Source organism: Anolis carolinensis, chromosome 1, assembly GCF_035594765.1.
Source record: "Anolis carolinensis isolate JA03-04 chromosome 1, rAnoCar3.1.pri, whole genome shotgun sequence".
Taxonomy (NCBI): Eukaryota; Metazoa; Chordata; class Lepidosauria; order Squamata; family Dactyloidae; genus Anolis; species Anolis carolinensis.
In genome coordinates this window covers 343,977,175-344,041,228 of record NC_085841.1, presented here as the reverse complement: position 1 = coordinate 344,041,228, position 64,054 = coordinate 343,977,175, and the positions used below count along the sequence as shown (strand labels likewise).

The following is a 64,054-nucleotide window of genomic DNA, read 5'->3' as shown; positions in this document are numbered from 1 at the left end:
CAGAGTGTGGGTTTTCAAATGCTATTTGCTACAGAACCTTGTAGGTTGTTTGTTGTCCTAGCTGAGGTTTATCATCTGATGCTACTTGCGTTGAAGTCTAAAATGTAAAAGCCTGGGAACAGTTGTAGAAACACTTTTAGGTCGACAGCATAAAGATAATTCAAATGATGTAACATCCCATTTTTTTTCCTTCAGATATAGAGCTGAAAACCATGTTAGCCTCTAAAACAATGTTGGAAGAAAAACGATTGGATAGTAGGAGGAAGGATTCTTAAGTCCCAGTGCTTGATTAAATGAAAGGAAGCATTTCTAAGCATATTCATGGGAAATGGAAATGACAAGATAATGCTGCAGTAGTCACAGATACACAGCGTTAATTTTTTCATACTATCGTTGGCAGAGGCAGACACCCCAGCCTTTTTCACTTTCCCACTGTGTGCAAACTAATCAACTCCATCAGAGGCTGGAGTCCCTAGAAGCTTGTGCTAAAATAAATTAGTTTGTTTTTAAAGTGCCGCAAGAGTCTTTCCTTTAAAAATAATATCCTGAAACATATTGCTATTTCTGTGGGGACAATGGTTGTGCCAGTAGAGGGTGCTCAGGAACCATCTATGTGGCCCAGTTTTTCCTATGTTCAAAAAGCATTTCAAAATGTGTATATTCAAAACAGATACAAACAATACGCAGTTGGGTGCTTGCTTAAACTTAGGGTTTTCATTTCAGCCACATTGGAGAAGAAGAATGGATACAAATTTTCCAGCATCAACATTGGCAACTTACAAACACTGCCAGGGTGGTGTAGTTTTGCAAGGTCTTTTGCCATCTCTGCCAAAGACTACTGATGCCTCATCAAACTGCAACTCCCAGTATTTCATAACATTGAGCCATGGCAGTTGAAGTGGTGTTACATTGCATTAATTCTACAGGGTAGACGCAGCCTGAGTCTGCACACCTCCATCCCTACCAACTTCCCATGAGGCCTGAAAGTAATTTTATAACTGGTGGTCTGGCAAATTGTTGGGAATTAAAACTGCCCACTGTTGTATGTTCCCACCACTGTTGCCAAGTAAGCTCCTGGGATCTATGAACGGGTATTTTGCCCAGGTTCACCTCAATCCAGAGGCTAGCCCTGATTTGACTCTTACAAAACATGAAATGGCCCTGACTCTGAAAGGAATAATCAAACAAGCCCAGGAAGACTCCTAAGTCTGGGCTCAGACAAAGATGATTTTCAGTTTTCCCCCTAGGAACCCATAGTTAGAGCACAGGGTATTTCTGACTTGCTGAGATTTTAGTTCCAGGGAACAAAATGAATAGTTGTTCTGTGTTAAAAGTACATGCTTTGAATGCAGTTCAGTCACTGGCATCTCCAGGGAAAGTTGGGAAAGAGTTCTGCCTGAATCTCCAGAGACCTGATGCCTGTGAATGGAAAAAAATATTGAGGTAGATAGAATCATAGAATCATAGAATAGTAGAGTTGGAAGAGACCTCATGGGCCATCCAGTCCAACCCCCTGCTAAGAAGCAGGAAATCGCATTCAAAGCACCCCCGACAGATGGCCATCCAGCCTCTGCTTAAAAGTCTCCAAAGAAGGAGCCTCCACCACGGCCCGGGGGAGAGAGTTCCACTGTCGAACAGCTCTCACAGTGAGGAAGTTCTTCCTGATGTTCAGGTGGAATCTCCTTTCCTGTAGTTTGAAGCCATTGTTCTGTGTCCTAGTCTGCAGGGCAGCAGAAAACAAGCTTGCTCCCTCCTCCCTATGACTTCCCTTCACGTATTTGTACATGGCTATCATGTCTCCTCTCAGCCTTCTCTTCTGCAGGCTAAACATGCCCAGCTCTTTAAGCTGCTCCTCATAGGGCTTGTTCTCCAGACCCTTAATCATTTTAGTCGCCCTCCTCTGGATGCTTTCCAGCTTGTCAACATCTCCCTTCAACTGTGGTGCCCAAAATTGGACACAGTATTCCAGGTGTGGTCTGACCAAGGCAGAATAGAGCATGACTTCCCTGGATCTAGACGCTATTCCCCTATTGATGCAGGCCAGAATCCCATTGGCTTTTTTAGCAGCCGAATCACATTGTTGGCTCATGTTTAACTTGTTGTCCACAAGGACTCCAAGGTCTTTTTCGCACACACTGCTGTCAAGCCAGGCGTCCCCCATTCTGTATCTTTGATTTCCATTTTTTCTGCCGAAGTGAAGTATCTTGCATTTGTCCCTGCTGAACTTCATTTTGTTAGTTTCGGCCCATCTCTCTAGTCCAGGGGTCCCCAAACTAAGGCCCGGGGGCCGGATGTGGCCCTCCAAGGTCATTTACCTGGCCCCCGCCCTCAGTTTTATAATATAATATTTTATATCATTTTAATAATATAATATATTGTATCTACATATAATATTGATAATAATATTATAATGTTCTACAATATAATACTAATAATAATACCATATAATAATATTAATTATATGTTATATATTACATATAATATTACAGTATAGTGGTATAGTTCAATATAGTAATATATAATGCTAATATTGTGAAATATTAATAATATAATATATTGTATGTATATACAGCTGCTCTGAGTCCTCTTCGGGGTGAGAAGGGCGGGATATAAATATAATGAATAAATGTAGTAAATGAATAAATAAATAATTTTAGACTTAGGCTCGCCCAAAGTCTAAAATGACTTGAAGGCACACAGCAACAATCCTTGACTACTTCATTGGCCAGAAGCAGGCCCACACTTCTGATAGGTTTATGTTGGTTACAATTGTTTTCATTTTTAAATATTGTATTGTTCTTTCATTGTTGTTGTTCTTTTGCACTACAAATAAGACATGTGCAGTGTGCATTGGAATTTGTTTTTTCAAATAATAATTCGGCCCCTCCACAGTCTGAAGGATTGTGGACCGGCCCTCTGCTTTGAAAGTTTGAGGACCCCTGCTCTAGTCTGTCAAGATTGTTTTGAATTCTGCTCCTGTCTTCTGGAGTGTTAGCTATCCCTCCCAGTTTTGTGTTGTCTGTAAACTTGATGATCGTGCCTTCTAACCCTTCATCTAAGTCGTTAATAAAGATGTTGAACAGAACCGGGCCCAGGACGGTACCCTGTGGCACTCCACTTGTCACTTCTTTCCATGATGAAGACGATGCATTGGTGAGCACCCTTTGGGTTCGTTCGCTTAGCCAATTACAGATCCTCCTAACCGTAGTTTTGTCTAGCCCACATTTTACTAGTTTGTTTGCCAGAAGGTCGTGGGGGACTTTGTCGAAGGCCTTACTGAAATCCAGGTACACTACATCCACAGCATTCCCTGTATCGACCCAACTCGTAACTCTATCGAAAAAAAGAGATCAGATTAGTGTGGCATGACTTGTTTTTGGTAAATCCGTGTTGACTATTAGCAATGACCGCATTTGTTTCTAAGTGTTCGCAGACCACTTCCTTAATGATCTTTTCCAGAATCTTGCCTGGTATCGATGTGAGGCTGACCGGACGGTAATTGTTTGAGTCGTTCTTTTTTCCCTTCTTGAAGATAGGGACCACATTCGCCCTCCTCCAATCTACTGGGACTTCTCCCGTTCTCCAAGAACTCTCGAAGATAATTGCCAGTGGTTCTGAAATAACTTCCGCTAGTTCCTTCAGTACTCTTGGATGTAGCTGATCTGGCCCTGGCAACTTGAATTCGTTTAGAATGGCCAGGTGTTCCCGGACAACTTGTTTCCCTATTTGGGGTTGGATTTCCCCCAATCTTTCGTCCATTCCATGTTGCTGAAGTTGAAGATGGCTTTCTTTTTGTGAGAAGACCGAGGCAAAGAAGGCATTAAGCAGTTCTGCCTTTTCCCTATCCCCTGTCGCCATCACCCCATCTTCTCCTTGCAGTGGCCCTATCGCCTCCTGTTTCTTCCTTTTTCTACCAACGTAAGCAAAAAAGCCTTTTTTGTTGTTTATTATGTCCCTGGCAAGCCTGAGCTCATTTTGCGCTTTAGCCTTGCGAACCTTTTCCCTACAGGTGTTGGCTATACGTTTGAATTCTTCTTTGGTGATTTCTCCCCTTTTCCACTTCTTGTGCATGTCACTTTTGAGCTTTAGCTCAGTTAGAAGTTCTTTGGACATCCATTCTGGCTTCTTTGCATTTGTCTTATTTTTCTTCTTTGTTGGCACTGTTTGCATTTGCGCCTTGAGTATTTCACTTTTGAAAAACTCCCATCCATCCTTAACTCCCTTGTTTTTTAATATCGGCCATGGAATGCCGCTCAGTAATTCCTTCATTTTTTGGAAGTCAGCTCTCTTAAAGTCCAGAATGCGTGTTTGACTTGTCTTAGTTTCAGCATTCCTTTGTATTGCAAACTGCAGGAGCACATGGTCACTTGCCCCTAAGGATCCAACCACTTCAACTGTATTGATCAGGTCTTCCACATTTGTTAAGATTAGATCAAGAGTTGCTGATCCCCTTGTTGCCTCTTCTACCTTCTGGACCATAAAATTGTCTGCAAAGCAAGTGAGGAATTTGTTGGACTTTGTACTCTTGGCTGAGTTTGTTTTCCAGCAGATATCGGGATAATTGAAATCGCCCATGACTACTATATCTCTTCTTTGTGCCTGTTTGGTCAGCTGTTGACAGAAGGCTTCATCAAGTCCTTCATCCTGACTTGGAGGTCTGTAGTAGACACCCACTACAAGATCTTTTTGAGTCCTGGTTCCCTTGATTCTTATCCAGATGCTTTCAAGCTGGTTTCCCGGATTACAGTCTTGCATTTCTTCTGCAACGTAACTGTTTTTGACATATAAAGCTACTCCCCCTCCTCTCACCTTTGTTCTATTCCTGTGAAAGAGGTTTTCGCCCTCAATGGTTAAATTCCAGTGATGTGAGTCATCCCACCAGGTTTCAGTGATGCCTTTGACATCGTATGTGTGGTGCTGTGCTAGGAGTTGGAGTTCGTCTTGCTTATTTCCCATGCTCTGAGCATTAGTGTAAAGACATGTAAGCCCCTGTGACCTCCCCTCGAGCTGTTTATTTGGGATTATTGTGCTCTCTGTACTTGGTCCTTGCTGTGTTTGTGCAGCCCTCCGTTTAGCCTTTTGGCGGTTCCCTGTGGCCGTGGGTAATATAGTGTTCGCCAGGCTGTTGTTCCCCTCCCCCAGTGGATCTAGTTTAAAGTGCGCCTGATGAGGTTTGTGAGTCTGTGTGCAAAAAGATGTTTTCCTACTTGTGTGAGATGCACCCCATCACTTGCCAGTAGTCCATCCTCTTGGAAGAGTAGACCATGGTCAAGGAAGCCAAAATGCTCCTCTTGACACCATTTTCTGAGCCAGTTATTGACCTGTAATAGGTGATAGCATGCCAATTTTCAGCCTTCTCAAATCTTTGTGAGCTTTGCCCCTACAATAAAATGAATCCAGAATGATGTGATGTTACTTCTGATTTTGTTTGCAGCCATTCAGGGGCTTAGGAAAGTTGGGGAAAGCACAATTGCTGTATTCTTAGTTTCCACCCAATTTCCCTCCAATTTGGGGGTTGGAAAGCATCCTGAAATGTCAGGTTACCATGTGGGGGTGGGGGTGGAGCTGAAAAACAGTGGTTTGACTTTGAGATGGGCTCACCAATCCCTCCGAGGCACTGACAGCAGAAGGTGGTCACAGGACATGCAGTCTAGTACTGCTACTTACCTAGTAACTACATAACAGTATTTGCCACAAGTTTACCAAGCTTCAGAAGGGGCTAACTTGCACATTGAAGTAAACATGTGCTTCTCTGGGTATGTGTGAATGAGTGAGTGGGTGGGTAGGAGAGGAGCCAGACTTCCCCTATTCTGTCCTGCCTTAACCTTTTAGGTCAGTGGTTCTCAACCTGTGGGTCTCCAGGTGTTTTGGCCTTCATCTCTCAGAAATCCAGCCAGTTTACTAGCTGTTAGGATTTCCGGGAGTTGGAGGCTAAAACATCTGGAGACCCACAGTTGAGAAACACTGCTTTAGGTACTACACATACATATACAGTAGAGTCTCACTTATCCAACACTCGCTTATCCAACGTTCTGGATTATCCAACACATTTTTGTAGTTAATGTTTTCAATATATCGTGATATTTTGGTGCTAAATTCATAAATACAGTAATTACTACATAGCATTACTGCGTATTGAACTACTTTTTCTGCCAAATTTGTTGTCTAACATGATGTTTTGGTGCTTCATTTGTAAAATCATAACCTAATTTGATGTTTAATAGGCTTTTCCTTAATGCCTCCTTATTATCCAACATATTCGCTTATCCAACATTCTACCGGCCCGTTTATGTTGGATAAGTGAGACTCTACTGTACATGCACGAAGCAATTTTAATTGTTCATCAAACATACTGCTGTTGGATGGGTAAAGTCAACAGGCACATTGAGATTATGGAACAAGAATTAGTTGAAATATGTAGGCCACCACTCGTACATTCTTTCAGTGTACACATGGCAATCATCTTAACTTTCCTCAATGCAATACAACTTTTGAATTCTGGGAAAAGACGATGAAGATATGTTCTGTAGCCAGAGTGGCATAGTAATTTGAGCATTAGACTATGAACCTGGAGATCATAGCTTGATCCCGAAAACCCTCAGTAAATCCAGAAGTGATAGAGTCACATTAGGGTAGACATAAGTAGAAACAACTGACAAGATCAAATCCCAAGTGAGGGCCAGTGGGGCACAATGTGGTAAAAATTCTTTACGGCCAGGGCCCATTGTACCTTAGGGACCGTCTCTCCTTCTCCCATCATCAGAAGTCGCAACGACCATCCCAACGTGACTTACTTTATATTCCGGGTCCTTGAGAAGTGCGCTTGGAAAGGACCAGACGCAGAGCTTTTTCTATTTCTGCCCCTGCCTTATGGAATGCCTTGCTGCCCTATATGAGAGCCATGCGTGAGTTAGGGCCTTTTACCCTAGCACTCAAGACCTGGCTCTTTACTAGAGCTTTTGACCTATGTTAATTTTATCAATATTTGTATATATGTATTTTTATCCTTTACAATTTTATCTTGTAAATCGCCTAGAGCATCTTGGATGGAGGGTGATTAATAAGTAATTAAATGATGATGATGATGATGATGATGATGATGATGATGATGATGATGATGATGATGATGATGATAAATGTTGGGATAGGAATTTGAAGACAGGGCTCAGATCCCTTGACACAGAAACCAACTGGATGACTCTGGGCAAATCATATTTTCTCAGCCTCAGAGGAAGGCAAACATAAAGCTCCATGACTAAATTGTCCCAAGAAAACCCTGTAATAGGGTCTCCTTAGGGTCACAATAAGTCAGAAATAACTTGAAAACATTGCAACAGTAACATATAATAAACAGATTGTGTTGCTGCCATCCTTTAGTAATGCTGGAAAGAGAGAAAGAGAGACTATAGCCTAAGATCATAGTCTTTTGAGTAGCATAAGTCAGTGGGGATCTCCCAAGTCCAGGCTAAGACAAGTAAGAGTGCCACTCTAGGGTCTGGAGAACAAGCCCTATAAGGAGCGGCTTAAAGAGCTGGGCATGTTTAGCCTGTAAATGAGATGGCTGAGAGGAGACAATGTACAAATATGTGAAGGGAAGTCATGGGGAGGAGGGAGCAAGCTTGTTTTCTGCTGCCCTGCAGGCTAGGACGCGGAACAATGGCTTCAAACTACAGGAAAAGAGATTCCACCGGAACATTAGGAAGAACTTCCGCACTGTGAGAACTGTTAAGCAGTGAAACTCTCTGCTCTGGAGTGTGGTGGAGGCGTCTTTGGAGGCTTTTAAGCAGAGGCTGAATGGCCATATGTTGGGGTGCTTTGAATGTGACTTTTCTGCTTCTTGGCAGGGTGGTTAGACTGGATGGCCCACGAGGTCTCTTCCAACTCTATGATTCTATGATTATATGCTGCTCAGAACGTATTCGGTTCTGGACATCATAGTTCAACAAAGATATTGATGAGCTGAAGCATGTCCATAGGAGGGTCAAAAATAGGGAAACCAAGCCCTATAAAGAATAGTTGAGGGGGCTGGGTATGTTTAGCTTGGAGAACAGAAAAGTGAGAGATGAAATGATAGTTACAAGTATATCCACATTACACAATTATAGCAGTTTGATAGCCAGTTTAACTGTCATGGTTCCATTCTATGTTATCCTGAGATTTGTAGATACTGAGGAAGTGCAGAGAACATTAAGCTGAAAAGACTAATGGTCTGATTTCTTATGGGACATATTCTTATGTTACTAAGGTCAGATTGAATGTGAAGCCTGCATTTTACAAAGTTCCTGTTTCAAGAGATGATAAACCTTGTATTCTCAGCAGACCTTGCAATTGTAAAACACGCTCATTTGACTGTTCTTTGATGTCTTTCAAGCCAGGTTTAGAAAAACCACAGTAGAGATTTGTGACATTGGAAGTCCCCTCCCCCAATGCTACTGGTTAATGGTTTCTCCATTTTTGAGAGGGCTTCTGTGACCTTTTGTTTTCAGTGGCTTCACCTCTGACTTTTGAAGTTATTCATCATTGATACCAGTACTCTGTAACTGCTGGCAGAGAACTGAAAGTCATACAAGTCATACAATGAAAGGACTCTTGCATTTCTATGGAAAGGTCACTACTTTGCTATTTCAGCACAGATTTTGCCCCAAGGAAAATGGACTCATGATTCTTCCTTCTTGTAATAGTAGTAATTGGTGGCTGCGGTGCCAGTGAAATGGGGAATTTATTCCAGACATCATGTTAACCTTTTAGGAAACTATCCAAAGTCCTGAATCTGTTGGTAATACCAGAATTCAGCACTTTGGATAGTTATTTCAAAGTTTAAATTAAGAGCTTGTCTACACTGTCAAAAAACCCCAAAAAACCCCAAGCTCTTTTCACATAGAAGACGGACTACCTTCATGACATAGTTACTTACAGTGAGTATCTTGGTTTTTTTTTTGGGGGGGGGGTTGGGGGGGGTTTGCAGGGGTTGGAAATTAAAATGACTTTGTCCTGCTTCGAACCTCCGGTGGCTCAGTGTGTGAAAGCACTGAGCTGCTGAACTTGCAGACCGAAAGGTCCCAGGTTCAAACCCGGGGAGCAGAGTGAGGGCCCGCTGTTAGCTCCAGCTTCTGCCAACCTAGCAATTCGAAAACATGCCAGTGTGAGTAGATCAATAGGTACTGCTCCGGCGGGAAGGTAACAGCGCTTCATGCAGTCATGCCAGCCACATGACCTTGGAGGTGTCTACGGACAACGCCGGCTCTTTGGCTTAGAAATGGAGATGAGCACCAACCCCCAGAGTCAGACGTGACTGGACTTAACGTCAAGGGAAACCTTTACCTTTTTTACCTTTTTTGTCCTGCTTCAGGCAGTTGGGAGATACTCGAGAGTTGGCTGGAAACTCCAGATTATCCCAAAGCTTCATGGCAGTCTGGATAGTTAGTTTAGGTTAGCCTAATCCACTGTCCAAACTGGACATTGGCATTATCATCCTTTTCCTGCACTTCCTGCACTGTTTTGACATCAGCAGAGGGGCCCACACAATTAAATGACCTCCCTTCCTGCATTCTGTGTGATCAGGCACTTCTGCTGATGTCAGAAAAAAGGGGGATTGCCTCCCCTTTCATACTGGTCATGCAGGCATCTCATTCTGATACCAGCAGAAGCATTGGCAAAAGCAAGGAGCTCACATGGATCTCCATGTCTGCCTGGGGAAGATGGGGAGATGGGAGAAGCAAGCAGAGTGGATGCACACCCTGGCTGTGTTAATAATGGCCCTGGATCCAGTATGAGCATGCCGGATCCAGGACTACTCCATGGCATATTTACATCAGCATAAACTGCCTGGTGTAAATGAGTCCTCAGACTTGTAGTGGGATGTACAACTTCACTGATTGGAGCTGTAGCCTCCACTTTGTAACAGCCAATGCACAGTGGTAGTTAGAGTGTTGGATTGGATCCTAGTTCCCACAATACCATGACACTCACTAGCTCGTTTTTGGGCTCCCTTCCTCATATTACATTTGTGAGAATAAACTAGGCACGAAGAATATAATGGAATATAATGTACTTTATAAATAACACGAATAACCATTATGCGTCACTGTCTTTAAAATGAATGTTTTGATTCACTGCTCTTTCCTTACAGGAAACAAACTAAGCATCAACAAAAATGTATGCTGACATTCTGTATTGCAGTTATAAATTCATAGCCTTCAGTTGCAGATCCATAACTGCTCCATATTCAGTAAGGCGATATAGTCTTAATGTTTGTTTTGCAAAATTGTTTACTGAGTTTGTATTGTTTTAAACTTATATTGCTTTAATAATGTGCCTTAGCTGCATTGAGTCTTATTATCAGGAGAATAAAATGATGATGATGATGTTATGTGCTTATCATGGTGTTTTCTAATGCTAAGATGGGCAACTTGCCTAAGATCATTGCTGAGAGGGGATTCAGATCTTGTTCTGGAATCATCTTTCTTGTGCCCTGATCAGCAACTGAGCTGACCCCCTTGACCAATGCTGCAGCCGGCTGTTCAGAAAGGTTGAGTGGGGTATTAGGCCATGAGAAGTTACTCAGTTATGGATACACAACTAAGTAACCAATGTAGAATATTGGCTAGGATGAGATAATGGAGATGGAGTGGGAGCATTTCATGCTTTTCTTACCTTTAACATATTGATTTCATCTTTGCTGTTATTTAGGGATGGAAATCACATGAACCTGTAGATCAGTGGTTTTCAACCTGTGGGTCCCCAGATGTTTTTGGCTTACAACTCCCAGAAGTCCCTGACAGTTTACCAGTTGTTAGGATTTCTGGGAGTTGAAGGCCAAAACATCTGGGGACCCACAGGTTGAGAACCATTGCTCTAGATGTTGGCTTGGCTACAGGAAGCTGCAGTTCAATCATATCTGGAGAGCTAATTTGCATTCCTGGTCTACAGGAAGCTTATATATGTAGCACTTGGACTACATTCTGGAGTACAAATGACTTAAATAAATAAATGTACTCTCAGCAGTAAAGCAACTGCATTCAGTGGAATTTATGTACAGGTAAGATCACAAAGGAGTCTACTCCTTGGAACACTCTAAGACTGTTGAACACCATCCATTCCAGTCTGTAGAGCAGCATGTTTCTCAGCCCTGATGGATTTAACTGTTGTCAAATCCTTTGTGTTCACTTTAAGAGAGAAGCTACAATGAAGGAAAGTATGAACGTGCTGCGCCTTGTTCTCTGTGGGAGACTACACTAGTCTGCAACCTCTACTGACTCGATTTGTGTGGAGCTATAATTACTATATACGAGTTCAACAACTTTTGCTAGCAAGTACATCTTTTACCAGCAAGAACATCCCTTCTAAAAATAATGAAACTAAAATGACACAGAAGTAATGACAAAAAGGAAAGAAATAATAAAAGAATGAAACGATGATTATATTTGATTTTTAGCGATGTAACTATTGAGGGGACAAAATGAGAACATTTGCTCTGCAAAATAAAAATTATCTCCGACCCCAATGAAATTTCCAGTCCTCAAAGTTCTAACATTAGAATAACTTGAAATTTCAGTTGCACATTTAAAAACACAGCTTAGGCATCAAAAGAAAAGGGGCAGGCAACGTTATGAAGATAAAAAGAGCACATATAAGAGTTTAAGGGCCCATCCAGACAGAGCCCATAAGCAGTAGCTCTCATGATTTTACCAGAGGTGTCCAAATGACATCTCTGTTAAAACCAAATTGATTTGAGACAAAGCAGAAAAACCCTGCTTTGTCCCAAATGAATTTGATACTCAATTAGACCCAGATCTTTCTGAAAGGCTCGGGTCTAATGGAGTATGGGCCTTGTGGGGATTGACCCTGTGGGGTCAATCCCTACAGGCCAATTCACTTCTTTTGGGCCTGGTGGGCCCAGAGAAGCAAAGAAGAAACCTACCCCTCCCCAAATCCCCCTCTAAAACTTTTAAAATAAAAGAAAAAAATACCCAGGTACCATTATGTCTTTCGGCATGCTTTTTGGAACATACCAATGTAGCGCTAAGAGATGGAGCAAATCGCTCCTCCCCTTGTCTATTAGTGCCACATTGGTACATTCCAAAAAGCATGGCAATAGGCATAATGATGGCCAGGTAAATTCTTTTAATTTTTATGGGCTTATTTTGGTTTGTTTTTGGTGTCTGGGTGCTGCCCCAAATGGTACCAGGAAGGCATTTAGACACTCCTCCAAGAAAGTCCGGGGTTTTTTTTGGGGGGGGGGTATGTGGACTTAAATGTGCACCAAAGCAGGTTTCTTTAACCTGCTTTGGTGCATGTTTAAGTGCTGTCTGGAAGCGGTCTTAGGCCCCTTCTACACTGTCCTTATATCCCAGGATCTGTTCCCAGGTTATTTGCTTTGAACTGGATTATATGAATCCTCACTGCCAGATAATCTGGGATAAACAGATAATCTTGAATCAAATCTTGGGATATAGGGCAGTGTAGAAGAGACCTAAGTGTGAATGATTTTCAACATCTAACTCTCTGTGATTATACCAATTTGGGGGCTGAATAACATTTCACTGAGGGGGCAGAATTATTATCTGGGGAACTGCCCTCATTTTGCCCTCCATGGGCACACACCACCCCTGCCTGGGATAACTGAGACGTTATCTTCTTCCCCACATCCCGTAGAATAATGTTTCACTAACTAAATGCTTGAAATTTGAAATTTGAATTTCACTGGATAAGCAGATGTTTTATTTGGTAGTCTTTGATTGGTTTCCCCCTTTACACAGCAGGCAAAAAGGTGAAATGAAATCTATTGACAATATGGAGATTTTCTACATAGCATCCTAAAATTGCTCTCATGTTTCCATAATCTGAAAAAGGGGCTTTGATCAATATTGTTGCATATGCTCCTGATTTGTCTAGAAAACCAATATCATGATGTGCTAAGTATGGATATTTTAGCTTCAGCTTTAGCTGATTGGACTTTTCATTTATCCGGCCATGGCTATTTGTCAAAGGATCCAAATTCAATGTTAGAGGTCCTGCGACTTTTTAACTATAAGCTGTTCTCCAGAGAGCTGCCATCAGTGCACATTCCACTAATACATTTGATGTTACTCTAACAGTTTGTTCCTTTCCAAAATTATCCAATGCTAGTGTGACATGTATTGATTAATGTAATGGTGTAGTTGTAACTAGTTAATTTATGGTTTACTTCCTGTTGATAAAATACCTTTTCTAGACCTAAAGCAGCCCAGGGACTGGTGAAATTTTTCCACCCAACCCTTAAGGGATGTAAAGAATTATTTTTTAAAAATTTTTTGTGTGAGATACTCCACAGCTCCAGCAAACTCCCAAGCATCCCCAGACTTTGTCCAAAGCAGGGCAAAGCCCACTTAATTTTTTTAAACCCATGATACATGCAGTTTGTGAATGTCTGGGGGACAGCCAGAAGTGATTTCTTACCTGTGCTTTCTTGCCTATGTAGACTCACCTGTAGTGGTAGGTAGTCCAAACTGAAGCAGGCTCATTGAATCACTCGTTGAATGGTGATGCAATACTTACACAAAACTCATTGACACAATAGCATCAATGTTGCTGTCAACAGCATCAGATTATAATGCTAATAATTGTTATAGATATCATAATTCAAAGCTAGGTCAACAAGACATAGTCATGACATATGAAGAACAGGAATGCCTCTTCATCATTATCATCATTAACATCATCACTACAACCACTACTACTAGGAGCTTGAATGAGAAAAATAATATTTTAAGTTTTGGAATTCAAAATCCTCTCTTTCTCCTCCCTCATTCCCTTTTTTATTCTCCCTGCCTGACTACCTCCCTCATGCCAAATGAGTATGTCACTCCGTTTCTCATTTTCACTGTCAGAAGCATTTTTGTTGAACAGGAACAGGTTGTTGCTCCCAGATGACTCAGAGCCACTGCTGCATCAAAAGGGTTTTCTGTTCCCATTCCTCACATTCTTCCAAAAGACATTGCCTGCCTAAATTGTCAAGACAGGATTATGGCTTTGCATGCTGTGCTTCACTACTTCCAAGGCTCAGTAATCCTGTTCTTATGGCCAAACTAGCCATTCAGTTGGGAAATACATAATTAGACTTCCTGCTTTATTTAAAAGCTATGGCCAAAAGAGGTTCTGTTTGTGTGCTGAATCACACTGGAGCTACAGTGCTTGTTGGTAATTAGCTCACATCCCTCTCCCCCAGTCTTGCAACTGCTGCCTTCCTCTATTGCTATTTACCCTATGAAAAAGAAAAAAATATACAGACCTTGTTTTGGGGTTTTTTTTTGGTACAACAACCAGAATCTCTCCAAATTCTAATACTTTAGTTTGAAAAGCAGGGTACTTTTAGGGGAGGACAAACAGCAAGCAGAACTTTAACAGACTATAGAAGTTAACTTCAGTCATGACTAGCCTGATTTTTTTCTTTCAATTTCCTCCAAGGAATTCATTTTCACTGCTGTTTCCTGACTGGCACTTCTTTCCCCAGTATTGATTAATGGTGCCAGCCTATGATTCTGTAGTCAGCTAGAAAAGAGTGAAAGAAGGAAGGAACTTTGCAGGCACAAGGAAACATTTATCTCATACTTTAGATGCCAGAGTGTGCAACAGACAGCAAAAAGTCTGAGCTTTGTGTGCCACTTGACCTGCCTTGGGCTCCCCCAAAATCTATACAGAGACCGGATATTCTTGGATAATGATAGCACTTTCATTAGCTTTTCAAAGGTGATAAACCAGAGGTGTGATTACAGATTTATAGTGCAAACCTGGTCTTTCTTGTGTGTTTTTTTACATCTGGCTCGCTCACAGATAAGAGATTTCATTGAGCAAAATGATTTTCCCCTCCAGGCAATGTGAAATTTAGGGAAAAAAATATAATTCATTATATCAGACAGGTATCTATTATACATCATGCACACATTCTTAATAGTCTATGGAGGGGGATATTTCAAGATGGAAACTCTCAACTCCTTGTTATGCTCCATACTATACATTTGTGCTCTGGCTCTTTTTTGCTCCCCAAGTTGGCTTGTTGCACTCAGAAGTGGTGGAGAACTTTATGTTGTCAAATTTAGTTTAATATTCAAATGCAAGCCTGAATGGCCTTTGAATATTAAAATTGGATGGAAGCTGCAGGTGACAAAAGGCCTTGGGACAGTCATGAAAGGACAGTAGACAGGATGATAGTGGATGCTGGCAGCAGCGTGTAAAATGTCTGAAGGTGCAAAAGCAGGCCAGATGAATCAAGGTGAATCATTTATAGTTCCTTAAAGGATTGTTATTCAATGTGAAAATCTTGATGTATACAGGAATTCACCCCTTTTGATCCCAGTGGCTACTTACCAGTAAGTGAAGATGAGGCAGAGGGGTCATGTTACACACTTATTCACTTGCGGTTCCTGTACAAGCTTTACCAGGCATGGGCAAACTTCGACTTTCCAGGTTTTTTGGACTTCCAACTCCCACAATTCCTAACAGCCATAGACTGGAGGGCCAAAGTTTGCCCATGCCTGAGCTATACCCTGTTCTCAGTATCTCAATCATTTGTCGAATTGAAAATAAAAGGGTTCATTGTCTGCAGTTTCACTTAGCCTCTCAAAGTCCGGGAACATATTCCCCAGAGGTATAAGGGTTGTATTATAATACATTACTCCACCATAATCAACTCCACAAATGTTAAATCCGCAACTGTGGAGGGCCAGATGTATTTTCCTCCAGTTTTAATCTCATTCACAGGCTACCCTTTCACAGATTTCTGTACAACAATCAAACACACCAAACACAAGATACTGAGGGGAAGGAAACTGCATGCAATGCTAAGAATATATCCTTCTCAACTTGAAAGAGCACATCTAAAGTGAAACTAAAAATACTGTCTGATATTCCGCATTCACTTGTTCAGGAAGAAGAGCTGCCAATATCATAATGCATTCGAAGTTGATGAAAATTGGGTTCACAAGATGGGCACCAGTCTCCCTTGCCCTGAAACTTTGGACAACTTTGCTAATAAAGAAGGAAGAAACAAGACACATGGAACAGAGCTCAACTTAATCAGAAAGTAATCTCTATGACAGAGACCCATTTATGTTGTTTTGTGTCTCTGCTTATGTGACTTCAGTGTTTTCAACTTTACTTGAACTCTGAAAGACTGAGCTGAGCAGCCCTTAAAGTTGAATATTCCCTCAGAAGGTAATATAAGACAAAGGACACAGATGCCACGGGCTTTCTGCCAGATTTGCTCAGAGTAGTCTAGCACATAAGTAGAGATATTTAAATCTGGCAGGTATAGCACAGATTGAAAAGAAAGGGCTAAGTATGTATAAGACAGAGATTGCCCAATACATTTTTCTGTCTGAGGTTGAATAGCAAGGGATGCATAGCCGTCTATTGTGAGCTGTGCTCAGCCAATGAAAAAATGGGTTTTAGAGTCCTTGTTAGCATCATGGCTAAAAGTTAACAGCTATCCAGTGCCATAAGAAATATAACTTGCATTTGTATCATTGTTGAATACATTTTGAATAAGGTTTGCTGTTTGAGGTGGGGGAAAAACTTGAAATCTGAGAACCCACTGGAGAAGTGTTTTTTTTTCTTTGTTGCTAACATGCTTGTACAATTTTTATAACTCTTGCAGGGAGGTGCATCTTGCTTGTATGGTTTAATTTTCTATGTTTGTTTTTGCACTACATGACACTGTGGTATTCATCTTCCTTGCCTTGTGGGGCAGAATTCACCCCAGTTCAACCGCTCTTCATATGTCCAGCAATGATAATTTAAACCTGATCACTGGACGAGTAATAAGTCTGGGTAGAATTTGTTTGGGCACCCTGTTCTAACATTGGCTGTCAGAGATTTTTGACACTATCAGCCAAAGGGATGGAAGCATTCTTTATTCTGTACCATATGCAACATCATTTACCATCCATAAAGCTTGTGCTGTAGTAGTAGCAGTGGCTTTCCAGTCCAGAGAATCATAGAATCATAGAATAGTAGAGTTGGAAGAGACCTCATGGGCCATCTAGTCCAACCCCCTGCCAAGAAGCAGGAAATCGCATTCAAAGCACCCCCGACAGATGGCCATCCAGCCTCTGTTTAAAAGCCTCCAAAGAAGGAGCCTCCACCACAGTCTGGGGGAGAGAGTTCCACTGCCAAACAGCTCTCACAGTGAGGAAGTTCTTCCTGATGTTCAGGTGGAATCTCCTTTCCTGTAGTTTGAAGCCATTATTCCATGTCCTAGTCTGCAGGGCGGCAGAAAACAAGCTTGCTCCCTCCTCCCTATGGCTTCCCCTCACATATTTGTACATGGCTATCATGTCTCTTCTCAGCCTTCTCTTCTGCAGGCTAAACATGCCCAGTTCTTTGAGCCTCTCCTCATAGGGCTTGTTCTCCAGACCTTTGATCATTTTAGTTGCCCTCCTCTGGACGCTCTCCAGCTTGTCAACATCTCCCTTCAACTGTGGTGCCCAAAATTGGACACAGTATTCCAGGTGTGGTCTGACCAAGGCAGAGTAGAGGGGGAGCATGACTTCCCTGGATCTAGACGCTATTCCCCTATTGATGCAGGCCAAAATCCCATTGGCTTTCTTAGCAGCCGCATCACATTGCTGGCTCATGTTTAACTTGTTGTCCACAAGGACTCCAAGATCTTTTTCACATGTACTGCTGTCTAGCCAGGTGTCCCCCATTCTGTATCTTTGATTTCCATTTTTTCTGCCGAAGTGAAGTATCTTGCATTTGTCCCTGCTGAACTTCATTTTGTTAGTTTCGGCCCATCTCTCTAGTCTGTCAAGATCGTTTTGAATTCTGCTCCTTTCTTCTGGAGTGTTGGCTATCGCTCCCAGTTTGGTGTCATCTGCAAACTTGATGATCGTGCCTTCTAACCCTTCGTCTAAGTCATTAATAAAGATGTTGAACAGAACCAGGCCCAGGACAGACCCCTGCGGCACTCCACTCGTGACTTCTTTCCAAGATGAAGACGACGCATTGGTGAGCACCCTTTGGGTTCGTTCGCTTAGCCAATTACAGATCCACCTAACCGTAGTTTTGTCTAGCCCACATTTTACTAGTTTGTTTGCCAGAAGGTTGTGAGGGACTTTGTCGAAGGCCTTACTGAAATCCAGGTACGCTACATCTACGGCATTCCCTGTATCGACCCAACTCGTAACTCTGTCGAAAAAAGAGATCAAATTAGTCTGGCATGACTTGTTTTTGGTAAATCCGTGTTGACTATTAGCAATGACTGCATCTGTTTCTAAGTGTTTGCAGACCACTTCCTTAATGATCTTTTCCAGAATCTTGCCTGGTATCGACGTGAGGCTGACCGGACAGTAATTGTTTGGGTCGTTCTTTTTTCCCTTCTTGAAGATAGGGACCACATTCGCCCTCCTCCAATCTGCTGGGACTTTTCCTGTTCTCCAAGAACTCTCAAATATGATCGCCAGTGGTTCTGAAATAACTTCCGCTAGTTCCTTCAGTACTCTTGGATGTAGTTGATCTGGCCCTGGCGACTTGAATTCGTTTAGAGTGGCCAGGTGTTCCTGGACAACTTGTTTCCCTATTTGGGGTTGGATTTCCCCAAATCCTTCGTCCATTTCATGTTGCTGAGGTTGAAGATGGCTTTCTTTTTGTGAGAAGACCGAGGCTAAGAAGGTATTAAGCAGTTCTGCCTTTTCCCTGTCCCCTGTCGCCATCACCCCATCTTCTCCTCGCAGAGGCCATATCGCCTCCTTTTTCTTCCTTTTTCTACCAACGTAAGCAAAAAAGCCTTTTTTGTTGTTTTTAATGTCCCTGGCAAGCCTGAGCTCATTTTGTGCTTTAGCCTTGCGAACCTTTTCCCTACAGGAGTTGGTTATACGTTTGAATTCTTCTTTGGTGATTTCTCCCCTTTTCCACTTCTTGTGCATGTCACTTTTGAGTTTTAGCTCAGTTAGAAGTTCTTTGGACATCCATTCTGGCTTCTTCGCATGTGCCATATTTTTTTTCTTTGTTGGCACTGTTTGCATTTGCGCCTTGAGTATTTTACTTTTATAAAATTCCCATCCATCGTTAACTCCCTTGTCTTTTAATATTGGCATCCATGGAATGCTGCTCAGTATTTCCTTCATTTTTTGGAAGTCAGCTCTCTTAAAGTCCAGAATGCGTGTTTGACTTGTCTTAGTTTCAGCCTTCCATTGTATCACAAACTGCAGGAGCACATGGTCACTTGCCCCTAAGGATCCGACGACTTCTACTGTATTGATCAGGTCTTCCACATTTGTTAAGATTAGATCAAGAGTTGCTGATCCCCTTGTTGTCCAACCTTCTGCTAGGATAAAACATTCAATCTGAGGCAGCATACTCCACTGCCGAACAGCTTTTACCATCAGGAAGTTCTTCCTAATATTTAGGAATCTCTTTTCCTGAAATTTGAATCCATTGCTCCATATCCTAGTCTCCAGAGCAACAGAAAACAGCCTTGCTCCCTCCTCAATGTGACATACTTTCAAATATTTCAACCTGGCTATCTTGTCCCCTCTTAATATTCCCTTCTCTAAGTTAAACATATCCAACTCCCTAAGCTACTCCTCATAGGGCTTGGATTCCAGACGTTTGACCATTTTTGTCACCTTTCTCTGGACACGTTCCAGCTTGTCAATATCCTTCTTGAATTGTGGGGCCCTTACAGAGGCTTCGAAGGACGCTTAATTTTGGAACAGGACACCAGCCAAATTATGTTAGTATGTATGGGAAGTCCAGAGCCCCTCTGGACATTCCTGGCAGAAAAGCTTACCATTAGCCCTATAGCAAATAAGTAGTTGGGTTGCTGTGGATTTTCTGGGCTGTATGGCCACGTTCCTAGGAGAGATGCTTCTGGAACATGGCCATACAGCCCAGAAAATTCACAGCAACCCAGTGATTCCAGCCATGAAAGCCTTTGACAACACAAATAAGTAGCTATTTCTGTCCTTTCAGGATATTCACAGATCTGCTGGAGGCAACTGCCTCATTGTCCAATGTTAGCGCTACCCTACTGTCAATAAAGAGAATCAGACAAGAAAAATCAGAAGCCAGTGTCAGAATATGCAGACCCACCCACTATTGTGACTGAAGTGCAAAAGGCCAGTGTCGTTTTGGGGATCATTAAAAGAGGAACAGAAAGTAAAACTGCCAGTATCACAATGCCTTTATTGAAATCTGTGGGACACTCTCACTTGAAATATCACACTTGGCAGAACGTCATCATTCAATATAAATACTGTAAATTCCATTTCAAGAAACATTGTGGAAATGATGCAGAAAAGTGTAATCCCTTGGCTTTCAATGCGTCAGCAGCTCTTCTGTGAGGAAAGATTACAAGAGCTTTTTAGCTTGGAAAAATTGTTAGTTGGGAAACACATGGTAGGTTTGCATATTATTTACTGTGTGGTGAAAATGTATGGAAAAACACACACACACACACACAAATGATAGCTGAGGCCATCCAATCAAAGTGAATGGTACAAAAGACACCCATAACCATGGAATACAAATCCGTGGTTTCACTTACCTGCACTTGGGGAAAATCCTATTTCTAGGAATCTGCTAGATCTTTCTGGCAATCCAAGGTTTTTCTCCAAAAGGGGAAGGTGAATCATGAAAAGTATTTCTCACTATATAACTTGCACAATAGTCTGATGACAGACAAAGCAAGGAAAATTGGACTAAAATTTTCTTTGATGCGGAGACTCCATCCATCCTTTTTTTACATAACTGAGATGATTTCATATTCCATATGGCTGCTGCTTTCTGTCCAGTTTGGATATCAGACATCAGTCTGATCATGAAAAACATTGTGTAAACTATAATTCTATATGCACTTATTACCTGAGATAAAATTTGGGAATAAACTTTTAACACTAAACTTGCTCAATGCCGTCTCTTCCTCTCTGCTTCTCTTTAGGCTCTGTTCTTTTCCCTCACCTTTTCTCCTTCCATTCAAACTCATGACTCTGCCTTGTGATCCCCGATAATAGAACGAGACTTATTAAAAGTCATGATAATATTTTCACTCCTAGTTTATGGGAACAGACAGAAGGACTTCTTGATAATTGCACCTGACCTTCATCTCCAGAGCCAACAAAAGGATGGATGCTCAAGATGGTCCCTGTGTCAGCAGTGGTGTTTGTACCTGCAGCAGCAACTTTCAGTGCAAACACTGCAAGTGCAAGTCATACATAAAAAGCTGCTGTTCCTGGCCCACTGTCTGATGGGATGCTCCAAATGTGCTCAGGGCTGCATCTGCAAAGGGCCCCCTTTAGCCAAATGCAGCTTCTGCAAGTGAGTAGCTTCTGCCTATTGCAGCTCCCATCTGTACATATTTGCCTGCAAGAATGTTGCCCGAAACCTCTGTGATATGTCCGTCTGTTTTGCTTTCCAACCTTTGGTGGAAATAAGCTCTGTGGAAAGTGAATAAAGCTATAGGTAAAGGTTTCCCCTGATATTAAGTCTAGTCATGTCCAACTCTGGGGGTTGGTGATCATTCCCATTTCTAAGCCAAAGAGCCAGTGTTGTCTGTAGACACCTCAAAGATAATATGGCTGGCATGACTGCATGGAGCACCGTTACCTTCCCACCGAAGCGGTGCCTATTGATCTACTCACATTTGCATGTTTTCGAACTGCTAGGTTGGCAGATGCTGGGGTTTACAGTGAGAGCTCACTCTGCTCCCTGGATTCGAACAGCTGGCCTTTCAGTCAACAAGCTCAGCAGCTCAATGGTTTAATCTCCTGCACCATTGGGAGCTCCTCTATAAAGTTATATGTGTATATAAGTCATATTTAATTTTTTTTTAAAGAAGCACTTCTCGGTTGCACTTATTTGACTCTGGGGCAAAAAGGAAGTATAGCTTTTTAGTTCTATGTGAGTGAGATGGAAAGTCTGAATTTTAGTCTGAACTTTAAGAAAACCATCCAAGTGTTGTCGAAGGCTTTCATGGCTGGGATCACATGGTTGTTGTATGTTTTTTGGGCTGTATGGACATGGAAATATGGGCAAAACGTCAGGAGAGAATACTTCTGAAACATGGCCAAACAGCCCGGAAAACATACAACAACCCAAAGCCATCCAAGGTGTGAAATCTAAATCCAAGATGGCCAATCTGTCTCCCAGAAGAGCCCGATGTGGATGGAACATGGCCAATAGCCCAAGAATTTATTGGAAGAGAGATATTATACTGATATCTGTGTGTCATGGGATACTCTTGACAAGGATCTGGTTGGCTAATGGAAAACACGGATCAGAGTTTTCCCTCCATAATTATCCTGCTTGTGCGCTCTCTCTTTCTGAAACAATGTCCTTTCTCCCAATCCTATCTGGAAATAAAATAAAGACTTTACTTATTCAAATTCTTGAATAATTGTATTTTATAGAAAACATTTTTTACAATACAATACAACACAATAAGTGTTTTTATATTTAACTTTGTATGCATACTTGCTTTAGAGATACAAATGTTCTTAGTTATTTTGAAATCAACAAGATATTTTGCTTAACAGGCAAGATGATATGGTATGCTCTTCCATCTTGACATACTTCTTCCTTCCACCTTCACATAAAGCAAGACTAGGGACTCTGAGGGCCTCCAGCTTCTCTTGGACCTAACATCTCATAAGCATTAGCCAACTGACCAATGCTGATGGAAGATGGTATTAGGAGATCAGCAATATTTTGTGGTCAATGGATTCCCAAACCATGGTATCAAATCTATATGCTCTGTACAAGGCTCTCTGCTCAGTCATCAACACTGAAAAATAATGTGAACAATGTTGTACTCACAAAGCCCACCTGTATGTTTTTAACTGTCTGACTAGAATTCATGCCTGCTTTAGGTCTCAGCTGGCAAGAAAACCCAATGATACTTACAGCCTTAGGGTTGCTGTAAGCTGGAAACCATTTGAAGGCACACACAAATAAATTTGAGGGTAGAGATCTTGTGGTTCACAAAGATGTTGTTGGACCAAAATCAGCATTCCTCAACCATGGCTAGATTAGTCTGAGGGAGGTGTCATGAATCATTCACTTCTGCCCTAAACAAAGATTGCAGAGGAACAAAGATGAGGAGTTATCAGAGAAAAACGCTTAGGGCTACATTATGGCAGGATATCTTAGCCATTCCTTCAGATACTTCAAGGCTTTATGCAGGACAAAGAGAGATCTAACCAGAAACACACAAAGCTATTAATTATACAGTACTCCATGGAATATCAGTCACACATGTTTTTGTTTGCACAAATGTCAATAGGACACATTTCTTTATGTAGCCAAACACATTATGGTATACTAAAGTTTTGTAGAGATTAGGCAGGTGTCAAATAAAAGAAGTGAGACTGGAGTAAAAACCAGCATTTGAAAGGTGTTTAAAAGCATATGTAGTAAGCTTCAGCCATGGAAAGAAGATACACATCCATGTGTTGGCTGGAGCAGGTGGTTCATACTAAGGACAAGGTGGCCTCAGGCTTGCTGGATTAACTTTGGTTTTTTACTATAAATCTGGTACAAAAGGCCTACGTTTAGCTTTCAGAATCTAAGACTTGGTTTTGAGTACCAGGACAGGGGAGAACTCACAGTCTCTCCAGACAAATGTCCATTCCAGAAAACCGCAAACTCTTTTTCATTTCAGCAGTATAATTTTCAGAAGGTCTAAATCAATCTGATTCTGCACTTGAGAAAAATTGGAATTTGCCAAGTGGGATACAAGCATATAAAACCACTATGTCATGTTGTTCCTGTGATTGGGGATAGTGGCTACTTCTTTTCACATTATTGCTGGTGTTGTGCAACTGCGATGCCTCAGCAGTGCAGGATTCTACTTTTGATGGGAAGCCCTCCCACTGTGCTGCTTCTGCTGTTTTTGAATTTTTAAAAAACCAACACTTTGCAAATATGCATATTATAGTGTCAAAATTTACAAAAATTAATTCCCCTTTTAAAGGGAAATGGGCAATCCTGATGTCACTAACATACCATCACAAAAGCACCTGAACCTCATTGAGCCAGGTAGGTTCTGGGATTGTGGCATAATCAGAGGATATTGACAGGATTTCCAATCAATAGCTGGAAACAGCTTCATAGCGAGGAGGCAGTGGACTAGCACCGAACATTTCACATCATGTGACAGTCTTGTTTCTATGATGGCTGCAAATCACTAATTAGCCAGTCAATCCAGATCTACGTTCTGCCCACCCCTGGATGATGCTAACATGTGAGATTCTCTCAAATTTCAGCAGCAATGCCTTAGTCCACTTTCTTCAAGATGCACCGCTACATGTAATGTTTTGCCTGTTCCAACAGAACTATTCAAACTGTCTCATCATGGCAAGTTAACAGCAGATTTTTTCCTGTGATTTTCCACTGAAAAGGACATCCGAAGAGTTTCCATGACAGTCGTTATCTGGACAGATGGTGCTGCGCTGGGTCTCCTAAGGAAGGTGCCACAGAAGAGTTCTTTGGATTTTTTTCGGAAATGTTTTCCCACAATGACGTACACTATTGGGTTAAGACAGCTGTTGCTGAAACTGCAGTAAGTGGCAATCTGTGTCGCCACATCAATGGCTTGTTCATAATCACAGCCTGAAAATACCTTGATTTGTTGTAACGTCTCCAAGAATGTGGTGATCTGGAAAGGGATCCAGCAGATAATAAACAGAAAAAGGACTGAAAGGATCAGGACGGTGGCTTTTTTCTCAGTCTGAATGACTTTGATCTTTGTAAATTCACTTTTTTGCAAAGCTTGGATGATCTGAACCGTACAGTAGGCGATGACGCAGAGGGGCATCAAAAAACCTATGGTGTTAAGCAAAGTGTTTGTAATCACTACCCACTCATCTGTGGATGGGTACACTAGCATGCAGGCTGTGACGTTATACTGAGGTACATATTTTAAGGTTCTGAATATCAGAGCAGGAGAACATAGGAAAAGTGCAGAGAGCCAAATGATGAAGCAGTTCATTTTAGCACACCAAGGTCGTCTCATACGCCCCAGTGACATAGTTTTTACTAATGCCAGATAGCGATCAATGCTCACCATCACCAAGAAGTAAATACTCGAGTACACATTCATGTATAGGATGGTATTGATGGCTTTACAAAGAGGGAGTCCAAATGGCCACTCAAAACTATTGGTTATATTGATGGCCCAGAAAGGTAAACCACAGAGTAACAGAAGATCAGCTGCGGCTAAGTTTGCCAAGTAAATTTCAGCCACCGTGCAACGGCTCTTGTGGAAGCACAAAACACTGAGGACAAACACGTTCTCAGCTATTCCTACAACTGCAAGAATCCATAGGAACACTGGTTGGATATCTAATAGCCACTGCCATTCTTTTGGCCAGAGGCACAAGGAGCTGTTGCTTGTCTTGTCGAGTAAAATGGATTGATCTGTCCCAGATTTCCAGCTGGATGTAACACTGTAAAGGGTTGTATCGTTTTCAGCCATGACTGAAGTCATTTCAGATCTGGAAAATAATTTAAAAACAGGTTTAGACCACTATTAATTATCATTTGTAGAAGTTAAATACACAATGTAAACCAAGCATCAGGCACCAGTTTGTGTAAAGAAGGATTAACAGGAAACAAAGAAAAAGGCAAACTACACAGATAGGTGACACAGTATTCCTTATCTGAAATGCTTGGGACTAGAAGTGTTCCACATTTCAGATTATTTCAGAATACTTGAATATATATATATATATATATATATATATATATATATATATATATCACTTTTCACACAAAGCATGAAGATCACTTTGTATACATATATATATTCACAATCTAGCTGTCCACATCTCTAGCCATCTATACCTAGAAGCTCTGGAATGAATTCCATGTTCCACTGATCTCCTCTAATGACTGGATGCAATGGTTCTGCTGCAAATTCAGCCATGCCATATGTATGAGTCCACTTTATTTTGGCCTTCAGACATGGCCCCTGGTTTTGGCAAAACAATGTCTTGGTCTGATCCAGACTTCCCTCCGAAAGTTGACCATAGTGCGGTGCCAGAGATTCTTAAAGAAAACACCTCTCTAGGAATTTGTAGTATCCAGCATAATTCTATGCTCAGCTTCTGGCCGAGGTTGACTAGAGAGAGACTTGTACTCAAAGACCTAGAGAGGAGTTATTTCAAGTAAAAAATAAAAGTTTGTTTATTCACCATTTCGTGGGGATCCTGCACCCTACCCATAGCTAATGTGGAGAGCCAATTGTAGTAACAGAGAAAAAGTGGGACAGGAAAACTGGAATGAGAAAACTTTGACTGTGACTATCTCTAGCAAATTGAGAGAGTTGGATAGTATAAAATTAAAAGTGTTGTGTCCTTTTCTCATAAATAATTCCTGTTCTTTTGTTGCCTGTCTGCCTCATTTTGACTGTACACAATATTGCTTGGTCATTCCAGTTTTCCTCTGTGAGATATTGGAGGGGATGTCAGAAGGGATGGAAATGACAGCAGCCGCATCAACTGAAGAGCCAGCTGTGTGTCTGCAATAGAGCAATTTTCCATTTGCTGTTATATAATACACCCACATCTACCAAAAAGAGATCTCAATGTTCACAGTGAATTCACAGCACTGTGCACCTCTTTTTCAGCTATGCCTTATGTCTTTACACCATGAGCAAAGCATATATCATAAATCCTCATATATATGTTTAGAAACATTGGACAAAAAAAATCAACCCCAAAATCCTGGGTCAACTTATCCATGAGTCAATGTATTGTAACTATTATCAGAAAAGTAACCACTCCCATCTCTGTGTGGAGTAGCAAAAGACAACAGCTTAGTACACCCTGGGGAAATACTGTTTCTATCCTCTGTCTCTGCCCTGCTTCTGCTTCTGGCCTTTTTGAATGCCTGGATAGGAAAATGGAGGATAAGGCACTGGATTTTGAAGACTGAAGGGAAATTTCATGGGGAGAAGTGGAATTCTCTAATGAGAAGCAATGTCTTCATTTTGCTCCTCCTTAGTGACACCTCTGGCGAGGAGGAGAATGTTGCCCTGTCTCCCCACTGCCCACCTGGCCAATAATTTATTCCTTGATTTGCACGGGAGTCTTCTGTTTGTTTGCATTTCATGAGTAAACAGTTTATTCAGGCACACAAACATTTACAGCAATTTGCAATTCCATGCCTTTGCGAATGAAGACATTAAAGAGAAGGATAAATAGATGACACCGTTACACACTCCAGTTGCCATACACAGTGTTGGAGCAACATAGGAAATGTGCCTTATGTTGCCAAGTTGTGGAGATTGCAATGAAGTAATCACATAATGACACTTCTCAGCAGGTGAGGAAGGAATTTGAGTCAGAGAGAGAGAGAGAGAGAGAGAGAGAGAGAGAGAGAGAGAGAGAGAGAGAAAGGGAGACGGAGAGTTGCCTTGGAATTTTTTAAAAATGTCGTTCATATCTACGGATTCTGCATCAACGGTTTCAATTAAACATGGATCAAATATGCTGTATTTTTTAAAATTCAAAAAAAACAAACCTTTGAATGATTTGCCATTTTATAGAAAAGACCCCTTTTATTACACCACTATATATAAAGGGACTTGAGTATTCAGGTATTTTGTTATCCAAGAGAGGTGGGGACATGGGACTAATCCCCAATGGATACCAAGGGGCCCCTATAATGATAACTAATTTGTTTAGACCTATGGAACTACAACCATAGCTCAGTTCTTTTTTTGTCCTTTCTGGGAGGGGAAGTGGAACACAAATAGACTATTTCTGAAATGGTCAAGACTTGCTGTCTGGCTGAAATTCTAAATAAGAGCACTCCATACTGTAACACATTGAGTCAGATCCTATTGTGAAGTAAAATAGCTTTATATGTTAGCACAGGAAGCAGTCCTCACTCTCAATTTATAGCAACAAAACAATGGAAAAGGAAATGGACACTTCTGTTATATTTTCATAGAATGCAAATCCACCAAGCAAATTGTGACAAAAGGCCTTGACACAGAGGGCAGGTGAAGTATCTAATGTGGGACAAATTCCAATATTCTGGGAAGGACAGGTTTCTTTGGAGGCTTCTATGATGGCATGCACACAACAATCCACCACAGAAATTGATTGTATGGAACATTGCCCGGAATATTTCCAGCAAGATCAATAGTGGGAATTGTGGGGAAAGTCGTCCAAATCAATTTATTGTGGGAAAAGTAGCCAAAATTGCATAGTTGCTATATGGCTACAGTATTTTCTATGGGATGTGGGAGGCAAAAGACATCCCTTGGGGGGATAGCTTAGGGGGGCCAAAATGAGAACATTTCCCCTTCCTCTAGTGGCCATTCTAGAATCCTTTTCAGTCTTCAATGAAGTTTTCTTTGAAAATGTTACCTAAGGAAAATAATATGCCTGGCAGAGATAAATCAAGAACATTGACTTACCGGTATGTCACATTGACATAATCTTCGCTTTTACAGTTTTAATCTTAGCTTTTACAGTTTGATTTCTGGAAAATGTCTTTGCACATGAACAATAAAGACTTATAGGATTAGTGAGCTATCTGCAAAAGTGATATTGAAAGAAAGTAACAAACCAAGCAAACAGAATTTTTTAAAAAAGGTGTTCAGTGAAATGTTTATAGTACTACTGATAAAACCACTTGATTTGGCAATTAGACTACAGCGAATGATTCCATTTGTTTTACTCTCCTGTTTTCTTTGGATGCCAAGTGAGAAAATTCATTTTATTAGTATTGTTCCATTCCCATTTTATTTCACAGATGAGAACTGCAGCAGTATTTGGCCAAGCATAATCAGCGCATAGGAAAAACTCACTAAGGAGGAAGAAGACACAATGTAAGAGATGCTGCAGCAGTTTGCTTTTGCTTGACTCTATAGGGAAAGCTGCAGATCCCCCCTTTATGGAATCACAGTGTCATAATTTCATAATGTGAAGAGACCCAAGGTGGTTGTCCTGGAAATCTGGGAGAGCAATGCCATTTCTTTTCTTCTCTAACTGCAATAAAAATTGCTCCAGCACACATGCAGCACACAAAGAACCAGCATGATGTAGTGGTTTGGGCACTGGAGTATGACTCTTAAGACCAGAGTTGGTGTCCCTTCTCAGCCACGGATACCCATTGGTTGACCTTGAACAAGTCACACACTCTCAGCCTCAGAGGAAGGCAAAGGCAAGTCCTTCTGAACAAATCTTGCCAAGAAAACTTTGTATTTAAGTTCATCTTAGAGTTGCCATAGGTTGAAAACAACTTGAAGGCTGACAATACCAAGGCTTAGCAGCCACTTTGTAGAGGGAAGTTTGGATGTTACATAAGGAACTGGCAAAGACCTCCTTATGCAACAGCCAAAGCAAGACATATGTGCATGTAATCCCATGCTGTTTGAACAATTCTTGTAGTCCAAAAAATAATATTTCCAATTTAGCAGCTTGTACTCTTTTATAATCACAGCTGTGATTTGCATCCACCTTTATATTTTCCATATGGAAAATCTGACAGAAAATTATGTGAAATGCATCGCTTTATGATGTCGGACATAGAAAGATGTGAGAGCTGCCTTTTGCTAACCTTCTCATGATTACCATTGAGACTTACCCAACTCACAGTCTTGAGTATATGTTCTTAAAAGGAAGTCCCATTATATCCCATTGACCTATGTAACACCATGATATTATAACGAAAAACAGTTTGCTTTTTTAGCTTTTGGTGTTTCTAAAACCTGCTGATTGTTGTGTTGTGTTTCAAGTCGTTTCTGACTTATGGTGACTCTAAAGCAATGTTTCTCAAACTCTCCTTCCTCCTCCAGGTGTTTTGGACTTCAGCTCCCAGAAATCCCAGCCAATTTACCAGCTGTTAGGAATTGTGGGAAGTGAAGTCTAAAAAATCTGGAGGAGCACATTTTGAGAAACACTGCTCTAAAGTGAACTAACCACAGGGTTTTCTGGGTCTGAACATTGGTGACACACCTAGTACCAATGCCATCCTACATACTTAGAAGGCACCACTTCATCTATATGAGACTCATTGTTCTGATAGTAAGTTTACTTTTATTAGTAGAAATGGGTGCAATTGTACTTCTACTGATAATTTCCTAATTGCATTAGTACAAGTAGGGAAAACTGTGGGATTTGGGGACCTGTAGTTTGAACTACAGGTCCCCACATCCCAAATACAATGTATTCAGTGTTCATGAATGTTGGGAGATTCTGGAAGTCATACTCTAAAAATGCAGTTTTCATAAGCTATAATTAATATATAAGATTAATGACATAGGTTCTCTCAGTCATTAATATCAGTGAAGCACCCAACAATGTTATTTACTGGTGTTTGAACAAAATGCAAATCAAGGGCTGTTAAGATTAAACCACTTTTATGGAAATCTTCCACTACATTCCTTCTTCTTTTCTGACTCCCATGAAAGCAAACAGATATTTCCTTACATGTAATATTTGTCTTTTCTATGTTGTCCTTCGTTGATGGAATGCTTTTTCCTTTGTGTGTTTATCTTGTAATTGCCAAATAGAATCCCAGTGAAGTGGATTTTTTTCCAGAACAAAACAGGATGATAAAGAATTATTTCCCTGTCTAATTCTTGCACATTAGCTCAGCACCAGCTAAGGTGCAAGGTTAGCTTTGTTTAAAACAACATCCTACAGAAGTACCCAAAGTCAAGTGAAGGCTTCCTGTCATAACATCATTTCAGTCCCTTGTTGGGTAAGGAATCTCTGAAGCACGGAAAAATGACAGCTCCCAGAATCTCCTCACCTGCAGGTCTCAAATCCTGTGAGATATAAATATTTATCTGAGGATCCAGATAAAAATAATAGTGAACCAAGAGAAAGAACTGGCCACCTTCTTGCTTTTACAAATGACAATTTTACTATCTGAAAGGCTGAATTTGTCAGCGACCCCATCTACACTGACCATTTAATGCAATTTCAAACCAGTACTGAAGACAATGGTTTCTCAGTGCAGAAGATTTTTTAGGAAATATTGGAAGCAGTTTGAGGCCTGGATGGGGATTACACAAATCACTGCGGCACATCAAGGGGTTTCTTTTGTGCGCTTTTATGGGAGTTTGCTGCCTGGCTGTTGTAGTCTGAAACTAGCTTTGAACTGCATTGAATGGTCAGTGGAGATGGGGTCCAGATGATCCTACCTGGATTTTAAGATATTTGAGGGAAGGCTCTCCATTCCTCAACCATTGCAAGTAGGTTTGGTGAGTAGCATGCCACGGGACTCCGTCCTGGATCTGGTGTGGTTCACCATCTTTATAAATGACTGGGATGAACAAAGAACAAATCTACATTGACCCTGATATGGTGGAGGCTCTTTCTTTGGAGGCTTTTAAGCAGAGGCTGGCAGGCAATCTAATGCAATTTTCCTGCTTCTTGGCAGCGGGTCGGATTGAATGGCCCATGAGGTCTCTTCCAACTTTATGATTCTATGTTTAGAAAACTCACCTTAACAAAATACTTTAAAAAGATAATCCAGAGTAAATCTTACAGTCATAGACAATATGTACACACACACACATGCATACACACATACATGCAATTTATCAAGTCCCTCTGAGGCTCCTCCCACACAGCTGTATAAAATCCACATTGAACTGGATTATATGGCAGTGTGGACTCAGATAATCCAGTTTAAAGCAGATACTATGGATTATCTGCCTTCATATTCTGGGTTATATGGCTGTATGGAAGGGCCCTGAGTGTTTGTTTTTATTGTGTAGTATACATTAGGCCTTGCTAGAATAGATCTGATCTCAACCCGCCCTACCCCACTGCCCTTTTCATGGAGTGCTGTTGGGAAGTTCCATTTATCAGTACAACATTTCTGAAAGCTGTTGCAGGGAATACAGAGGTCAGTGTACAATTGCGTGCGGATCACAGCTTAACTCAAACAAATGCCAAAATGTTGCATATCTTGGCACCAATTACTATACACAGCCGTCTTCTTTCCTTGATTGCTTTCTTGCTTCCTTTTTTTTCTTTCCTCTGCCTGCTTGGAAATTGCATGAGCCAATATTTTAAGGCTAACAATTCTTTAAATACAGGCTGAGCATCCCTTATCAGAAATTCCGAAATCTGAAATACTCCAAAATCTGAAATTGTCCACATGGGTGGCTGAGATAGTGACCTCTTTGCTTTCTGATGGCTCAGATATGTAAATTTTGTTTCCCCAAAAATATAAATAGAGCTGGGGGATCTCATGCTAATGGGTTTAGGAACCCATTCGGAGTCTTAATTCAGGCTTTAAAGCAGCTCTACAAGATGAAGAACACTATCCCTAAGGAACTTCAGCACCCCGGAGAGCTCCTTTAAAGTTAGCCAAAACCTGGAAAGAATTTGTTGCCCCACCAACATGGGAGTCACCCCCCTCCACACACACAGGAAGGCCATTTGAGAGAGGGTTGTTGTTTTATTCCCTACCCTTCAAGCCTACTTTAGATTATTTCACAAGTTTTTGTAATTGCATACAATGCTACTGTCAAAAACATTTTCAGTTAGTTCTCTTTTATAATTTTTTTTAAATGAGGTGACAGAAAACAGTTAAGGTTATCTTCGAGTATCAGTCAGGCTGGCAATGGTAGATAATATATGGGCCTCCAGATGCTGAAGACCTATTTGTGAGTGGTGATCAGATAGCCATTACCAGTTATCTAAAAGGCTTTCATGTGGTGGGTAAAGTTAGCTGATTTTCTGCTGCTTCAGTTGGTAGGACACAAAGCAAGAATGATCTTGCACTGCAACTCTTTGCATTGAAGGACTGGAAGTAAAGTTATTTTAACTAAGCTTTAGGAATAATTACTGGTGACCGAGCTGTGGATTTCCTGCACTGGCAGGGAGCTGAAGAAATCTTGTGATTCCTTCTAGTTCTATCATCTCTCCCATCTTTCTCATGAACTGGACTTTAGCAAACCTAAGGTGCATCTATATTGTAGAATTAATGCACTTTATGCTGCTTTAGTTGCCATGACTCAGTGCTATCTTGGGGGTGACAGTTTGGTGAGGCACCTGCACTATTTGATAGAGAAGGCTAAAGACCTTATAAAACTACAACTCCCATGATTGAGTCCCCTGTTGGGTGAGAAGGGCGGGATATAAATGTTGCAATAAATAAATAAATAAATAAATAAATGATTCCATAGCATGGAGCCATGGCAAAATACAGTCAAACTGTATTAATGGGCTGGGCTTTAACACAGCTAGTAAATTACAAGCAGTAATCAGATCTACCAACTGAAAGGAGGCCAGTTCAAAGCCCAGTCAGTGTGAGCACCCAACTGTCAAGCCCAGTTCACTATTTACCTAACCAGTTTGAAAACACCTTAGAGCTGTGATTAGAGAAATTAGATACCGCTAATAAATGGGGGAAGTATTTTATGACACTATAAAAGAAAAAGACCAGAAATGCCGGTGACCAAAAGGAAGGAGGAAGTCATGATGGCTCTTCGTCATAGAGAATGGAGCAACAGTACCCCCTATGGCTGAATCCAAGCACAACCTCTAAGGTGTTGAAGTTGGACTTGGACACAACGTACCTCCTTTTTGTCTGTTCTGTCCTGTTTGTCGAAAATGACATTGAATGTTTGCCGTGTATTTGTACTGTGATCCGCCCCGAGTCCCCTTGGGGAGATAGGGCAGAATATAAATAAAGTGTTGTTGTTGTTGTTGTTGTTGTTGTTATTATTATTATTATTATTATTATTATTATTATTATTATTTCTACAGTGTAAATGCATCCCTAGGGAACTGTAAGTCTCCCATTATCCAAGGACTGGGAGAGTTCAAACATACAGTGCAAGACATGAAAGTTTGCCATTGCCTTCATCTCAGGCTGAGAGAGCATGAGTGGCTCAAGACTATTCAAAGGGTTTTAATGGCTGAGCGTGGATTCAAACCCAGTCTCCTAAAGTCCTGGTCTAACAGTCCACTATAGCGCACTGTCTATATTGACTCTTAAAGTGTCAATATATTGACTCTTAAAGTGTCAACTGTCTAGTGACTCTTAAAGAAATGATGTTGGTTATCTTCTGAAAAATGCTACTATGGTGCAGAATTGCTCCTCCATACTATTTTAACCACCGTCTTAGTTCTGTGTATTAATTGGATGGATTTAGATAGCTGTCTTTCAATACCATTTTCTGGGCATAATCTCTCAATTTTGTGCTTTTGCTTTCAAGCTTCGTTGCCTCAGGTTTTTCCTGTCTGTTGCTAACACAGACCAAAGTCAAAGCTCCACTTGACAAAAAACATTTATTTGGAAGATTCAAGGAACAAGCCCGTCACCATTCTTTGACATTTCTGGCCAACCATATGGCTGAAACATGATATTTGGAACTAATTGACATCAAAATAACCATGACCCTAATGTCAAGTATAAAAATATTCTCTTTTGACTGCCCCAGTGTAATGGTAAATTCTAAATTCTAGACACTTGTCATGATAGTACCTATGGCTGTGGCCCAAGGACAGTCCAAGAAGGCAGGCAGCTGTGTTGATCCATATTGACAAATGAGTTCTTGCCATTTTCATCATTGCCAGGATCAAGTCTTTAGTAAACATGGGTTTAAATCCTAGTGTTACTTCTAACTACAACAGAGCCATTGAATTGATAGGACATGGAAGCAGGCATTTGGAAATGATTAAATATAACTTATTATGACGGTGACTTTTATAATTGTACAAACACCAACTGGTTTGAACTGGTTTTGCCCTGGTGCACAAGATGTTTTAAAATCCGGCAAATCCTGTATTTGCAAATCCTGTATTTAAATCCTGTATTTTATTTGGTTTGCTTTTTTATTTTGTTGTTATATATTATGTTTTTCTTCTTGCTTGGTTTTATATTTATTTGTTATAAGCTACCCTGAGTCCTCTTGGAGAAGGGACAGGATATCTTCTTCTTCTTCTTCTTCTTCTTCTTCTTCTTCTTCTTCTTCTTCTTCTTCTTCTTCTTCTTCTTTTCACCTTTTTTGACTAATCAATGATTAAATGGGACTTCACTATTGGGACTTCACCACCAGAATTCAGACTGCAATGAATCTTAGAGCTCCTCCAGATTAAAAAAAAGTTTCTGAAAATCTTATGTTTTGTTCCTATGCAAACTGATTTTATTTTAGAGATCATTTTTTCCATCCCAAAGTATTTCCTGGGAATGCCCAGCATTATCAAAAACTTAAAATTAACCCAGTTTTTTTTTAGTAGGACTCACATAATTGTGGGACCTACTTACCTGAACCTGGAAGGGGGAGAGATGATTGCTCCAGGAATTTGCCAGGTCATCCAGGTAATTCTATGGAATTCCTTCAAAGGTTACCACAGAGTTGAATTGGAGGATCTAGAAAATTCCTAGAGAGAAAACATTTCTTGGAATCTGTAGATCCTCCACTGTAATTCTTTGCATGCAGGGCCTGAAAGTAAGGTAATTCAATGGTGTTCAGCCATATTTACAGTTTCATGGAACTGCGATCCAGCTGGAAACATATCTCTTGCAGTCTGTGTTATTTTGGAAATAGTGAAGAAGGGCACTTCCAGTAAAACACAGCTGTTGTTTCAGGGATACTGAATTAACAGAGATCAAGTAAAGGAAAGAAGAATGTTTGCACCAAACATAGTAACCTTCATGTTTAACTAGAGTAATATTACTAAAACAATTCAAGCACCATGTCTGTAACTCATGAATAAGAATTCAGGGCAAGGCTATGGGGAGGTCACTTCAAATGTGGAGAATGCTGATGCTTGAACAAAGGTGACATTTAGAAAGAGAAAGAGGACCAGGCATCGTTCTGTTAATCCTTCTATTAATCTGGAGTTACACAATTGATTTCAAGTTCTCCCACTAATAACAAATAATGAGGACATACAACACCTCAGGGAGGATGAGAGTTCTTAGACACAACTGAGTGGACTGTCCTTGATCAATGCATGGGGGATATTTCTGAGTAGGAAGACAGTTTGTAAACATGGAATTCGCAGTCAAAGAATGGAGCAGAGGCTCTTTCTCCAATCGTAGATGAGGCAGAACAAGAACACACTAGGGAGAATGAGCGGGTCTTGGACACTTCAGACTTGATTATCCTTGATTAATGCAAGGGGGATGTCTCTGAGGAGGCCAGGTTAGAGCTGAACAATCCAGTTCAGCATCAGGGTAAGTTTTCAGGAAATCTGCAGAACACCTTACAGGAAGGAGACCCTGTCAATATTCAAAGGAGATGGATGTTGGTTGCAGGCAACACCCTCCTGAAAGGAACAGAAGCAGTGATTTGCAAACCTGAAAGGGTGTTTAGAGAAATATGCTGCCCCCCGAGGCAAAAATCCACCACATAACGCAGCGGACTGACAAGGCTCATCAAGCCCACTGACCTTACCCCTTTTATGTTGGTTCATGTAGGAACTGCAAAGCATAGTCTTCAAAAGATTAGAAAGGATTTTGAAGCTCTTGGAAGAAAGCTAAAAGTTCTTAATGTACAGGTGTTCTTTTCATCTCTCCTCCACGTTGTACAACACAGCCCAGGAAGAGCAAGAAAAATAATAGGGGTGAATAACAGGCTCTGCAGTTGATGTCAGGAAGAACCATTTGGCTTCCTGCACCATGGTCTGCTCTTCCAGGAAGATGGCCTACTGACATGGGATAGGCTGCACCTTAGAGAAGTCAGAAAGAATGTTTTTGCTCAGAGAATGGCAATCCTGATCAGGTGGACTTTGAATGAGATTGTGTGAGGGAGGGTGACATTATTCTTGGGAACAATAGTTTATCAAGGCTCAGAATGAACAGACAAAAGGCTAAAGAGAGGGTTGGACAAACACAACAAGTCTCAAGCAGTGAGAATACAATAAGCAGCTAAGAGAAATGTCCCATAGGCTTAGTTGACTTTACAGAGCATGGGAAATGACCAAGATGAGCTGGAACCCCTAGCATAACAAAACAGTTACGATGTAATAGCATAACTGAAACCTGGCAGGACAAGTCCTATGACTTGAATGTAGCAATGGAGGGATATAATCTATTTCAGAGAAATAGACCAAATAGGAGAGGGGGTTGAATAGCATTATATATCAAAAATATTATTTACACACATGAAGAGATGCAAGACTTCAATCCTGAAAACCAGGTTGAGAGCATCTGGATAAGAATTAAGGGAACAAGGACTGAAAAGTTGTAGTTGTGTGGCTCAGACAGAAGAACTGGGTGAAGCCTTTCTTGACAAGATGACCAAACATGCAGAAAGAAGAGATATAGTAGTAATGGGTGGTTTCAACTGCTCTGGTATTTTTGGGAAAACAAACTTTGCCAAGAGTACAAAGTCCAACAAATTCCCCTCTTGCCTTGCAGACAATTTTATTGTCCAGAAGGTAGAAGAGGCAACAAGGGAATCAACTATTCTTGCTCTGATCCTAAACAACACTGAGGATCTGGTCAATGGAGTGGAAGTGGTGGGATTATTAGGTGGGTGTGACCATGTGCTCCCTATTCAGCCATGGAAACACAGTGGGCGATCTTGGACAAGTGCTACTTTCCCAGCCTCAGAACAAACTTGATAAGAAAACTCCAGGGACACCATCTTTCAGAAACATCTTGAAGGCACATAACAATAAAAACAAAGTGAACGAATGAATGAATTAAATGGCCAGAGTTTAGAAAAGTCACCTAGAAGAAGACTTGGTTACTTCAGATTCCTGACAATTAGTCTCAGGTTAACATTTATATAGCCCAGTTTCTTAGGCAGAGTTCAAGCTTGAATAAACCAACTGTTTGTACTCTGACCTTAATAGCTGTGAAATATTCTGCCTCAGGATGTGGTGGAATCTCCTTTTCTGGAGGTTTTTAAGCAGAAGCTGGATGGCCATCTGTTGGAGGTGCTTTGATTGTGTATTCCTACATGGCAGGGGTTGGTCAGGATGTCATTTGTGGCCTCTTCCAACTTTATGATTCTATTAATCTGAGAGCAGAGTCATGACTTGTCTGGAATTGTCTTTGACTCGAGAATGTCTAAGTTCCCATAACTGCTGAATCACTTCCCACAACCAGTGGATGCCTACTCTCATGATACTGGCTAGATTCAAACCTGTACTGTAGGTACAGTAAGATCATGTACAGAAGGCATGATAATGTTTACTGCAGATGCCTCTTCAGACACTGTTCTCATTGAGACACATGATGGCCAGCATCATGACATATGCAAGATGAGTTACCCAGATCACAGAGCCAGGCCCTGAGTCTCCAGTTTTCATGGGCCAGGATGCAAATGCTCCACTTTTAGCGAGCTCAGCCTGAGGCAGGAGGAAAAAGGCTATGTGTAAATCAGCTTAGCTGCTAGAGCAGCAGCTTGATTTGTTGCGTATAAAATAAAGGGCTTCTAACCCTCAAATAGAGAGCACCTGCCAATCCTATAACAGAAAAGCTTCCTAGACCTCAAATAATAGATGCCACTTATGGGACATCAGAAAACTCCAAGCAGGGCAGAAAGAAACTCTCGCTCCCCCAAAATCATGCAGAGCTGCAGATACTAGTCATAGCAGATAGTTTGGGCTCAGATAGATTCCGTATAAGGCAGCCGTCCTAGAACATATGCTCCAGGGAACTGAAGCAATTCTTCAGATTTATTGCCAGTGCTGGAAATTTTTTACTAAGTCTTATTTAACAACAAGAAAGCCTCTTAGAACGACATCTATAGGATAAGCTGTTCATGGCCTGTGCTTCACATAATTCATTCAGTTCCATCTGCTTGTTCTTCATGCTGCTTCAGTGCATTCCTGCCATAGGGCTAAACTACATGCTGCATTAAATACAGAGTATACAGCTTCAAGTTACTGCCTTCGTGAGTCAAACCTAACTGTGCAGGGCCTTGATCTGGAATGGGCACACCGTGTATCAGTAATAGGGACTCAATGCTCCCCAAGCCAGTTTTTCTCCTTAAGTTTCCCCCTATATCACAAGATATAAAAATGGGGGCAATGAATGTCACCCCTTTAAAGTCCTTATGAAAGGGGAAAAAAATATACAGACAAAACACCTGGGGAAGGTCTGAGCCTTTCACCTGTACACATTGCGAGTTAAAAAGTCAAAATCTCTAACACCCCTTCTACACTGCCACTGTGTTGAACTGATTATATGGCAGTGTAGACTCAGATAATCCAGTTCAAAACAGAAAACGTGGATTATCTGATTTGATAATCTGGATTACATGGCAGTGTAGAACAGGCCTAAATAATAATAATAATAATAATAATAATAATAATAATAATAATAATAATAATAATAATAATAATAATAATAATTTATTTTTGTATCCCGCCACTATCTCACTGAAGGGACTCGGGGCGGCTAATACGGGGCCAAGCGCAAAAGACATAATATAAACAAGTTAAAATATAAAACAAGACAAAACTGCACACTACAGATAAATTAATATAGAATGTGCACTAACTCAATTTTTAGGTGTGCAGAGGAAATCATGTTGATGGTGTTGAGATCTTTGATGACACATCATTTTGTGTGAGTGTATGTATGCCTTCAAATCAGTGGCTAACATATGGTGATACCACAAATTTCATATTGTTTTCTTGAGCAGGGAATACTCAGAGGAAGTTTCTCCTCTGAAATATGGCTTACAGCACTTTATATTCCTTGGTGATCTCCCCTCAAACTACTAAACAGAGCTGATCCTGCTCAGCTTCCAAGACCTGGTGCCTTTAAGGGATTTAGGCTGTTGATTCATCACTAGGTAAAGGTGCAGGTTTTTCCCTGACAGCAAGTCCAGTCGTGTCCGACTCTGGGGGTTGGTACTCATCTCCATTTCTAAGTCGGCATTGTCCATAGACACCTCCAAGGTCATGTGGATGCCATGACTGCATTGAGTGCCGTTACCTTCCTGCCAGAGCGGTACCTATTGATCTACTCACATGTGCATGTTTTCAAGCTGGGGCTATCAGCAGGAGCTCACCCCGTTCCCCGGATTCGAACTGCCAACCTTTCAGTCAGCAAGTTCAGCAGCTCAGCGGTTTTATCCGCTGTGCTACCAGGGGCTCCTGATTCATCACTAGTGACTGTCATTTGGGAGAAATGACACATTTTGTTCATATTTAACTGGCATCCTTTTTCCTTTCACCAATGATGTGATGGAAAGTGATAAAATCTGGCAAAGCCATCAGATGTGTCAAATTTTAGAAGCAAAGTAGAATATACTTGGAATTGAGACTGATAAGCTGTAAGGCCTGTTCAGAAGATACCAACAACAAACTACCTCTTTATGTTCTAAGAAAAAACGTAAGAAAACCTGATGGAGTTGTCCTTAGTTGATGCCAACCTGAAAGTGCACAACTACCGCTATTCTTAAGCCCAAATAACCAGTGTTAGTGTCTTCCATGTCAGTTTGAAAGTATGTGAAGTTACTAGAGTTTCAGTTCAAACTTAAAAAGAAGCAATCCAAGATGCTTCATTCTAGCCATAACTCAGAGTGCATCTACAATGTAGAATTAATGCAGTTTGATACCACTTGAACAGCCATGGCTCAGTGGTGTGGAATCATGGGAATTGTAGTTTAAAAGGCTTTTAGCCTTCTCTGGCAAATATTGTGATTACTTCACCAAACTACAACTCCTGTGATTGCATAGCATTAAGCATCAAGAGTTGTGAAACTGCATTAATTCTACATTATTAAGTCTATGAATGCATATGCTACTTTTTTCTCTCAGTCTCAAAGGTAAAGATCCTTTACATACTTACATTCCATATGTCTGTGAATTTAGTTTACATAGTCAATAAATGAAATCCATTACTGCAGAAAAGCATGTTTCAGGGAGGAAAGATAGATACTAGTGTCTTTTGATGGGAAGCATGAGTAATTGAAGGAGTTCAACATTTCAGAGTTCAAGTTCTTCCTACCTACCTACGGGTTGATGCCACAGAGGCTAAAAAAACTCCTTCATTTTGTGTAATGCATAGAACAGCTCAAAGAACTATTGCCGGAAGACAGTATAGAACTAGACGTATGAACCATTATTTTTATTCAGCACAAAGGCAATCTTACAATCAGGTTGTGCCTATAGGCCAGAAAATGACACCATTTGTTTTGCAGGAAACATTTCAGAAACCTACAAGAAAAAGGAAATCCGGCAGCCTATGCTTCAAATGAAGTTTTGAGAGAAAAAAAGAGCAAAACAGTTTTGATCCTAATGGAAAGCAACATAAGCTTCCTCTGATGAAAATAATTCCTGATTTCTTTTTAACATGCAGAAGAGTTTTGCCTGTGCTAGGAAAGTCACAGTAAACTGCAGTGTTGCCATTGGCATTGTCTTACAAGGCTGTCATGAAAGTGCTCCAAGACTACTGTAGGCAGTGGATTGCTTGTACAATACAATTATGTGCCCATCCAAGTGACCACATAAGTTGCTTTTCTGACAACATGCCAGAAAAATGTCTGCTTGCACTGGAGATCTTTGTATGAGAGGGCAATTTCCCCTGATACTTGTTGAACTTCAGCTTGTCTGCCTGCCATATTCCTTTTCTTTGTGTTGTATACTTTCGTTATTCAGTTTTTACCTAACCAACATAAAATTAATTTATTTCTAATGTCAGAGGCATTCTTCTGTTGCAAATCATGTGAGCTACCCTGAGGCAGAGTTTGGAAACTTTATCGCTTTGGGGAAGGAACACCCCAACTATAGTGCCATTGGCCACGTTGGTTGAGGTATTCTGGTGCATAAATCCATTTGATAGTCCCAACTAGAGTAGAATCATAAAATCATGAGAGTTGAAAGGGACTGCAGGGGCCATCTGATGCCACTGTATGACTGCATAATTGTATGATTCTAGGGCTTGAAGAGTAGTAAGTGGAGGGATAGTTGCCACCACCTCTAAATTAAGCAGAAGGTGCAAGGGACGAAGGCTCTTTTAGGCAGGGGGAAATCTTTTTATCCCACCGCTGCCACCATTAAATGCAAGGGTCCACTTCACAAACAGGCAGGGGGCAATCCTTCTTTCAGGATCCCAGCCACTGCCAGCTATAAACCCTTGAGTCTGTATGTGTGCATGTACAATATGATGTGTCACTGAGGGGAAATATGTGAGACAAATCTTCTGCTGATACTAAGTCGAGCAATTCACCACTCAGAAAACACTTTCTTTATTTAAAACAGAGAACTATTTATTTATGGTTACTTTAGTCCGAAAATCGTAACTTGTGGCAATAGTTTACTTCTTCAGTTTCACTTATATACAATATAAGCCATATCTTTCATTCTTCAACATTAACCACTTGACTGAAACTTTGTCTCTACCCTATTCCAATTCCTCAGCTCTTCCTCACTAGAAAGCCCAGATCTGACTCAATAATAGTCACTCCTTCCTTCAGTATTTCAACTGAAGTCCCAAACTTAACCTTAGATCCTTTTCCTTCTAGCTCACCTGGCTAGAGACTACCATAACTGAACCTCAGACACACACATCTTTTCTCTAGTTTCCCTCACTAGAAACATCAACATCACTCCACTCATTTCAAAACATTCTCTTCCTCTTCTCCTCCAGCTAGCTCCGCCCCTTTCACTAGCTTAGAAATTGTTACATTTCTACCGAAGCAGCTACGTTACCATGGTGACACATGGCCAATCATCAGTAGCTAACTTCTGCCCACTTTTATCTCTAAATCAACATCAAATAACATAGGCAAAAATTACCAATAAAATAATGCTTTCCATTACAGAAGGGAATCTATCATAGTTTATCTAAGAAATACAAAGCATAGATGTGTAGTGAAGTTCTTTAGAATCATAGAGTTGGCAGTGGCCTCACGGGACATAAAATCCAATCCTTTGCTTAGTGCAAGATCTGCTAAAGCATCAGCAGCATAGAGTTGTCCAGCCTCTTTTCATAGAGATCAATAGAAGGCAACCCCCAACATCTCTTTAGGCCAGTGGTTCCCAACCTTTTTTTGACCAAGGCCCACCTAACCAGGGCCCACTTTGACCAGGGACCACACTTCAACATTAGTACCAAAAGGTTACAAATCAGTTTTTGGTCAACTTTAGATTTGGTCTGGTTATTGATTCAGAAAATTGCATTGGATTGACCACATCAGCTCTAGTTTCTGATACAGAACATATGCCATCCAGTAGTCACCATCTGCTCGCCCACAGAAAACCATATTTAATAATCTAGAGATGATGTGGTCTATCCAATGCAATGGTCAGCTCTGTGGAAAAGAGTGGAAATAAAATAAATAAATAAAGAGGAAGGATGTTTGTGGACAAGATTTTCGTTCTCGTGGCCCACTGCTGGGCCACGGCTCACAGGTTGAGAACCACTGCTTTAGGCAGCTGCTTCCATTATTGAACCTATCTTACTATCAAGAAGTTCCTTCTATTGTTCAATCAAAATCTAGCCTCCTTGAACTAAAGATATTAGACCTGGCCCTACTTTCTGGAGAAGCCAAGAACAAGTCTGCACCTTCTTCTTTGTGGCAGCCCTTGAGGCATTAAAGAGGGCAATCATATCATCCCTTAGTCTTCTCTGGACAGGCCCAGGTCCTTCAACATTTCCTCATATGTTTTGTTCTCCATACCTCTTATCATTCTTGTTGCCCTTTTCTGAACCACTCCATCTTATCCATATCCTTCTTAAAATGAGGTGCTCAGAAGTTAATACCATACTCCAGATGAAGTCTGACCCCAGCATACAATATAGTGAGACTACTACTTCCCTCAGCTTGGAAGCTTTGCTTCCACTCATGCAGGTTAAATAGTATTGACTTTTTTTTGCTGTAGCACTACACTGATTTGATCCATTATCTTTGATCAGATCACATCAGCCCTACTTTAATGAGACAATTGAATTTATTAACAAAGATATACAGAACAAAGGATTGGTGTCACTGTCAATTTAAACAGAGATGTTTATTGTAACTTCAGAATTCACCCTAACACCTCACAGAGGGAAGTAATTTCTCTTACATGCCTCAAATGAAAGCAGTTTCTCTTTTTACCTCTCTAGAGGCATACCATGGATTTCATGGAGTTTTGCCAAGGAAATCTAGCAGAATACCTAAAGCTTGGGAAATGGTTTTGCAGCTATTACCATGATGTCTGTGGGATTTTAAGAATTCTTGTCTCACTAAATAATTTTTCTGAACCCTGTGAGTACCACTTATATCCCCCCTATCACAAATACACACCAATGAAGGACATCATTAAGCATTGAGATAGCTCAGAATGCATAATTGATAAAGGATGATAAAGAAGGCCACTGCCAATTGCCCACTTGAAAAGGAAGGAAGACAGGAAATATAACAGGAAGATACTGTTATGCTCTGAGTCTTACAAATGAGGTTAAAACAGTATTAGATATTATCTAAATTACCTAACACTGAACATTTCTCATGCCAGCTCCTCATTTCATCAATGTAAGAATATAAAGAGAACCTAGCTGGCATGTTTTCCCTTCTAAAGCAGAAGCCTCGGACAGAAATTAGATGTCAAAGGAACAGCATCCTTCTCTTGTTTTCTCAAATCCTAGAAGCCACATGCAGACTTCTCATGGTCATTAATAATCTCTTATCAGAACTCAGAAAAGTTATTTTTGCAAACCATAGCTCCCCAAATCTCTAGTCAACATGACCATCTAAGTTGGTGGCCATCATACGGGTTCAACCTTGAACTTGTTAAACTTGGGAAGAGTAGTCCCAACACCACGCCAAGCCATCAGATTGACTTCTTTTTCAAATTGTGCTGATAAAATGCTGCCATTCAGTACATGAAGAGCATGAAATAAGTTATGGAGTTGCTCAGAATCCCTAAAGCAGAGAAATCAAGCTTGTGGCTTTCCAAATGTTTGGGCCACCAATGAACTCTCAAGCTCTAGCCAGGAATGTTGAGTGTTTAATTCCAAAACAACTGTAGGGCCATAGGTTTGATCCCATTACTCTAAAGCATGAAGTGGTTCAGGATGATGATAATGAATGAAATGCCAATTCATTTTGGTTAGCTCCCTTAAATTAAAAGGTCTATGTCATTATGGGACTCAAACACCAAAGGCTGCCTTATCTGAGTCAGTACTTGAATAGCTATTTGACCTAGTGCATTGTGTGGTACATCTGCCTGCCCCTTATGCTAAGGTTAGCATAATATTAATGCCCATTGACCACAACTATTTATTTCCTTAAAAAAATGCTGCAGACTGGCAGCAAATAGCTTGCAGAATAGCACTTGCCCATGGTCTACCATTTTCAGTAGCACACATTGAAGCAATTCTGCATCTCATCATGCCTAGCTATGTTTGTTTTCATTTGTAGACTGGAAGAAAAGGGGCCAATGTTGCTGAAAGGGAAAGTCATGTTCATTATAAGGCAGATAGGATGAAATGAGAATGTGTAGAACACATGATATATTAAAATTGCCCCATAATAAGCATGTACCTACACAGAAGAGTTAATAACCAACGCTTAAAAATAAACTACAGGCAGCACTCAAGTGAGATTTAAGAAGCTCACATTAGCTCTTCTTCTGTATCTCAAGTTAAGAAGTTTTCATCAACCTCACAGGGTGAAATACATTTTGATGTGGTTAAGAGGAATTCATTGTTTTCTCTTTATCTGTCAGCAATCCTCCAACCCTGAAGGAAGTGTTTCCTGATGGGCAATCACATAAAATCAAAGCAAGAGATTAGAATGCCTCCTTTGGGAGAGCCCAAACAGGAACATTATGTTTTCCAGTTACATGTGCCTTTATGGCTGGGAAATGGAGTTTGTGGTGCAAAGCAACAAACATTCATTTTTCTTCTTTCCTTTTTTGCCCATTGTCAGACATATCTTCTTAAAGTCAAAGACCAACAGACTTCCAGTTCTACTATAGTCTTCTCTTGTTTTGTGACTCTCCAGGGTCTTAGCTGGCGAAAAGAATCATTTGATCTCTGAGTCTGCTGGCCAGAATTTACTCAGGACACCTAATCAATTCCCTTTAGCAATCCTGGAAAGACAGAAAGACTAATTTAGCTTACATAGGTGTGAACACTGACTGTGGCCTGAAATAATCTATCCTGGAAGGGGCCCTACTTTGAAGTGCTAAGTGAGGATCACACAATTTCAAGCTTCGGTGCCAAGATACCATATAGAGAAATCTGCTGTGGACTGCACACTTGAACAAGAATATGATAATATGACCCCCATATCCTTGGGGGATATATTCTAAGACTACCACCCTTTGGACAACTGAGATCACAAGTAATAACGAAACATATTTTGACTGTACTTGTGCCATAAGCATCTAAAAGAATAGCACTGGAGTACATAGAGAATCCCACAAATAATTGGAAGAAAGGGGCTCAATTTTTGCACCATCAGAAAATACTGTTGACTTCCATAATGACAGAAGTGGGTTAGGATAGCATAAACTAGATTTATATTATTGTAGCTCACTAACAGAATGACAGCCCTCATTTACGCTGATTAGCACAGGTCCATTAAGATCAGAGGGTGGGCAAGACAACAGAAGTTATTGGTAAAGACAGAAACACAAACTAGGAGAGGCTGCAGTAGTTTGCTTTTGCCTGAGTCTACTGGGAAGGGCAATACTCTTCCCATTATCTCCTGCTTGTTCAATTCATTAAGTGCAAACTACTTTTGCACTTTGAACTCAGCAGCAAATGGAGGAATCTGAAGGCAATGGGGGAACTAGGAAATGGAAAAAGAAACTGGAACATTTTAAAAGCACCTGGAAAAAAGAGATGGCAGAGGATAAACAGGGACCGTCTTTACCAAATCAGAACAGTTGGAGGCTATGAATGGTCACTATCAACAACATGCCAAATTTATAAAGATGTCTAAAACCTGGAATGCCCATTATAATCTCATATGAGAGTGCTAAAATACCAGATTAATAAACTAATGGAAAAAGGTTTAGAAAAATCAACCAATAATCAAAACTAAGGTCTAAATTTAAATGTTACTAACATCAGTATAGACCACTAAATGAGAACTTCATAAGTTCAATTGATTTAACTGTCCTAATGTAGAGAGACAATGTAGTTTGAGTGTTGGAATCCTCCCTCAATCACAAAACCCATTGAGTGACCTTAGGCAAGTCACACTCTCACAGCCTTAAAGAAAGACAAACTCTAGGTGAAAGATCTTGCCAAGAAAACCCTGTGATAGGTTTGCCTTGGGGTCACCATAAGTTGGAAATGACTTGAAGACACCCAACAACCACAATTGTCACTGGGAGTAACAGCAGCTCTTCAGATGTTAGTTTGTAACTACTATCAGCCCTAGCCAGTATTGTGAATGGTAAGGAATGTTGGGATTTGAAGTCCATCAATATTTGGAGGTCTATATGATTCACCCTCCCCATTATTTGGATTTAACTTGGCCAAACAAGCAATTCAGCAGTACAACCAATCAAACCACATTAACAAACTTCATAACTTGTCCCAGTTCTTCTTTGACACTGCTTTCAGCTTCCCAGTAAAAGCCATCTCCTTAATCTATTCTTATCAGAGATTTCATTTAACTGCTAGCACAGACACTTCATTGAAGCTGCTCTGCCAGCATGTTTCACTTTGATACAAAGGGACCAAGGTCAGCAAGTATTTTAGTACACTAAATATCAGGCAAATGCTCTTTATAACTTAGCAGGAGAGGTCTTCCCGATTCACCTAGGTGAAGAGAATTATATTTCAAACACTCACCTTTATAAACAACACCAGAATTATACTCGCTCTTTTTTATCAGTATATATCGGACATTTCTACCTCCAGCATTGGGACAATTTTGCTTATCATAGAGGGATAGTTTTTCCTATCAAAAAGGCAAAACTATCCCAACTGGAACATTATTGGGCTGGTAAAACAGATTGTACCACTGGAACCAGAATACCATAGAATCATAGAGTTGAAAGAGGCCACAAAGGCCATCTGGTCCAACCCCCTTCAATGCAGGAACACACAATCAAAGCACCCCTGACAGATGGCCTTAAAAACCTCTAGAGAGGGATTTGAACCCTGGACTTTTCAAATCCTGGAGTCTGGGAGGCCAGGCTTCAAATCTTTGCTTGCTTGGCAATAGAAACCTGGTGAGTGACCAAACCACACTCAACCTCAGAGCAAGGCAATGGCAAACACGCTCTGAACAAATATTGTGATTAGGATTGTCAGAAATTGGAAATGACTTAAAGGCACACTACAACAAAAAACAAACAAAATTAGTCCTGTTGCTATGGTTGTTTAGGATCTTTTAGCCAGAAATTGTATTTAAAATGCCTCATGCTGCTAACAGCTTCCTGGTGGCCTGGTTTTGGAAAAGTCAAAGCACAAATAAGAAGCAGTAGCAACAATAGTAACAATAACATCAGCTGAAATTGGAAGGCCATGACCTCTAGAAAAACTCCCAAAGTTACTGTTACATAATTTTAAAGCATTTTGCTTCATTGCTTACTCTATTTGTTACTTTGCTTTGCTTTTTTGTCTCTGAAAACCTCCCAGTTAGAACTGTCCTAAAATTATAATAAAACTCACCTTGGATGCTGCTAAAATTAACAGCTTGCATAAATATGTAAATGCTACTATTACATGGAAAAACAACACTGCCAGTTAATACTTTTATTAGAATATTATTATTTCCTTATTACCCTGTATAAGTAATATTGTTGCAGCTCAGCAGAAACCTCCCCCAGTTTTACTGCCTTTTGTTTTGATTCTTCAATAATTTTCAGTCAAGATAATCTGACATGAAAATCCCAACAGTTTTCGGAATCACACTTTACCAATAAAAATTCGAAATAGACGTTTGTATATGTATCTGATATTTGCCAACATTTCCAGAATGCAAACATTTGATAAACAGTGCTATAAACCACTCTGGCATTGTTTCTTCTTGCAAGATTGGGGACAGAATGGGGGCAGACCACCTACATTGCTCTTGGGAGAAAGTCCCCGAGTATAGAGGAGACCATAACCTTTTGAATTGATGGACTATTAGGAAAGTAGACAGCTGGTGTTCTAGGGACTCAGTCAAAATCCCCTAAATTCCCTTCCAAACCATAAAGGTTCCCCTTTGAAGATGGAGGCTGCTGCTCTGTTATGTGGTTGGCAGAAGGTCTCAGAGTTAATTCTTGTCCTTCAGCAGTGGTTCAGTTGGGTGGCAAATAATGAGGGTTGTTTGAACTTTCAAGAGTATGTCCAAGATGCTGAACCTGTTTGGGGATAGGATTCAGCACACTGGAAAGCTCTTTTAAAGTTTGCATTGAAACCCAACCACAAAAGCTACTAGACCCCACTGTTGTCTTCTCCAGTCAAAAAGATAAAGTGCGAAGTGGCAGGAAAACACCTTTGGTGCTGGACAAACAAAAGAGTACACTAGTGAATATATTGGAATAGCAGGTGAGGATCAAGGAGAAAAGTGTGGGGAAGAAAGAGACACTGGGACATTTTAAAAGCAGCTAGAAGAATGGGATAGTAGGTGATTAATCATAATTGTATCTGCCAGATTGGGATGGCTGAAAGGTATGTCTCTGTTGGGACCAACACTTGGATATAAGGCAGTGTGTGCAACTCCCCGCTCCCTTCAATTTTTTGAGCCATGGCAATGTCACACTCAGCCCACTGGCAGTTCTGACCATGGTTTATATGCAATCTTTTAGATCATAGCCATACTGCCAAATTATAGCAGTTTGACACCATATTAAGTGCCATAGCTCAATGCTATGGGATTTTGGGATTTGTGAGATATTTATCCTCTCTTGTCAGAGAGACACAACAAACTACAAGTCTCAGGATTTCATAGGATAGAGCCATGACAATTAAGTGGGCATCGATGTGCTATAATTCTGGAGTGTTGATAGTCTCCTGGTCTTTTGCAGACAGTTTTGCAAAAGAGCTGAAACTCAGCTCTAGGCCACAATCTCCACATATGTACTGTTTGAGTTGTCATTCTTGGCATTTCCAACCAGGACTGAGAAAAACCTATTTCTGTCTACCTCCAGTTTTGGAGAATTAATTTAATTCACAGGAAACAAGAGATGGAAAGCGTGCTGCTCTCCTAATATTTTTAAACTTTCCACAGTTCTAGCTAGCATAATTAATAAGGGATTCTGAAATTGCAGTTCAATAATATCTGGAGAGCCAAATATTAAGCAAACAGGCTCTGTATGAAGCAGCTTCTCATAGTAGTTAGCAGAGGGCCCATCCAGACAGGGCCCAAAATGCACGAGTTCTTGTGCTTTTATCAGAGGCATCCAAACTATGCCTCCAGTAAAAGAGGAATAATTTGTGACAAAGCAGGAAAACCCTGCTTTGTCACGAATTATCGATACTTCTTTAGAACTGAGCTTTCCTGAAAGGCCCGGATCTAACAGAGTATGGGCCCAATAGGAAGAGATTACTGGGTAGTCTTGGACTACCCAGTCATCTGTCTCCACAGCCCAATTCACTTTTACAGGCTCCATGGACATGGAGAAGCAAAAATGGAACCCACCCTCTCCCCAAATTTTCCCCAAGATTTAAAATAAAATAAAAACTTACTGGGTCACCAGTCCCCTCTGGAGGCTTCCTGGGGCATACCAGGAGGCGGGATGGGGCAAATCACTCTCCACCTGCTTCCTGGCACCAACATTGCTATGTGCCAGGAAGCCTCCAGAAAGACCTAATGGTGGCCTGGTAAATTTTTATTTTATTTTAAAGCTTTTAGGGAGAGAGGGATTTGGGTTGTCCCCATTTTGCACAGCAATGGAGACAACCTACGGGAAAACCCACTGGTTTCCCAGGGTGTGAGGACTCTGAAGCGGGTTTAATATAGGTCTGGAAGTGCCCTGAGACAACTGAGATGTGCATCAGATTTGATTATACCACTGAATTTTTTTTACTTCTAGTTGAGTCCCTTTTGTATTGTCAGAGCTCAAAGTTGTTAAAGGTTTTTTGTTTGTTATTTTTCTCTCTCTCTTTCAGGCAGATAAATCTGCCAGCAAAAGAAAAGATATCTATTTATTTATTCTTTCAAACTCCCCCAGGAAAGAAAGTTTTTACACCGGGTTTACTCTTACCAAGAGGTTCTTTATAGCTCAATAGAGAAGTGGTATTTAATGGGATTCAAAAGTCATCACCTTTTCACTCCTGACATTCCATTACTATGCAGTATAGGCATGCTGTTTCTTGCTCTCTAGCAGTCACATACTTACTTGCTCATTCATTGAATGAACTGATGATACTTTCAAACGAATCCAAGTGAAAATATACCAACTATTATTGTGGTTAATTTTATCACTTTATATTGGTGTTGCTTATTCGGAGGAATTAACATGAACAGTATCTGTTGGAGGAGTCATTGCTCCATTTGAGTCTAGTCTAGTCTCCTTTCTAGAAGTGTGCTTTTTTTCTGTTGCCCACAACTCATTTTTGGCTTAGTGAGATTATTGCTCCTGGAAACAAGTTTAGAGACACTGCAGTATTGCAATAACCTTTTTATGGTGAAAAAGAGGGATTGCATGGTTGAAAGGCAATAACTTTTTCATGTTACACAGTTGTAGCACTTCAATACTACTTTAATTGCCATGTCTGCATCCTAGGGAATCCAAAGATTTATAGTTTCATATAGAGAGTTTTCTGACAGAGAACTCTAGTACCTCTAGTAACTATAAACCCTAGGATGCCATTGGATGTAGTCATGAGAGTTAAAGTGATATTAGAATTGTGCAGAATGGAAGAGACTGGAAAGTATGTTGGAGGCCAGGCATGAATTATTTTGTCGCCCCGGTAGCGAAGTGTGTTAAAGCACTGAGCAGCTGAACTTGCAGACCGAAAGGTCCCAGGTTCAAATCCTGGGAGCGGAGGGAGCACCCACTGTTGCTCCAGCTCCTGCCAACCTAGCAGTTCGAAAACATGCCAATGTGAGTAGATTAATAGGTACTGCTCCGGCAGGAAGGTAACAGCACTCCATGCAGTCATGCCGGCCACATGACTGGAGGTGTCTACTGACAATGCTGGCTCTTCGGCTTAGAAATGGAGATGAACACCAACCCCCAGAGTCAGACATGACTAGACTTAACGTCAGGGGAAACCTTTACCTTTACTTAGAAAAGGCATGTTTGGCCCAGAGTTTATGGCCGCATCGGATGGTACGGTTCCAAGGAAAATGAACCTCTGAAACATGGATATAGTTTAGATCACTGCTTCTTAAACTGTGGGTCCCGACCCCAAATGGGATCACCTTAGCTCCATATTGTCAATAGTAAACGTTTTCTGAACATCGCCTAGTGGCTGTTTTAGACATTTATATGAATCTGTTGTGCAAAATCAATCTGTTCAGAAAGCCTTGGAAATGCTGATTTCATATTGTTAAATGTTTGATTTGTATACCTAATTTATATACATTTATACCTGGGGTCACATAAAAATTTCTCAGGCCAAAGTGGGTTCCAGGTAAAAATAATATAAAAATATTAAAAGATAAAAGAAAAACAATTACGATACCGGAACTCAGCTGAATGCCTCTTAGCTCTCCGTGGGTCCCAGGTGGGAAAGTTTAAGAAGCCCTCATCTACATCACAGATCATTTGAATCCATGGAGGCCTACCTCTCAGTACCTCTCCCTGAAGATTCTTCGCTGTAGTTCGGTCATTCTTATATGTAAGGCTTGTTTTCCTAATTTGGCAATCCCATTCTTTCTCTGCTGGATAACTCCCCCTCTTATCTGAAAGCACAATCATTTGGATCTCCCCCAAGCTACAGTGTGCAACAAACATCTGAGGCTATGGGGCAGTAAGCAGCAGTGTGACCAGTTGTAATGGCCAATATACAACAGGCCTATCCAAATGAATGTATCATATATACTCATGTATAAATCTACCTCACATCTAAATTGAAGACCTGTTTTGGGGCCAAAATTATGGATTCTGAAATGACCCTTGAAAACCTCAAGGATAATTCTGCACCACCACCGCATTCAAAAAGGCCAGAAGTCAGGCCACAGCAGAGGGTTCAGTGATTACTTTAGGTTCTCCTGGGAAAAAACTCCTTATATACTGCCATATAATCTAGGTTATCAAAGCAGACAATCCACATTATCTGTTTTGAACTGGATTATATGAATCTACACTGCCATATAATCTAGTTCAAAGCAGATAATCTGGATTTTTTATGACACTATAGAAGGGGCCTCCAGTTTCTTGGGTTGATTTTTTGACAAAAAATCTAGACTTATATAGGAATATAAAGGGTATTTGTCAGAGTTTGGAAATAAAATAGGTCAATTTATTGTGCAAGCTCATTGAAATGATTTCAGTTATACACAAATAACTTTGAATACCATGGAATCAAGCAAGGGGACCTAGCCATGTCTAGAGAAGTGTTCTTTCTAGGTCTCCAGAGCATTTCATGGTTGCATTTCGAGGGAAGGTGACCACAGAGTCACACAGTAGCATAAAAAGAACACTTCTCAAGGCATCACTTGGTCCTAAATAGCAATTCTATGGTATACTTTGGTCAGAAGTTCTACATTTTCACTTAACCTGGAACTCTATTTTTCAGAAAATATAATAGGGTTTTAGATCAAGTGAAAATTATATTACATGAAAGATGCAGGAACTGATCCCTTACCTAATACAGGGACCTACTGTAAAAGCTAGAAATAACAGCAATTACATGTTGTACAATTTGGGAAGTTTTCTTTCAAATATGTTGTACATTTTTATTATTTGCTTATTAGTATTAGAAGGTGTAGAATTACTACTGTTAGTGATTTTATATTATTGGATATGTTTTATTTAGTATGTTTCTGAAATTAAAAAATGAGTTAAAAAGAAGAAGAAGCAGTAACAGAGATTAACTAAAGTTCCAAGCCTAAACCATTCAAGATCTACCTTTCATCCAAGTCCTGACTTCCATGGATCAAAGTGCTCCATTCATGGAAGATCCATGATTGCTCAGTACCACTTTATACAGTGCCATAATAACATGATATCCCTTATATAAAATTGCAAAATAAAGTTTGCTTTTAGGATTTTTTTTAAAAAAGTGTAGTTTCAGGACATGGATAGTTGAATTCATAGATACAGAGGGCTGATTGTATATATATAAAAGCATTTTCCACATCATTGCGTAATGTTTTGCCAGCACTGGTTAGTCATTTGATGATTTGCAGTTTCCAGGGATATCCTAAAGATAGTTTCCAACTTAATGCTGCCTGATTACTTACAAGTCATTCTCATAGTATTTAGTCGGGCTTTTTTTCTCTTCAAGTGTGTTTGCAAGTACAACCTTAGTAAGTTCTGACTCCAGTGTTCCTACAACCCACAGGTTTTTGGGCTAACATTCTCAACTACTGTCTGTACTATTACAGCTAGCTTTGCTTATTAGTGAAAATTATGAATGGAAACCAATTATAAATATGCTTATTTTTGTTGTTCTTAATTATAACATTGCTTACCTGCCTGAACATGGAAACCCACTGGAAGTTACACTCTCTTAGCCTTCAAGGAAGGTACTGAAAAGCCCCCTCTGAACTTATTTTTCCAAGAAAACACCATGATAGGTTCGACTTATGGTAACCATAAGTTGGAAATTGTGTATATATGTTATTATTTCTTTATATTAAACTGAAAATGTCAAAAAGCGTATTTAAAGAGAAAAGTTATGCATAAAATAGGTACAACTGTAAAAACCAACAAAACACGCTAGTGGTGAGGTGAAATTGTACATTCATGCACAGTGTAAACCAAGAACTGAGCCTATATAAGAAAGTTACATTTGCAAGACATTGTACAGTTTTTTAAAAAAAGAATTAGAAGGAAGAGTTATTATTGCCAATACATGGGGAGCTGAGATGTTTGAACTACGTTTTTTAAAATTCCTCATTATGACACTATTGTTTTTTTTTTAAATGGGGTCTCCTTAGCTCAATGTTAGAGTCACCAAAGGTTTGGCAACAGTATATGGTATTTGGATGCTACCTAGATATTTACATGAATCTTTTAGCAACAATATGCAGTGACAGTGGACTCTGCAGAAAATGCTTCAGTTATACTCCTTAAAAAGGTAAATCAGTCTTGCCAATGCTGATTTATTATTAGTAAATGTATGATTTCTATACCTATTTGAGATACCTATATATCTGTGGTCACGCAAACATTTCTCAGGAGGAAAAGGAGTTATAAGTGGAAAAAAGTTTAAGAAGCCCTGGCCTATGTGACCATTGGTAGGAGAATTAGGAGTGGTAGTCCAAAAAGTAACTTCTGCATGCTCTGTTTATAGCATGGCTTTAGGAATACTTGTATAAATATTTTAGTATTAAGAGAGTATAGAAACATTTAATGAGGAAAGAAAATTCTTACCTTGATAGAGCAAAGATTTCAGGAGGTCTGCGGAGTCTCAGGCTACCTTGCCTTTGTGTAAGCTTCCAGCTTTCCTTTGCTAGTGGTTTCTGAAATGAACTGAAACAACTCCTCCCTCTGGAGTTGAGGCTGTTAAGCATTTCCACACCCATTTCTTTTAATGTCCTCCAAGTAGCTGTTTGGCATGATGAAGTCACCGGTGTTTGAGTAACAGCCATGAATAACACAAAAAATATTATCTAAGATATTGATAGTCTCAGAAGTCAATCCTGCCTGGGTCGGCTGTGATATCTTTTTTTAAACAGAAAGTTTATACTGTTGTGTTTTCAAATATGTTCTTCGTTTATGCAAGCAGAGTTTTGTTTCCTGGGAAATAAACCTGTTGCTTGGCTTATTTCTGGCTTGCTTGAAAAGGGATCAGAAATACATTTATTTCTTTTGGTTCTATTCCAACCTGCACCTCCTCTTTACAAATGTGAAAATTCCCAGTTTCCTTTTTAAGACCGCAGTCAGGGAAAGTCAAGTCATACCTAAATCCTGTTGAAATCAATGGTAAAATATTTGTCATTCTGAGTAACGGGAAAATGAATGTTTGCAGATGAATGTTAATCATATGAAATGAAATTGTTGGTGAAAAGGGAGAAGATATTCAGGAGGCAATTATTTTTCATCTTTGCGTTCCCTTCATCTATCCTTATGCTTAAGATTCCTGTTCAATAGCTCTCTTCTGACCACTTTGAAATATTTCTAAATTTTCTAAATCTCTAAACAGTTTCTTCTTCCTAGAAATAGTAATTCTGTGTCATTATTATTTTTGGCTGTAGGAATAATGCTGCTTTGAGATCATTTTTAAAGCAGTTTCTTTTTGCAAGTGAGAGTAAAAATTACTGTGTTGTACAACCAGTTGGATTTGATTATGTAGGAAAATCACCAAGCTTCTGGGCCTCTTATTGAATGTGGTAACACTTCCCCTTCTTTATAAGAGGAAAATTGCAAGCAGTTTTCCAAAAATCCACAAAAACCACTTTGGCTCAGCTTGTTTGGAGGTTCTAGCAGGGGAACGCAGCTATTGCATACCCGGGACCGAAGACTGGAGACCTCGGTACACTCCTTCTATACCTGGGACGTCATCCTCGTCCACTGAGCACGCTTTATTTTAGCCTCTGTTTTTCCTTGTGAGTTGTTATTACCCATATATACTTGTGTATAAGTTGCAGTCATATGAAAATCATGGATTTTAATATGTCCTGTGTAAGTCAAAGGTCACCAGTAATGTCACGTTTCCCCATCCAGGTGTATAAAAAGGCCAGAAGCGGCCCCACAGCAGAGAGAATAAAAGGGGTGAATGAGTGCTTCTTTTAGTTTCTCCCAAGGTAGATTAAGCTCTAAGCTCTTGCCTTTCACCACTCAGAGAAGGGGTAAACATGAAGAACAGTACTTACATTGATCTGTGGATAGGTTAACATAGTTTCTTAGAGTCACTTTTTTGACTAAAATTTCTATATGCAGCTCAATATGAACTGCCATTCTCATGTATCCTATTTCATTGTCCAAAAATATCATCAAATTACTTAGGGAACTATAATGGAGCCAGTTTAGTGCAGTAATTTCAGTGATAGACTATGACTTTAGGGACCCAGATTAGAACCTCCATTTAGCCATGGAAATCCACTGGATGACAATGGACAAGTCACACTCTTTCATTCTCAGAGAAAGAGATAAGCAACTCCTCTCTCAACAAATATTGCCAAGAAAATCCTGTGCTAGGTTCACCTTCAGAATGCCACAAGCTGCAGATGGCTTAAAGGCATACAATAGTGTTTGGAGAATATAACATACTTTGGGGAGGGGTATTGTGTGGTTTCCGGGCTGTATGGCCGTGTTCTTGATGCTTCGCCTGCATCTGTGGCTGGAATCTTCAGAGGATCATCCTCTGAAGATTCCAGCCACAGATGCAGATGAAACATCAGGAGAAAATGCTGCCATACAGCCTGGAAACCACACAACACCCCAGTGATTCTACCCATGAAAGCCTTTGACAATACAACATATATATTTTTTCCTAGCATGCCTTTGAGGTCTACCTTTTTTATTTGCTTTTCCAGCTATGAATTGTAGGGCACATCTATGCTGATCATTTAGGACAGTATAGAAATAAGATCAGTCGTGCGACAGCTATACTCTGATCCATGGTAACACGGGACAAGACAACCTTAACATGGCCTTGCCCCATGTTACCTAAAAATGGGAGAAAGCCTAGATCCTGCCCCAGAAATCAAGCTCTGCCCAACATATAGGCAGTGAGGACAGTAGTGGCCAATACTTAACAGGAATTGGCAGCAACTATTTTGACTGTCATCCTGCACTCACTGGGCTTGGACTGTCCAGGGACATGGGATAGCAGTCTCCTCTTCTCCTCCTGCATTGTAGTAAACTCTGGCCAGGTTTTCTCTTTTGCTCACCCTGATATCAGCCACAGCAACAGGGAGTGCTGGGAAGGGAGGGAGGAGAGGAGGGAAGCGAGAAGAGGGGGAAATTCCCCTCTTGATGCCCCATCACTGCAGCTGATGTCAGGTTGAATGATGGGGAAAGGGTAGGTGCCTTATTGTGGCCAGAGATCATGCGGTAAATGACATTCTGCACTATGGGCAGTGGGGACTCCTTCTCACTTCTGTGGCATGGTGTTTTGGAGCTCAGCAGCCTGAGGCTGTGGATGCTGGAGATTCTGTCTCAGAGGATGAGGGAAATTGATGGATTTTTCACTGAGTCTTTGTGGGATCAGGCTAAAACTTAGACAAAAATGCAGGCCATTGATCAGAGAGCAGGGCCAACAACTGCGGATGATATAGAAGAGATTGAGGACGTGTGAGATTCTGTTTCTCTTGAGGATCAGCCTTCTCTGCCTTCAGAAGATTGGGAGTTACTTGCACTGTGAGATTAGGTCTCCACTCAAAGAAAGTGAAAGAAAGCTTAATTAGAAGGTCAGAAAGACTTCATGAGAAACAGTCCTTGAAACCCAAGTGCTGAAGGGATGATCTCATGGCTTCTTGGTCAGGTTTGTGTTTAAATTGAGTGATATTTTCCTGGTCTCTTCAGAGCAAACAACATTGCATTAAAATAAAGTTCATGTTCAGCTCTCAAGTTTTCTTTTGTTCTTGGAAAAAATTATGTTTTCATGCTTATGGATGTATGTTCCTGACTTCATGGATTTCATGTACTTGCTACCTTGAACTATCTTTGTATTTTTTGACTATTGCTATTTCATAGCACCTTTTCTAATGCCCATTTCCCCATTTGTATATGCTTTTTGTAAATAAACTGCTGCATTTAGTTCATACTGGACTCTGTGTGGTGCTAGGTGAAAAGGTGTTCCTTCCCGGGCTAGAATGAACACCTGTTGGGCCTGATTTGGCATCTGGCACATTGGATTGGGCCCAAATAATGGCTCTGTGTAGATGTGGCTGTAAGCTGCATACCCACTTATTCCTTCGTTGCCATAGTTCTTGGTAAAGAAGCTAATTACAAAGATTATATTACTCTTCCTTCTCCAAGGGATAGTCATTTACTGGAAATCAACTGCCTGAAACCACAGCTAAGTGATGGAAGAACATGTAATGCCTTCTCTCTTTTGACTTTTATACATGGGCTCATCTAGAAGAGAAAAACATCTCTAGAAGTATTGGGAGATTCTAGTTTTTGTTTAGCTTTGTTTTGATTTTACCTGCATATTCCAAGACTGGGATGAAAAATCTTTCTTGAAATACCCCGGGTTTCAATTTCTCCACCTTCCTCGTGTTTTTCCTCCTCTCTCTCTCTCTCACTGATCACGTGTCACAGCTAGACTCATGCAGCGTAAAAGTGATATACAATGTACAAGAACAATACCTATATCCATGGAGGACAGTTCCTGAATTCAGTGTAGAAACAGGAAACAATGTACAGTTGAGTCACACTTATCCAACGTAAACGGGCCGGAAGAACATTGGATAAGCTAATATGTTGGATAATAAGGAGAGATTAAGGAAAAGCCTATTAAACATCAAATTAGGTTATGATTTTAGAAATTAAGCACCAAAACATCATGTTATACAACAAATTTGACAGAAAAAGTAGTTCAATACACAGTAATGCTATGTAGTAATTACTGTATTTATGAATTTAACACCAAAATATCATGATGTATTGAAAACATTGACTACAAAAATGTGTTGGATAATCCAGAATGTTGGATAAGCGAGTGTTGGATAAGTGAGACTCTACTGTATAATAATGAATCCTATTGAAATGAGCAAGTTCTTCCAGATGTTACCTCACAGTCCTGCAGGAGTCACAGTGGTCATATTGTACGGTTTTTCAAATGCTATGGAACCAAGCTATATAGGGATTTAATCATCTTTGAATTCTGCCCAGAAATGAATAAGCAGCCTATATTGTTTATTTCCGTTCTCCATTTGCACATAAAAACATTATTATTTAGTAAGTATTTAAACTAAAACATTATTCAATTTATGCCTTATCTTTCTCTCAACATAACATGCCAAATACAGGTAAAATGCATCACACAGACTAATTAAAAAGACCAGAAGATTGCAGATGTTGTTTGTGTTGTTTCTAATTTTATTTGGTGATCCATAAATATTTTTTATTTCAGAATATTTTCTCTTGGATCCTGGTAGTACCAGAGACCTGAGCTTTCCAGGTCAGTTTATTTTAGTTCAATACAAAATCAGCCAGAACAGGCACAAAATTAGGGACTCTGGTCAGTCTGGATACAACCTGATACTGTAAAAATCAGTTAGAGATATATTCAATAAGCAATTATGTGAAAAATTGTACTAACTGAAATTTAAACATATTGAAATAGAACAATGTTGATAAAAGTTCAGCGCTTCTGCAAAAACCAGTTCAGTGCTAAATGCTAGTCTAAATGTGGTCTTTGCTTGCTAGTAGATGGAGAGCAGAAAGAAAGCCAGACTAGCTTTCTTTTATTATCAAAAACACATTGTAGCCTCTGGGGATTTGTAATTTGGAGGAAATTAACCTTGCCAAATCTGCTGGAACATTTCACTGCTCAGGCAAGTGTTGTGAAACAGTTTTGTTTTTGTTTTACACGCACATTGGTAACGGAGAAATATCAACAGCTGGCAAATACCAGTTTATGTATTGTTGAGGGATTCTTTTTTGTTAAATTAAATAGGAAGCTTTGTGGAACTCAAACATCATAATTTACGATTGGATTCCAATATTGTTTCAGCAACCGGGGCCCCTATTTCAACAATGTGCTTGCGAAGAAACCAAGGCCGTTTTCTGAAAAACCTTCCTGAAGAACAAGGGAATTAGGTTGAGAGTGGAAAATGAGAACAATGATGGGAAACTATATTTTGCTTCTGTACTCCCACAGCAGCAAAAAGCCATAATTAATAAGGAATGGATGGAAAATTGCTGCATTTAAAAATGCATTTGCTAAAATTGGCAAGATTGATCATATTAGAAGTGAAAAAAATGAGAGTAAAATATCTGATATGGGAAAAATTGAAATGGAGAAATTAGGAGCTCATTGATAACACTTGTACACATCCAAATTTAAACCTGGTTGTCCCCACAATATTTTTATATTTCCAAGTAGGCATTGCAGGGAAAAACTGGGATAATCTGGTCTAGAACTACATTTTAAAAAGCCTGGAGCAACTCCATAACTTTGAGGCAGTAGGACAGCAGGACTGAGTCATAGGATCTTAGAATAATGATTCTATGACTTGATCCTGCTGTCCCACTGCCACAAAGTTGTGGAGTTACTCCACAGTCTGATTTGATCTGGTTGGCTGTTCACACAAGATACTGCCTCCAATTCTTTTTTTCTCTCCCAGTCTTCTCTCAGCTCTTCCTCAGAATGATTCTAGTTTATATCAATACCCTGAGTAGCTGCCTTAGCTTAAAATAGATTTCCTATAATAAAAAATTCAGTTTGTTTCTTCAAGGCATTTGTGTCTTTGTTCTTTAATCAAGATATGTAACTGCCACACATGCTATCAGATATAAAAAGTGGTACCTATGATGGGCATGCACACAGATGCACCCGGTTTATTTTGCAGTTTTCCCATCTGCGCATTTAGCCTAAAGGCCTCAGTCTTTTGGAATCAGGTATGTGTTTCATTTCCTCCCAGGATGTTATACCTGCTATACAATCTTCAGTTATTCATAAACATTTGTCTCCCTTGCTTTTCTTTGCATTTAATGCCTAAAATTATGGCCTGCCTTTATCAGTTCTTCAGAAATGTTTTACCAGCAGGTCCATTCATACCGTTTGGTGTTGTGACGGTGTGTCACAGCTTATTAATGGTGGTAGCACATGGCAGAAGGCGTCACAGTCCATTTGTCCCATATTGATGGGGCTATTAGAATTCTCCTGAGGACACGAAACCGCTTCTGTGACATCAGGCATTGTTCCTCAGATGGAGAGTCTGCACTGGATCCCTAAAACACACTTGGCAATAAATAACCTTTACAAGCTTGTAGCATATTTTCTAATAGTTACCATATAGCAGTAGACACTGTTTATTTTGTATGAAGGATTATTCTATGATACATAGAGTTTTGTATACATTCTGACCTAGTGGGTGGGTTGGGAAGAATCAACTCATACTAACAAAAATCTGTATTCTGTAATCAGAATAAATTCAAGTCTAAGCATATTTGGAATAAGTTGCTTATTTTATACTGTTTGTTAAGGTTTGATTGCCATAGACAGAGCCAGCCCTTCCATTTGGTGGAGAAATGATCTTCCCAAATTCCCTCATGATCTCTCTGCTTCTTTCCTATGGGAAGACAGAGCAGTAGGGGCCTTGAATCTGTCCTATGGCCCCATAAGACATCTGCTGTCTACAACAGAAAATGCTATCCCACTTATTAATGTCAAACTCAGGCTGGATTTACACTGCCATATAATCCAGATTATTGTCTTTAAACTGGATTGTATAAATATCCACTGGCATATAAGCCAGTTCAAACCAGATAATTTTCCTGGTCAGCTCTGACAGTGAGAATGAGTGGTTGGAGCTGCAAATAATAATAATAATACTTTATTCTTATATCCCGCCCCATCTCCCCTAGGGGACTCGGGGTGGCTTACAAAGGGACCACACCCAACAGTATAATAAAATACAACAGTAAAAACAAATCCGAACACAACATCAGAGAAAAACATACAGCAACAACAATTTAAAACAATTTAAAAACATGTTTAATGCCCAGGAGCGGAATAATTGGTACTTCAATCTTCAGACTAAAGGGCGAGGAATAAGGTTAACAAAGTGTAATGTATTATAACCAATAGTTTTCAACAGCCTGCGCAGCAGAGTGCAGTAGCTGCAGAAGGAGAACCCTTATCAGCCACCACATCTCAGCAGGAGGAGCAAGCAGAAGCCAGAACTTCAGGGCAGACTGCTGAAGAGTTAACTACTCCTTCTCATATGCAATTTCACAGAGAGCAAGCTCAAATGCGCAGATCTGCCGGGTTAGCTGAGAAACAAATTATCCACAAGCAACACCTGTGGCTTTAGCATAAAAGACTCTCAAATATGCTGTCTTGTTGCTGGAGGCAATGTCTTGCTGGATGGTATTATTGTGAATTTGTGGAGTGACTGGTTTTGTGAACCCTGGACCAGACTTGAATGTAAGTACTTTGGATTTTGTCTTGCAATTAGTTATACTGTTAGTTATGAGCTTGTTTGCCCTCGGAACATGGGCACTGACTACTGGCACTTGGACTGTGGATTTAGGCTTTGATTCAAGAACTCTGTGTATGACCTCTGAACTTGGATATCTCTGTGTTTGAACATGAACAATAATCTGGATTCACAAAATCTGGATTCACAACAATAATCTGGATTCAGGCATTTGATTTTATGGCAGTGTAGAATGGGGCCTAAGCTTCTCTTTGTGGACTTACTGGGGAAGGCTGTTTTAGCCTGGGTGGAAGAGCATCTTGGTCTGGCTCTGATCCCAGGATGAACCAAAGAGTTGTAGATAAGAAATTTCATCATTCAAAAGCAAAATCAGAGTAAAGCCTATGGGAGACCCCATTCCTTAGAAGATATCATGTAGGCAGGTGGACTGAGGAAGACTTTCAACCTCATCAGATGGGACTGTTTTTGGCAGCATACAAAAATAGCTCTTGGCTATAGTTTAGCCAAGGAGTTCACTTGCTCCTATCCCACGATGTACAGCTACTTCTGGTGGGGCTCTATGGCTAAACTACAGCTGGTATCCGTACTCGTCGGTTCAACATACTGATTTTACAAGCTACAAGTTTATGTATAGAACACACATTGTTTAAGTTAGAAATTATTCAGATGTACAGAGCAATACCACTGTACCTGGAAATTCTGTACCAATTGTATTTTATGTAATATTAATCTATACTGTATATAAAAATTGATTTATCATTGACATTGTATATCTTTGTGTTTGTGGGCAAACATTGATTAAACTACAGCTGAACCAGTGTATGCCTCTGTGGCGGCAACACGGTAGGATTCCCGTGTAGCATTGGCAACAAGGAGGAGAAGCTGGGCGGTGGATGCTTCCCCCTATGAGATGGGGTTTACAGTAAGTTGGGTGATGCAGGGCATAGGACAATGGGTTCCCCAAGCCCCACGATGGGCACTGCTGGATTCACCATGATCTGTGGCTATTCCAGCAGACAATATAATGAGTTCCCTGGTCTGAAAAATAGGTGAAGTTCTGCCAGCCAGCATCGA

At 40.3% G+C, this 64,054-nt stretch overlaps 1 protein-coding gene across 1 annotated transcript; it reads right to left on the bottom strand.

Annotated features, from left to right (window-relative positions):
• Positions 1-20,137: 20,137 nt before the first annotated feature.
• Positions 20,138-55,672, bottom strand: bdkrb2 (bradykinin receptor B2). Its single transcript, XM_003214320.4, has 2 exons — positions 55,296-55,672; positions 20,138-25,469 (listed from the first exon to the last, which is right to left on the bottom strand). Exons 1-2 carry the CDS (start codon positions 55,511-55,513, stop codon positions 24,326-24,328), a joined length of 1,362 nt encoding a protein of 453 aa, XP_003214368.2. The 5' UTR covers positions 55,514-55,672; the 3' UTR covers positions 20,138-24,325.
• Positions 55,673-64,054: the final 8,382 nt, after the last annotated feature.

What these genes read in the sequence shown, in the direction of transcription:
- bdkrb2 (XM_003214320.4), bottom strand. Translation starts at nt 55,513, where the DNA reads ATGGCTGTTACTCAAACACCGGTGACTTCATCATGCCAAACAGCTACT. An exon ending in GAAATCTTTGCTCTATCAAG is followed by an intron (nt 25,470 to 55,295) that starts GTAAGAATTTTC and finishes ATTATTTTCCAG; the next exon opens with ATCTGAAATGACTTCAGTCA.